Consider the following 72,089-nt stretch of genomic DNA (forward strand, 5'->3'; position numbering starts at 1 on the left):
GATAGTGCTCATTGTTATCATTTGGAAAGACGGGAGAAAAGTGGTAGTAACGTTCTGTGGGTGTTCGAGTGAGTAACAGACACGACAAGTGTTCCTGTTTGTTTGATAAGACGGTAGATAGCCAAAGACGCTCGACCTGAAATAGTACAGCCTTTGAGGAGGTCGCTCTGACATGTAGAAAGCTTTACTGCGACAAACGAATGAGAAACTTCTCTCACAAAAATCTTCCTACTAATTATGTTAAGCTAAATTAACCTATACTTTCAACGTTTCATGATATCCTCCAAGCCAGACATTTAGCAGCCCCAATGGAGTGCTATCGTAATTCGTGACAATATACGGCGCAGTTGATCATCTCTAATTAATGAACCACAATAAGTATACAAAACTTTAATTAATTGCTTATTACGTTGCAATTACGCCTCCGAACATAGAGTAACTCTTATTAAACTATGCAGTGCTGCTTGTTTTTGATACCGTCACGTAAACGCTTGTGAATGATAACTACATATTCATATTGTCACGCTGCAACGCAGTCCTTGCTATGAAGTTTCCGCTTACTTAGCACATGAAACTGGTTGTATACGATGTATTGTCTAGTGTAAATATGTATTGTAAATAATGTGTTTAAATTATGTAATATTTAAGACCGCAAAGTCAGGGCATATTTAGTTAACGTCGAAGTCAGAGAGATTGTTTTGTCGTGCCGCTGGGCGCGGGATCACGCCAGAGGGCAGTAGTAGCAGTGACGCCGTGCTCGGAGTAAGACGTACAGTCGAGTGCTGCTGGTGCTAGCTGTCTTACACCTAACGGCTAGCGTGTGGATCTAAGTACGACGGGAAAGTGAAGGTCGGCATATCTGGAAGTTATTATGGATTAATGGGCAAAGTGCTGAAGAAACGAGGACTTAAATGTGAAGCGCACTGTGGGCCCAAGTCGCAACAGTTATAGCCCGCTGCCACATTGTGTCGCCGCCGTGGACTTCCGTCGATCCACCAACAACGAGAGAAGTAAGATCTACGTAATGTGCGTAGGATAAAATTGTAGAAGGCTTGCGTGACTGTGCTTTTCTCTGAAGTTGAACAATTAATAACAAGCACTTTATAATCGAAGTGTTGCAGTTACATTCCACCCGGCAATAACACCAAGTCGTTTCCTTCCGATCCTTACCTTATTGAATCGGGTGTGTCACGCCATTATCAAGAGAAAATATATTAATTATCAGATTATTTGCATAGACTGTGAAGAGTAAATTTCAGACTGTTTTGGACGATTAGTTATCGTAGTTAACTGTTGCACTTAATAAGCTTACGCCAACCGTAGTAACTTAATAATAGACCGAAGTAATAAATTTGATTATTAAGATTTATTTCAATGCATATTCAGCTGAAGTTAGTTCAAGAATATTTCAGGAAACTATAAAGCTTATTCCACCTGACAATCGCCCAGTTCATGATTTACTATCATTCAAAACATAGTTAATAAATTATTGGCAATATATTTCATAATCAGTAGATTAAACTGCGCAAAGTACGTAATTTTAAAGACAGAATGACAGTCAATTATTCAAAATCTCGTTACATAATTATCTATGTTGTTAGCATTGGAGTTATCTGACAAATTATGAACAAAATAATTATCAAAATATTTATTGAAAGTTAACCGTTAATGTTTAAGTGTAGTTAGTTGACGTTATTTTGTATGACTACTGAGCCTGACAGAGCACTTACGTAGAAGTTCCCGTTCCACTTGCTGCGCTACAAACAGGTAAACTTTATTTTTGACACAATTATTCCGTACTTAACAGAACTGTCGCTCATCAGTTGAGCTGGTGACCGATTTTTTTTATTGCTTTTACAACTTAATCATTTCTTTCGGCAAAATTTCCACTGGAAAAATTTATTTACAAATTATTTCCATTATTTCATTTACCGATCGTTATTGAATGAAATTACTCATTCAATAACGATCAAGTTATGTCTCCTGTTTCCCGTAGAATAATCATTATTTACTTCGGATGCCTTATCCAGACACGGGTCAAAATTCATATTTCACGGTTATTGTTAACTTGTAATTTCGCAAATCCCGGGAAGTAGGGGGATGTTGTAATATATTGGAACTACAGTGCTCAAAAGAAATAGTGGAACAGATCTTTGGTTCTCTGGGCGTCTGCTCTACTCCATTGAGCAATAATTGAGGACCAGGTGTGTTATCAAGTTATTCCTTTAGCTTTCACAAATTAAGTACCCAACAAAACTTCATTACATCCTCGATCCTTTACATAAAATGAACTGATATGTCAAACAGGTGTCGAAAGCTAAATGGGAACAGTCAACTTTCCCATCATCCTGGGTGCCTTGCATTGGACATTGGGAGCTTCAGTAACGTGTATGCCCTCCCTGAGTGTTTATCACTGCCTGCAACCTATGTGGCACGCTCCGTGTAAGTCTTTGGAGGTTTGATTGTGGGGTCACACTAAGGTATCTATTCTCATTATTCAATGAGAGCCCATGACACTTCTTAGGGAGTCTGTAGTGGAACAGGATGACAATGAACACGTCGTAAAGCACGTACTACATATGCAGCATAGCGTTAGGTCGGCACTCACCGCCGGACGTTCCATCATCTCGATATCCAGGCTTCACAAGACAACTCTGCTGACGCTCGCCACATAGGCCCTGGCATTAGAAGGAATTAAGGGACAACACCGTATGCCTCAGCCACGACATGGTCCAATGGTCCAACAGAATCTATTCGAGGTACTGCATAGCGATAAGGCGACCACGGATGACGACAAGATCCGTACGGCTGTCAACGCGGAAGCCTCCCGACAACATTACTGAACTTACGAAATCTGTCTGATCTGGCTTGGCATATACTGCTCACCACGTGTATGTGCACAAGAACACGACTATCACCTTGTGTCAGAAGATATCTGGCCTCGTTTGTGATTAACACCTTCGCCAGTGACCAAGTTGGCGGTTGATATGGGAACGGTAGAACTGGAGGCAAGGTGCAAATGTTGTGTCAAGCGGGATACTCGTACGAGACATCTGGATCGTAAACCCCTTTCTCATAAACTGTTCGTGATCGGACATAGCGGCTCCAGCGGCCCTTCTGACATCGTCTTGCATTGCTGTGGCGGAACCCGTACGACGCCGCTACGTAAAGATGTCGAGATATCGGTCTTCATGTGGGATTGTGATACGTGACAGACATTGTTCAACTATCCTTGTGTACTGACCTGTCTCCCTGTAGCGTGTCCACAACCTATGGACTACATACGGAGAGGAATTGGTATCTACAGCAACATAACCGAAAGTCTACCCATTTGGATAAAACAGAACGGCCTTGCAACTTGCACTACATTGAGATGTCGTACTGCATGTGTCTGGTTGAATCCAGTGTCCAAAAATGACAACTTCCATAAGCGTACATCCCTAAAAAACATAGAGGCACCGGTATTTTAATTGTTGCCTATACTGAGGGAGAAGATCTCAAGCACTGCTCTAAGGTGACAGGTACCTCGTGCACCAAAACATCCCGGACGTTGATATACGTGTTACGGTAAATATTTTGAACAGTGTATAAAACTTAATGTCATTTTATGCATAGTGGTCGCTGCAGTGTTCGAGGTACCATACTTAATTAACAATTTTACACTAATTATCAACTAATTCCATTACCAACTGGTACCATTCCAATTAACAGATCAGTGTACATACAACCACTTACATTTTATCCATACATGAAGAAGTCGCCGTACGTACCTACACTCAATTCAGTTTATGACCGTTAAAAGACCTGAAGGAACTGAACTCAAGATTTTATCGGATCGCCTTGGTAGCTCGAGTGATCGTTTTGCCCATCCGTCGATTGTCAAAGTAAAGGAACTGGAATGTGTTATTTTGTGCGGCGTCAGTAGCTAGTAGTTATCGGGATTTTCGTTTTCCTGTGACACAGACTTATTTAGACATATACTGCTGGCTTATGTAACATCTGTTTGTGGCTGAACATCAACTTTCAGCCTCTGTTATTACACAGATAGCAACTTTCTGTGGTATCATTAATTCGATTTCTAATTATACAGTGGGAGCTTTGTGGTGGAGCTGTAAATACTCGTATTTGCAGATGCTAGTAACCAGTCCGACTTATCCATGATTCTTGCTGTTACAGTTGCCTAGTATTTTAAGGCTTCAGATGTTTTACAGTGTGTACTTAAATTATAGGATATAACCATGCTGAAATACTTTCAATATTCTGTCAATAGTGAAGTACCTTTAAAGAAGTGGTTAATGTGAAGTACATTCGCGTACTGCATTATAGATTTTAATCTTTCACTTAATGTATTCACTTTTAAGGGATAATGCGGTAATATGTTACTACACGTAACCATCGATGAACTCATTTGAGATACACATTATCCCTCTATAATCTGATAGGTAAGTAGTCCATCAATCAGTACGATAATCGTCGTGACTACAGGACAAAATCAATCTCGCAAAGACAAGATCGACATCATATCAGATGCCTTTCCATTTCGAAGACTGGAATATTATATGGTATATGTGCAGAACTTGAAAAGGTACTAGCTGCGTATGTTTGTTGAGTTTGCAACGCACATAGCTCTACTTCAGACAGCTACGCTACGTTTATTTTTACCCCAATCCTTGCTCATGGACAAAGCGTAATTAGACTGCAAAATATGGCCCGATAGATCAATTTTATAGCGATGCATTTGTCACATTATTGGTATAGGATAATGTAATGATTTCAACAGTGTCGTAAATCTGTCATTAGTGGACAATGTCGCCCGTTCCACCATCTAGAGACCGTGTTCACTACGTGAGGGGATACTGTTTCTGAGGTCCACTTCTTTGGCCCGTCTGTAGTGTTCCCACTTGACACGAAATCGCTACATATGCCTTTTGACGCACATATTGCTCGAACTGTATCACTACGGCAAGCACAATAGTAAAATTTCATAATTTACTGGATTAAGTCAGCTGTTTCCATTGAGTACGAATTTGGTGAAGACTTTATAGTAACAATTCTGCAGGAGAATATAAAATACAATCAACTACTTTACAAGAAGCAGGGCTATGCAGAATGCTTTATCATATGAACCAACAGCACTTTCCAGTCGTAGAGAGACTGTCACAATATCCATCTTTGAATGAGCTGTAATCTCTTTGGCAAGGATAGTCACTGTACTTGTTTCAGCCCCAATGTAACCAATACAGATTAGCCCATCATTCAGTTCTGACGGAGAGATGTATTGTCAAATAGCTACATTCATAATTATATGAAGCTAAAGTAAGTTCTCAAGTTGCCAAGATGTTTAGCGACGTACCAAACATCGCGCCAGTGTCCAGGATTAAATTCCTGGGCTCGTGACAGTGTCTCATGGAGTGAGGGAATGCGGTACTGTTGAGAGTGAACCGTCGATTGGATGGTGGAATTAAGCCTAGCGGTCCCTTCTGTGCTATTCGAGAGGAGTAAGTTATGAGTCGGTACGAGGTTTCCTATCCTCTCATTTTTATACAACACGAACGTGACATCGAACTGTGCATACATCCTCTTAAGACGCAACTACCATACGTCGCAGGTATTAGTGACATTGTGTGCAGAGAAAGAAAACACCGATTCGGTGGCTGCACAAAACTTCTTAGTATCCCAGCTAATAATGCTGCACGACTCTTCTTGTTTTTAGTGACAAAACAGACCGGGAGAGACAAACCTTAACAACAGGCACCTGGAAGCATTGGATTAGTGCCGTTATTTCATAGAAAGGAGGTAAGAGACCTGATCGCACCTCCGAACTGCCTATGCCTGTAAGATGGCAGCCTTGGAAAACACAGTTCACATCACTCCAGATCAAAACCATAAGTTTCTTCATATGAACTTAACAGAAAAATAACCACACAGATAATCATTTCATTTTGTAGTGTACGAAAAATCAATGGGAATCCACTGAATGTTACCAAATTTTTTAGTCATTTATGGTGACAGCCTGTCTTGAAATTTTCCTTATAATTGTTTCATCACAGAACTGACTGCCTCCATAACATTCGTAGGTAGAGGCATGGAAAAATACTCAAAATACGGTCTCTGATATGGTGGGAAATGTCACAAATCTCCAAGAAGCATGTACCACATTGCAACTTTTGAAACATTCATGTTGCGTAATTCAAAAATCTGAAATCCCTTTTGCAACTCTCTGACAGCTTGTGTTTGTAAAACTGGAAACCAGAAATGGAAAAACGTTGTTAAAGTAAAGGAAGAAAAAACATTCGTGGCCGAATTATTTACAAAATGGTTAAATTTCATATACCGTTTCGAATATACTACATAAAAAGGCTTGAAGTAGAATTATTATTCACTATAGAGTTCGAAAAATGTTTTGCTTAAGTAAATTGAGAAATTAATTTTTGAATGAGGTGGTTCCACTTTTGGAGATGGTAGTGAAATAAAATTGGTCTAGCGATTGACCTGCAAATAAGAACGCCTCACGTTGGGTAGATATAATGAAATACGTTGAATGTGTAGTTGATACATAAATGATCCAAAGTTGCGTGGGGAAACGCCCTAAAATAAACTGACAGATTTGTATTCAGATGAGATCGTCCCACAATGGGTCCCAAAATTTAAGAATGTGAATTAGGAAATTAGCATAATAGAAGCTTGTGCCACTCTGGATGCCAAAATATCGTGAAAACAAACTGGTTGATGAATTGAAAACAAGATTTCCCCACACTTACGACAAAACAATAACTCAGGAAGCTTTGAGATAATATGTAAATGGGGACCGCATAGGGAGCCAAAATGTAGTACATTAAATTAAAAATGCTAATTACAAAGGGGCGTTTACATTTACTATTATTATTATCTTTCATCAACCAACAATACAAATGTAGTGTCATTTTTAATTTGTCTGGGAACAGACATGACTCAATAATTGAGTTATGATGAGTGTGGTGGGACGTAGATTACCCACTTCATCTGCCCACTTGACAGATTCTGCGGTACACACATCCAGTGGCGGCTTGTGTGATGTCCATACGATATGCCGATGTCCTCTAGTGGCATCCAGCTGTTGGTTGACAGCTGCCAGTCTTCATCGTCCTTGTTCCGCGGCTCACTCGGTTGTGTGTACCGTTTTAGCTGAAGTTCCAGAGTTTGTTCACCTTAAAAACAAAACGGGATCAGGATCCTTCGTGGAGTCCATTAAGAAAGCATCTCTTATATGGTGGTGAGGTTAGCGACTGAACCATCAGGAACGGCATACAATGTAAACCCATTAATGAAGCCGAGGAATTTAAAATTTATTTGTCAGGAGCTGGTGCCTCCCGTTTCCCATCATTTTCATAACCCTCTAATGGGAGAACATTTAGGCCACTATAAAACCTTGGAAAAAGTTGAGACTCACCTCACTTGGCGCAATTTGTATAAGGATATCAGTGGTGAATGTGAAGGCTGTAAGAAGGCTAAACCCAGTAATTGTCTTTTATAAATTATAGAGCGCAGCAATCAGTCGTCCTATTTTTGCAGGTTTTATTTAACAAACCCAGATTTCGGCTAGTGCGTAGGCATTATCAATACACTATTTTCTAGTCTGACTGCGTGTAAGTTCCCTGTTGTTAGGCGGTCAGTCACAGCTCTTTGAATACTACTGTATAATCAGTAACAGTCCTGTGAAGGTGTTTTTACAATCCGAATGTGAGGAGTACTCTATGGATAAACTCTTCATCGATTACATAGGGTCTCTGAAAAAAGCAGAGGAAGAGACGGATAATATACAATATGTACAACAGCCAAGAGGGAAGAGTAAGACTGGACGATCAAGAACTAAGAGCTCGGATTAAAAAGGGTGTAAGACAAAGATGTAGCCTTCCGCCCCCACTGTTCAGTCTGTACATCGAGGAAGCAATGATGGAAATAAAAGAAAGGTTCTGGAGTGGAACTGAAATCCAAGGTGAAAAGACATTAGTGATACGATTCGCTGATGACATTGCTATCCTGAGTGAAACTGAAGAAGAATTACATGATCTGCAGAACGGAATGAACAGTCTAATGAGTACACAGTATGGACTGAGAGTAAATCGAGGAAAGAGGAAGATAATGAGACATAGTAGAAATGAGAACAGCGGGAAGCTGCACATCAGGATCGATTGGCATGTAGTCAATGAAGTTAAAGGAATTCTGATACCTATTAAGGAATTCTGATACCTAGGCAGCAGAACAACCAAAGACGGAAGGAGGAAGGAGGACATAGAAAACAGACTAGCACTAGAGAAATGGGCATTCCTGACCAAGAGAATTCTACTAGCGTCAAACATTGGATTAATCTGAGAACTAGATTTCTGAGAATGTACAGTCGTGCTCAAATGTATCCGAACAACCTGAATTGCATTTCGCCTGATTCGCATACAACCCATATAACGCAGCTGTCTAGCAGGTCCTCTAATCCCTCCTTGGTACAGTCGTTTGACTATTGACAATTGTTCCAGCAAGTCATCACTAGAAAACGCTGCTCTGTATCGCAATAACTCAAGATATAATACCACGATACTAGAAATATCAGGGAACACCTTATCACAGATAAGACTGACCTGACGGCTTGTAAGCTCACATTTATTGGAATAAATGACATACCTCAAATGTTACCACTCTCATTATTACGTCAGATGGGTAATTCACGTAGTAAGTTCGTCGTATTCATGATTTACTCTTCAAAGTAGCATACCGTACTTCTTATTTAAAACAAAATGACATTAAAAATTTAAGTTATTCACGAGCAGCTAGTTGAGAAAACATATGAACTTTCAAATGACACGACGAACCGTCTCGTTTTCCATATGGATTCAAACACAAGGCTTGCAGACTAAGATTTCGTGACTGACGGAAACTAACAGTCATTCCAGACTAGGCATACAGAGACGGATATACCTCGATTTTACATGGTATCAGTTAGCAAATATCAACTTTAAATTACATAACGTAAACATTTTTAACGGACGCGAATTCCTACCCAGCATCTGTTGTCCCTGTTAAAGAACTACGAGAGATGTTAAATATTGCTTCTTCACAAGTAACTTACTTGAAATGCCGTGAGGTAAAGCTTTGTGTTGGACAGGGATTCGAACCCAGAACATAATCGGATCGTTATCGAAGCACAATCAAATGTGATATATCGGATTTTCTCGGCAGTAGCTAGATAGTTTAACTGAAATGACGAGACGAAAAATTAACTTTTTCCTTCCAAGGACTCCAACCCGGCAACTATCGCTGTTATATTATAGAGAAAACGAATGTTAAACGGGTTCGTTACACCAGCAGCGACATGTGAGCAAGTTTGCACTAGAAATAATATGACGAAGAGTTCAGTGCTGTCTGGGAATCGAACCCTACACATATCGTTGTTGACTACACACAGAGACGTCAGCTGCCGAATTTTTCTCCACCAGCAGCTCGGAATAACATCCTTGAAGTTACAGCGATCTCGCGAATAGTTATATGTCTCGCTGGGAGTCAAAAACGTCAGATATCGTTAGTGTTGACAACGAATGAAAATGCATTAAAAATCAAAATTGTTATCCGCCAGCAGATAGTGTTCTCATGCTAGAGCTTGATAAACTAAACTAAAAGAAACCTTACGAAAATTGTCCAATGTATTATAAGAAATGAAATAAAACTACCCACGATACCCTACGACGAAAGTCTGTTTTAATAAAACTGAATATCTGTACACAAGCGCGCCTCTGTCAGGACGAATTAGTAAAATACTACTAACTTAGATTTCGATTGGGTCTGTGTTTAATTGGTCTGCTGTGTCATACTCAACAGGTATGCAAATGTGGCATTTCATAAATAAAGTTATGTATTCCTAGAAACCCAAAATTTGCTTGTCAGCAGCGGAAAGAGGGGTTAACTGTTGAGCAGCATTGTAACTTTTTCACCATTGCACTATGAGCTGAGAGTATTTTTTTGCTATTTGCTTGTCGAGGTTTGATCTGACTGCTTGTAGCTCTTTCACAGACGGGATAAAAACGTTAGTTAGCGAGACTGGAACCGCGAACCATAACAGACGCTTTTCCACGGGCCAGCACGCCACTACAAGGCCAGCGAATAAGTATGTGTCGTACATTCCTTTTACAAGGCTAATATTGGTTAGAACTCGTAATCCGCTATTTAAAGGACGATATTAGTTGCGATTTCTACGTGCATCGACTTTCTTATCCTCTAAACGGTAAATTTACAATCTTTTGTTACACCTCAAGCGATAACAACTCAGATTATCAATGGAAATGACAGGAAATATCAAGTGAACTTAAAGGCCTAATTCCGTGAACACCATGAAGTAACTAGTCGATGACAGTGTTGGCAAAGATACCTTGCTCTGTTGGCAAATCTCAGCTACAGTACCAGCAGGAAGAAGACCAACCGATGTGATCCTGCAGTGGGCTGGGAAGCGACCATAGTTGGCGTCTCAGAGACGCGGGTGATACGGCCTGGAATATGTAATGCGTCTGATTCGAATTTCTGTAACTAGGTTTAGGGACTGGAGCGTAGTTACTAATAATACTCAGAACTGACAGGTACAAGTATCATAAATCAGCAACTCTAATTGTTGATTGTATATTTCTTTCGTAACTGTGCGCAAAACTAAGAAACTCATTCATGGTCGTTTTCGTGCCTCGCCGATAGTCGAGCACAACAAACAAAAAGAGAGAGAGAGAGAGAGAGAGAGAGAGAGAGAGAGAGAGAGAGAGAGAGAGAGAGAAATAAAAAAGAATGAGAGAGAGGATAAAAAACTGTTGTACAGAAATTGAATACTGGTATGTAAAGAAACCTTTCATTAAAATGACACTTTACACATCATTACGAAATGTCGTATTCATGATCTATGGAAAAAGTATTAATCTAATCTAATCTAATCATATCATATTGCTGACTAGCCATGAACAGTCATGAATTACCGAAATTTTGGCCTATATAAGTAATTAAATCCAAACCGAAAATAAAAGACGACACTTTTTGTAATAAACCGAGACTCCTATCAAGGCCTTTTCATCTCTGTTAACTAACCACGGAAGATGTCTGATACACCTCAATAAAGAAGTAACAAAGTGTGTATGCATTTAACGTTGAAGCGCATGATACGAAATGCTGTGACGGAGATTCAAACACGACACGTAATCAGATTGTTAACTAAGAAAAATCAAATGTTACGTATCGGTTTTTCTTGCCAGCTGCTAGGTGTTTGGATCTAAAGTAAGGATACAAATTTTTTTGCCTGAGCGCAATCGAAACCCACTGCTATCGTTCTTCTTTATCGTCCACGAATATAGTCTAAGGATGAACTGCTTACTCACCAACAGTAAGATGTGTGCGTGTTTGACCAGAAGTTCCTGGCAACACATGAACAGACATTAAAAATTCACGTTAATTTTCACTAGCAGGCCGGTGTGCACGTGATAGGGCTTGAAATGAAATTATGAATAATATTGTACTGGATGAAGATTCGGAGCCACATAGGTACCTTTGGAGGAGACCGAGGGAATATTGCAGTCTTGGGAAAAGGAACGAAATGATTGAACTATACTGTTCCGAGAGAGTCAGATCCTCGAAAGAGGAGATAGGAATTCGAATCACAGTCCAGCACCAAATTTTTTAAAGTCTCTAGTTCAATGAAGTACAATTAAAATAAGAGCCCTGTTCCTTTAAATGGCTATCGGTTCATCAAATAAAATAAAATTTTCAAATGTAAGTAAGTTTACTGGCGACACTATTTCTGTTGCCCATGACCTGCACCTATGTCATTTCCCAACGTAAACCGGCTCTGCCCATTTGGTAATGAAGGAACGTTATGTATAATGCGTATTCTAGATTATAACATCATACTCTTGAGGTTACCAGAGGTAAAGTAAATCTGTTTGAACCTCTTAAAAGTAAATGAATGAATCCACGCAATGTTCTTGTGCTAGTTCGTTCCACCAGACCATTGTGGCCACATTTCCCAAACCCAGGCGTGTGCTGAAACGGATGATGTACTTTTTTTTGGTCATCAGTCTACTGACTCTTCATCTCAGAGTAGCACTTGCGACCTACGTCCTCAATTTGCTTGACGTATTCCAGTCTCTGTCTTCCTCTACAGTTTTTGCCCTCTACAGCTCCCTCTAGTACCATGGAAGTCATTCCCTCATGTCTTAGCAGATGTCCTATCATCCTGTCCCTTCTCCTCATCAGTGTTTTCCACATATTCCTTTCCTCTCAGATTCTGCGTAGAACCTCCTCATTCCTTACCTTATCAGTCCACCTAATTTTCAACATTCGTCTATAGCACCACATCTCAAATGCTTCGATTCTCTTCTGTTCCGGTTTTCCCACAGTCCATGTTTCACTACCATACAACGCAGTACTCCAGACGTACATCGTCAGGCCGGTATTTGATATTAGTAGACATCTCTTGGCCAGAAATGTCTTTTTTGCCATAGCGAGTCTGCTTTTGATGTCCTCCTTGTTCCGTCCGTCATTGGTTATTTTACTGCCTAGCAGAATTCCTTAACTTAATTGACATCGTGACCGTCAATCCTGATGTTAAGTTTCTCGCTGTTCTCATTTCTACTACTTCTCATTACCTTCGTCTTTCTCCGATTTACTCTCAAACCATACTGTGTACTCATTAGACTGTTCATTCCGTTCAGCAGATCATTTAATTCTTCTTAACTTTCACTCAGGATAGCAATGTCATCAGCGAATCGTATCATTTATATCCTTTCACCTTTTATTTTAATTCCACTCCTGAACCTTTCTGTTATTTCCATCATTGCTTCCTCGATGTACAGATTGAAGAGTAGGGGCGAAAGGCTACAGCCTTGTCTTACTCCCTTCTTAATACGAGCACTTCGTTCTTGATCGTCCACTCTTATTATTCACTCTTGGTTGTTGTACATATTGTATATGACCCGTCCCTCCCTATAGCTTACCCCTACTTTTTTCAGAACCTCGAACAGCTTGCACCATTTTATATTGTCGAACGCTTTTTCCAGGTCGACAAACCGTATGAACGTGTCTTGATTTTTCTTGAGCCTTGCTTCCAGTATTAGCCGTAACGTCAGAATTGCCTCTCTCGTGCCTTTACTTTTCCTAAAGCCAAACTGATCGTCACCTAGCGCATTCACAATTTTCTTTTCCATTCTTCTGTATATTATTCTTGTAAGCAGCTTCGATGCATGAGCTGTTAAGCTGATTGTGCGATAATTCTCGCACTTGTCAGGTCTTGCCGTCTTCGGAATTGTGTGGATGACGTTTTTTCCGAAAGTCAGTTGGTATGTCGCCAGACTCATATATTGTACACAACAACGTGAACAGTCGTTTTGTTGTCACTTCCACTACTGATTTTAGAGTTTCTGATGGAATGTTATCTATCCCTTCTGCCTTATTTGACCGTAAGTCCTCCAAAGCTCTTTGAAATTCCGATTCTAATACTGGATCCCCAATCTCTTCTAAATCGACTCCTGTTTCTACTTCTATCACATCAGACAAATCTTCAGCCTCATAGAGGCTTTCAATGTATTCTTTCCACCTATCTGCTCTCTCCTCTGCATTTAACAGTGGAATCCCCGTTGCACTCTTAATGTTACAACCGTTGCTTTTAATGTCACCAAAGGTTGTTTTGACTTTCCTGTATGCTGAGTCTGTCCTTCCGACAATCATATCTTTTTCGATGACTTCATATTTTTCCTGCAGCCATTTCGTCTTAGCTTCCCTGCACTTCCTATTTATTTCTGTATTTCTGTATTCCTAATTTTCCTGGAACATGTTTGTACTCCTGCCTTTCATCAATCAACTGAAGTATTTCTTCTGTTACCCATGGTTTCTTCGCAGCTACCTTCTTTGTACTTATGTTTTCCTTCCCAACTGCTGTGATGGCCCTTTTTAGAGACGTCCATTCCTCTAAAACTATGTTGCCTACTGCGCTATTCCTTACTGCTGTATCTATAGCGTTAGAGAACTTCAAACGTATCTCGACATTCCTTAAACTTCCGTATCCCACTTCTTAGCGTATTGATTCTTCTTGACTAATGGCTTGAACTTCAGCCTACTCTTCATCACTACTATATTGTGATCCTCTATATCTGCTGCTGGGTAAACCTTACAATCTGATTTCGGAATCTCTGTCTGACCATTTTCCCGTATCTCCCGGCCTTTTCCAAGTATACCTCATCCTCTTCTGATTCTTGAACAGGGTATTCGCTATTACTAGCTGAAACTTGTTACTGAGCTCAATTAGTCTTTCTCCTCTTTCATTCCTTGTCCCAAGCCCATATTCTACTGTAACCTTTTCTTCTACTCCTTCCCCTACAACTGCATTCCAGTGGCCCATGACTATTAGATTTTCGTCCCCTTTTACATACTGCATTACTCTTTCAATATCCTCATACACTTTCTCTATCTGTTCATCTTCAGCTTGAGACGTCGGCATGTATACTTGAACTATCGTTGTCGGTGTTGGTCTGCTGTCGATTCTGATTAGAACAACCCGGTCACTGAACTGTTCATAGTAACAAACCCCCTGCCCTACCTTCCCGTTCATAACGAATCCTACACCTGTTATAACATTTTCTGCTGTTGTTGATGTTACCCGATACTCATCTGACCAGAAATCCTTTTCTTCCTTCCACTTCACTTCACTTCACTGATTCCTACTATATCTAGATTGAGCCTTTGCATTTCCCTTTTCAGATTTGCTAGTTTCCCTACCACGTTCAAGCTTCTGATATTCCACGCCGCGACTCCTAGAATATTATCCTTTCGTTTATTATTCAATCTTTTTCTCATGGTAACCTCCCCCTTGGCAGTCCCCTCCCGGAGAACCGAATGGGGGACTATTCTGGAATCTTTTGCCAATGGAGAGATCATCATGACACTTCTTCAACTACAGGTCACATGTCCTGTGGATACACGTTACGTGTCTTAAATGCAGTGGTTTCCATTGCCTTCTGCATCCTCATGTCATTGATCATTGCTGATTCCTCCCCCTTTAGGGGCAATTTCCCGCCGATAGGATAACAGATACTAAAAGGTATCAGATAAATTGTATAATGGTAAGGCAGAGATTTAGGAATCAGGCTTTAAGTTGTAGGACATTTCCAGGGACACATATGGACTCTGACCACAATCGATTGGTTATGACCTGTAGGTTAAAACTGAAGAAACTACAAAAAGGTGGGAATTTAAGGTCATGGGATCTGGATAAGCTGAAAGAACCAAAGGTTGTACAGAGTTTCAAGGAGAGCATAAGGGAACAATTGACAGGGATGGGGAAAGAAACACAGTAGAAGAAGAATGGGTAGCTCTGAAGGATGAAGTCGTGAAGGCAGCAGAGGATAAAGTAGGTAAAAAGAGGAGGGCTGCTAGAAATTGCATTTAATTGATGAAAGGAGAAAATATAAAAATGCAGTAAATGAAGCAGGCAAAAAGGAATACAAACGTCTCAAAAATGAGATCGACAGGAAGTGCAAAATGGCTAAGAAGGAATGGCTAGAGGACAAATGTAAGGATGTAGAAGCTTATCTCACTAGGGGTAAGATAGATACTGCCTACAGGAAAATTAAAGAGACCTTAGGAGAGAAGAGAACCACGTGTATGAATATCAAGAGCTCAGATGGCAACCCAGTTTTAAGCAAAGAAGGGAAGGCAGAAAGGTGGAAGGAGTATATAGAAGGTTTATTCAAGGGCGATGTACTTGAGGACAATATTATGGAAATGGAAGAGGATGTAGATGAAGACGAAATGGGAGATAAGATACTGCATGAAGAGTTTGACAGAGCACTGAAAGACCTGAGTCGAAACAAGGACCCCGGAGTAGACAACATTCTATTAGAACTACTGACGGCCTTAGGAGAGCTAGTCCTGACAAAACTCTACCATCTGGTGAGCTAGATGTATGAGACAGGTGAAATAACCTCAGAGTTCAACAAGAATATAATAATTCCATTCCCAAAGAAAGCAGGTGTTGACAGATGTGAAAATTAGCGAACTATCAGTTTAATAAGTCACAGCTGCAAAATACTCCTACGAATTACTTATAGGCGAATGGAAAAACTGGTAGAAGCCGACCTCGGGGAAGATCAGTTTGGATTCCCTGGAGATACTGGAACACGTGAGGCAATACTGACCTTCCGACGTATCTTAGAAGAAAGATTAAGGAAAGGCAAACCTACGTTTCTAGCATTTGTAGACTTCGAGAAGGCTTTTGACTATGTTGACTGGAATACTCTCTTTCAAATTCTAAAGGTGGCAGGGGCAAAATACAGGGAGTGAAAGGCTATTTACAATTAGTACAGAAACCAGATGGCATTTATAAGAGTCGAGGCACATGAGAGGGAAGCAGAAGTGGGGAAGGGAGTGAGACAGGGTTGTAGCCTATCCCCGATGTTATTCAATGTGTATATTGAGCAAGCAGTAAAGAAAAGAAAAGAAAAATTTGGAGTAGGTATTAAAATCCATGGAGAAGAAATAAAAATTGAATGTTCGCCGATGAAATTGTAATTGTCAGAGAAAGCAAAGGACTTGGAAGAGCTGTTGAATGGAATGGACAGTGTCTTGAAAGGAGGATATAAGATGGGCATCAACAAAAGCAAAACGAGGATAATGGAATGTAGTCAAATTAAATCGGGCGATGCTGACGGACTTGGACTAGGAAATGAGACACTTAAAGTAGTAAAGGAGTTTTGCTATTTCGGGACCAAAGTAACTGATTATGGTCGAAGTAGAGAGGATATAAAATGTAAACTGTAGAGTTGTTATCGCTTGAAGTGTAACAAAAGATTGTAAATTTACCGTTTTGAGCCCAGGAAAGTCGATGCACGTAGAAATGGTAACTAATTTCGTCCTTTAAATAGCGGATTACGAGTTCTAGCAAGTATTAGCCTTGTAAAAGGAATGTACGACACATACTTATTCGATGGCCTTGTAGTGGCGTGCTGGCCCGTGGAAAAGCGTCTGTTATGGTTCCAGTCTCGCTAACTCTAACGTTTTTATCCCGTCTGTGAAAGAGCTACAAGCAGTCAGATCAAACCTCGACAAGCAAATAGCAAAAAAATACTCTCAGCTCATAGTGCAATGGTGAAAAAGTTACAATGCTGCACAACAGTTAACCCCTATTTCCGCTGCTGACAAGCAAATTTTGGGTTTCTAGGAATACATAACTTTATTTATGAAATGCCACATTTGCATACCTGTTGAGTATGACACAGCAGACCAATTAAACACAGACCCAATCGAAATCTAAGTTAGTAGTATTTTACTAACTCGTCCTGATAGAGGCACGCTTGTGTACAGATATTCAGTTTTATTAAAACAGAGTTTCGTCGTAGGGTATCATGGGTAGTTTTATTTCATTTCTTATAATACATTGGACAATTTTCGTAAGGTTTCTTTTAATTTTGTTAAAACAATACTAAACATGAGAGAGAAATAAATCATCAGCGATATATGCGAATTGTCTGATGTAATCTATAACAGTCTGACAATGCACATGTAGTTTATTGATTACATGCACGTAGAAAACGTGTTCTGAGTTAAAGCTGACAAACAAGGTTTAAAGAAGAATAAAATGCCACTACCAGACGACAGGTAATATAGAAAATACTTTTCTGGCTATTTTGGCACGATACGCTCTCCCCAGACTTAATACAAAAGCTTCGAGATGCATCTGTTGCTGGCCGTCTATTAAACCTGAAAAGAACTAAATGTCGCAGAAATTAGCCCTTTTTCCACATGCAACTATTTTGGGTTGAGAAGTGAAGGGAATTATGTTCAAAGTTCCATTAAATTGATAGCGTCAGCGCACAGCAGACCTGAGTTTTAAAAAATGTAGCAGCGGCTGTAATAGACGCCTTATCGACAGTGCGCGACGCTTACCGTTACGCTACTTGCTAGCAGCTCCACTGTTGGCAGTCCTGTGTAGGTGGCAATTATGTTATTTATTCCGGTGATTACAAAATAAAGTTGAATGTATGCACTGGGAAGCGGAAGCAGCTAGTTCATGGCGATACGTTTAACTACAGGGAACCTGGGTGCCGCGTCGGTGTTATGATAGAAAAATTTGGTGGTCTGTTGGATTGCTGATAAGTTCATATACTGACGGTCTAGGTCCGATTCGACCCTCCGCTGATGATTTTTGATAGGGAGAGGCAGACTCTATTCGCTTCTCTATCACCGGTATCCTTTCTTATACTAGTTACAAACGCTATACCGGGTCACGGGATACTTATTCCATATTTTATTTGAGCTTCTCTATGCCGATAAAATTGGTTCTGAACTCGGAATGCAACTCAGACCGCCCTTAACTCGGAATTTGATCCCTTCGTGACAATACAGCTCGATTACGATTTGTTGTTTGTTCAAAACTGCAAATTCCTTAACATCTTCAGATATTCCGCGTGAATGGGTTCGAATCTTGGCCGCGCACTAAGGTTTTCATTATGAGTTATCAAGCTCTAGCATGAGAACACTATCTGCTGGCGGATAACAATTTTGATTTTTAATGCATTTTCATTCGTTGTCAACACTAACGATATCTGACGTTTTTGACTCCCAGCGAGACATATAACTATTCGCGAGATCACTGTAAGTTCAAGATGTTATTCCGAGCTGCTGGTGGAGAAAAATTCGGCAGCTGGCGTCTCTTTGTGTGTAGTCAACAACGATTGTGTGGGGTTCTATTCCCAGTCAGCACTGAACTCTTCGTCATATTATGTCTAGTGCAAACTTGCTCACATGTCGCTGCTGGTGTAACGAACCCGTATTTAACATTCGTTTTTTCTAGAATATATCAGCGATAGTTGCTGGGTTGGAGTCCTGGGAAGGAAAAAGTTAATGTTTCGTCTCGTCATTTCTGTTAAAACCACTAGCTACTGCCGAGAAAATCCGATATATCACATTTGATTGTGCTTCGATAACTATCCGATTATGTTCTGGGTTCGAATCCCTGTCCAACACAAAGCTTTACCTCACGGCATTTCAAGTAAGTTACTTGTGAAGAAGCAATATTTAACATCTCTCGTAGTTCTTTAACAGGGACAACAGATGCTGGGTAGGAATTCGCGTCCGTTAAAAATGTTTACGTTATGTAATTTAAAGTTGATATTTGCTAACTGATACCATGTAAAATCGAGGTATATCCGTCTCTGTATGCCTAGTCTGGAATGACTGTTAGTTTCCGTCAGTCACGAAATCTTAGTCTGCAAGCCTTGTGTTTGAATCCATATGGAAAACGAGACGGTTCGTCGTGTCATTTGAAAGTTCATATGTTTTCTCAACTAGCTGCTCGTGAATAACTTAAATTTTTAATGTCATTTTGTTTTAAATAAGAAGTACGGTATGCTACTTTGAAGAGTAAATCATGAATACGACGAACTTACTACGTGAATTACCCATCTGACGTAATAATGAGAGTGGTAACATTTGAGGTATGTCATTAATTGCAATAAATGTGAGCTTACAAGCCTTCAGGACACTCTTATCTGCGATAACGTGTTTTGTGATATTTCTAGTATCGTGGTATTATATCTTGAGTTATTGCGATACAGAGCAGTGTTTTCTAGTGGTGACTTGCTGGAACCATTTTCAATAGTCAAACGTCTGTACCAAGGGGCGATTAGAGGATCTGCTAGACAGCTGCGTTTTGTGGGTTGTATGGGAATCAGGCGAAATGCAATTCAGGTCGTTCTGATACTTTTGAGCATGACTGGATGTCAGGAGTGCATCATTGTTTGGTAGTGAAACATGGACCATGGGAAAACCGGAACAGAAAGGAATCGAAGCATTTGAGATGTGGTGCCACAGACGAATGTTGAGAATTACGTGGGCTGATAAGGTAAAGAATGAGGAGGTTCTACGCAGAATCAGAGAGTAAAGGAATATATGGAAAACATAAGGAGAAGGGACAGGAGGATAGGACATATGTTAAGACATGTGGGAATGACTTCTATGGTACTATATGGAGCTGCAGAGAAGGCAGAGATAGGAATAAATCCAGCAAATAATTAAGGACGTAGGTTGCAAGTGCTGCTCTGCGATGAAGATGTTAGCAGAGGAGAGGAATTCGTATTGCACATATGGCAAACATCTTCAGCTGGTTTGAACCCTCTAAGGCCCTTGTTAGCGATAACGCTCCGGCGTCAGTTCCCATACATTTAAAACAGTTTCGCTTTCGTAACGCTGTTAAGCATCTGAGCATAACACCACACCATCCCCAGGCTTCTTTTGCTGAGAGAATGAATCACAATCTTAAGTCAGCTTTGATCATTACCATCATAAGTCTTTGTGTAAGTATGATGCTTGTTACTCCTGAAAATCTTAGGGAAAAGTGGGAATGGGCCAGAGATAACACTAGGTTAGCGTACTGTCACAAAGCATGGCGACACAGTTGGAATAGATGCCCCTCTCAGGGCAAGGTAGGAGATGACGTTTTTGTGAAATTCTGGTTCCGGTTAACTTGCTTGTCAGACATCTGGCCAAGGGTAATGCCCTCACGGTGCACCTTAATCAACTTAAGCCAATTAATTAACCTTCCCCCTCTTCTTCATTAGGGTGGACTTGAGTCCATTTTCTCAAGGGGGGGGGGGGGGCGGAAGACTGAGCAAAGGTGGAGTTTCTTGCATGAGTTTTCAAATTTCTGGCACCACTAGCTCGATCTGTCATGTGATGTCCCTCTGGTTTGAGGTCACTAAGACCTTTGCTCGAGGCTGTTGATGGGGACTGGACGTGTTGTGACATGGCGAGTTGAGGAGTGGTAATGGGGCGAAGAGGATGGTGTGGGAGGTCCGCCCGGCAAGTAAGGCGAGGAGTGGAGCAAGCGTCTTGGGCACAGATCTGGTGAGTCGTTGCTGTGTGTATCTCTTGGCTGACTTCGAGTGCCGTCTGCGCAAGTAGCTTGGCTAGCCAGCTTTGGGACGTGACACTCTGGTGAAAGAGTTGAAGTCACTTTCGCTGTGCTGAATTCTGTGACCCATTTGGAAACGGAAATCTTCAGATTCGATTCGACAACTTCAGTTAAGTTTTGGATTTAGAGGTCTTAACTGTTATTTCCTTATTGATACCTGTAGTTATGTCTCGATCGCTGCGATTTCTTAGCTTCTCTATTTCACCACCAGTTGGTTCCTAGAATGGGGGCTGTTGTTAGCTCTTCCTAATTCGATACCATCCACTACATGGTGTTGATTGCCGACCATCCCGCGAAACGTCTTTGAACAACGGATGAGCACTTTTGTATTATAACTGGGCCAGTTGTCGGTTTCGAGGCACCTTCAGACGTTCCAGATGTCATCGCTGTTAATTATATTGGCTTAGGATGTGCCTGCATATCATAGTTTGCAATTTCTGAGACTTTGTAACCAGGCTCAACACCCTGGTTTTCGTTCGGGATTTTTGCTGTCTCTGTAGAGGCGGTATCTTGCAGTGACGCTAGTGTACGATTTGGCTAGCCATTGGTGCTGTGTGTTCATATTTTTTTGCTGACCTGTACCAAAGCAAAATGGACTTGGAAGACCGCTCCTCTGATTGTAACCTTCCTATTTGGTGTAATCTTGTGCTCCTTGCGTTGTAAGCTGTCTAGTGCACCCCTTTGTTAGGAGGCTCCTCAAACTCTTCGTTACTTAACTGAAGCAGTTTGTAAGGTGATGTGTTCTCCTGACCTTCATTTCTTACATATTCCGCCCTCACAATCGTATTCTGCACATCAATACGCTTCATTCGAACCCAAACTCTATAAGGTAGAGTCAATTTTGTATGAATTCATGTAAGCGATACTCAAATCTAATAAGTACGCACCAAGGTTGAAAAAGTCGAGGCTGGCGTACACAACATGATGGCCACACGAATTTTCGTTCTAACAGGCAACCAGCCTGCTGGGAGGCCTGTCCCTTCAGAGTGGTCAACACACCTACTTCGGCCGGAACGACCTTCCAGAGAGAGGAGAGCTTTGCCAGAGAGAAGGGATAACGACTCCGTGTTCGACTTAAAAGCAAATTCCAGTACATTGCGTGGGAGCCCCCAGAAGACGCATTTTTTGATGGACCGACTACCTAGTTACGGAGTTCTCACAATAGGACAGTATCCGCCTAATGGAGATGCTACAGATTTCCGCATTGGTCGACTTAAACGAAACGTCATTCTCCCGTTTAAAAGAGAAACGCTGATTGGCGGAATATTTCTGACGCAGAGAGCCAGAGGAGTGACAGAAGACAGCGAATTATATATCCATACAATTTTTCAAGAAAAAGGAGCCGTTCCATTGTCGCTCTTGGAGCGGGAACATGTAACGAGAGCGAGCGCAATCGTAACTGTACGCAAATAGCGAGGAACAAAGTCTCTCCTCAGTACTTCACTGGGAGAGCACCTCTGTCATTAGCGAATCATTGTCGTATTCTTTTTTGAGTCGCTCGTGATGAAGCATTGTTCACTGTGTTGGCCGGCACACTTATTGTCCAGTGTGAACATGCAAAGAGTACTAGTTAAACGCCAGAGAACGAATATGGAGTGGCATCGTGGTGGACTGGTTATCTGACTGGTGTACTACGCCACTAGTTAGACTAGGTGCGGATAGGAGTCCTTGACTTCATCAAGGTGCAGGGAGAGTTTGATTGGCGAAGGTCAATCTAGATAGAAAGAGATAGTTGCGTTATTTGTCAGCAGCGAGCGACGCAGGCAGCAGTCGTCCCAGCTCACGATATTGTGCGCTACAGCGCATGCGAGCCCCATCTGTCCTCCATAACAGTGTACCCCATTACAGTTCTCAAGCGACAGCCTTGACCGTAACTAGAAATGTTATTCACGTTGCGTAGGCGCGGCTCTCAGCCATTCTGCCGAGTAAATAACATTTTCAAAGAAAAGGGAGAAAATAACCTTTCCATACTTTGTAAAATAATAGCATTCCTATCCATAAGAGGCAGTCTACTGTTCCGAATAGAACCCTGAAATTTACTAATTTATAAAAAAAAGTTTCACTTGATTTCTCAGAATTTTTTTGCAATAAATAATATTTTTCGTTCATTTAATGTTTTTCTTACACTAACTAGCAATACTCCAGTACCCAAGTATTCCACTAGTTACGTAAGAATATAGGATATTTTTGTATCTTTTACTTACAGCGAACGACTCCAGAAGATATTTGTTGCTGAATGTTTGTCAAGCAGTTCTTGTTGGTACATTAGGAGCATAGGAGCATATGTCTGACTTCTGTAGTAGTGTGAGGTGGAAATTGTTTCTTGCAGAAGCCAAAGGGTACTTGTTGGATCAATCCATGGCGCAACTTGACAAAATAGGACCTACACACTCACAGAAAATGGCGAACCTGCCAGGATAGTCAAAACTGCTAGGATTGGTAAAATCGCCTGGATTGGTAAAACTCCCAGGATACGTAAAACTGCCAGGTAAAAATAGGTAGATTAATAGGAATGGATAGTGTCAGAGTTAGGTACGGCAGGTCGCTGTCATAGTTGAAAATTTTTTTCATATCATTAAGAGATATTTGCAAAAATTTTGGGTTTGAATCGATACCAGTAGCGAGGAAAATATAATTGTAGGGATAAGGTCTTGTGCTACTGTGTTGGAAAACTTTGGATTTTTACGATTTTTGAGTAGCTGTTAGGGCATAGGAGTTTCAGGTGATAGACACAGATGCAAGGAGACGCAGAAACGCAGAGTGACGCAGTATCAAATGAGTTAGAATTAAGAAATAACATTTTTCTCCCTTTGCAAGTTCACAGGTGGAGATTGGAGAGTGTAGCAGAGCAGACAGAACAACCGAGAAGTTGTTGTCGTTGATTCAACCAACTGGTAAGTGGTCGTCCAGTTTTGTAGATAGAGTTGTGGTGTGTTGCAAGAACTTCCATGTTAAAAAAAGCACAAGGCAAAAGGTTACGGGATTGACAGCAAGTAGACAAGATGGGGGAGAATCAGTCAGATAAACAGCAAATAAACGAGCTTGTTGTGAATAGGACAGACGGTGAACCTGAGAATTGGACAAACTGTGAATCAGAGAATAGTACAGTCGGTGAGCTACAGAATAAGCAGGCTCAGTTAGATTGGGATAGAATTGAGACAGATCAGACAGATGGGAATCGAAGGGACGAGTTCAAATTTCCAGAATACGGAATTCCGTGTAGGGCACATTCTGAGCCAGAAATAGACAGGCCACGCAGGAAATGGCAAAGATTAGCAGCAAAACGAGCTAAGGAAACGCGTTTTTTGGCACATATTCAGAGACAGAATACGCGTCAATACAGTCAATAGCTGACGTCCAAAAACAAGTAGACCGTAAGGAAGAGGGGGAACATTTAGAATACGTCGAACCTCTTGCACACATTCTAAATATGCCTCAGCAACAGACAACAACTTTGTGGAGTTGCGAGCGCCGCGAAAGGGTACCGTAACAGACACAACTGTGCCTGCAAACACAAGACATACACAACAGAGAGGGCAGTGGGCGGAGGTGTTTGCGCCACGTAATGGTTAATGACATTCGCATCTAGTCCTCAACATAAAGTACAACACAGGGCGAAGGGAAGACAGCACGGATTGTTGCAGTTACGAAACTTAGAAACGCCACAGCATAGCCCAGTAAACGTAGTAACTGACCGAATAGAAAACAATAGAACGAAAACAGACAGTTCAGCAAAAAGCAGTGTACAGTGTACGATAGTATAACGAAACAGAGTATACAGATGACGAAACAGAATCAGGATATTAATACACAGATGACGAAACAGCATCAGCAATTGAAACAGGATAATCAGAACTTGAGACAAGAGATAAAGACACAGATTCGATAGGTTAAAATCCAGATGGAAGAAGGGATCGCTAGAATTGATAGTCAGATCACACAGATAAACAAAGACGCGAAAGAATCTAGAGAAAGAATCCAGTTACTAATACAATGTCAGCAGCAATTAAGCACATACGTGGACAAGGTCCAATTGGACATAGTAGAAATCGTAAACGTTGACAAAAAGGTGGAATGTTTTACGAAAAAAGCCACTCGAACAGCAATATAAATTTCGGAAGAACAAGCAATTCAAAGCAAGGTCGTAAGAGTTGCGCTTAAGAAATATGATCAGCGGATCAATAAGATAGAACTGAAAAACAAAGATCAGTTTGAGAAGCTTCGAACAGAGTTGATACAAACTATCGAAGACAATATCGGGACCGATTACACCTGTAGCGAAACAACTGTTAAGTCAAGCATTAATGCAGTACACGAACACGCGCCGTCTAAGAAAGTTCAACTAGAACCAAGGCCAGACGTAACACTAGCGCAGAAATCGAAACAGAAAACCTCGATTAAAGTAATACATTACATACCACAGAACCATGCACAGTATCTAGAAAAACAGGACGCATACAGACAGCCGATACTAACAGACAGACGAATGAACCAGTAAATCCATTGACACAATGTAATAGTAGCACAGGTACAGTACCGCGAATGACGGATGTAGAGACAAACGAACAACACTTTTGTTCACCAATGTTGCGATATGATGCAATTACGGGACAGGAAACTGAGCATATCCAGACAGGCAGTAGATTACCAGAGAACAGGCAGGATGACACAAGCAGTGGCAGATTATTTGAGTCCATGAATCAACCAGAAACCGGATTTATGAGTAGATACGGGACAGACCATTTCCTAACAGTTAGAAATTTCAACATTTCAAGGAAAATGGTGGTAGCTTGCATGCACGCACATTCATCGGTTCCAAGTAGGCTTGCCAAACCATTGGAGCGTTGCTCACAAACTTGACTTCATTTGTGCACACATGTCAGGAACAGTAGCGGAGGTGATGAAAAAGATTTAAAAAAAATGGTTCAAATGGCTCTGAGCACTATGGGACTTAACATCTGAGGTCATCAGTCCCCTAGAACTTAGAACTACTTAAACCTAACTAAGAACATCACACACATCCATGCCCGAGGCAGGATTCGAACCTGCGACCGTAGTGGTCGCGCAGTTCCGAACTGTAGCGCCTAGAACCGCTCGGTCACTTCGGCCGGCTGAAAAATATCGCTGCTACCTGTACGTCTTACCTACTGTGCAGAACAGGATTTCTCGGAATATATTGGTCTAAGGAGGCGCAAAACGAAATTAAAACTCGGGGGCGAAAAGCGTGGTAAAATTCTTTGACAAAATGAACAAAAAGAACCAATGCCTAGACAGATCATAAGGGAGAGCTGATACGTCTACGTAGAATGAAGTTACCGGTAAAATATCAACAGGCGACAGTAGAGAAAAACGAAAATACCGAAGAATTGAAAGAGGTCTTAAGGGAACTTGAATTCATGTTTAAAGAAGACGAGGTGAAAGAAAAAAAAGGAAGGACAGGGAACAGCGAAAGGAGAAGACCAGGAACGAATATTCCAGTAATAATAATCCTAACTCTAATACCAATAATTTCAAGCAATTTAGCAGGTCAGGAAGGTGGCATAATGAAGGTAATTGGCATAGAAACGAGAACCAGAATAATTGGTACCGAAATAGGAACGGTAATGGACACTCATATAGTGGTGGATATGGGTTTAGGAATCAAAATGCCAACGGTCAAGGGTAATTTGCAGGAGATCACTATGTCAGAAACAGCAACTGCCGAGACCAGGGCGCGAATAATTACACATCAAAGGGAACCAGAAGTAGAAGTTAGGCCACGGAATACTGCAAAACGTAAAGATTAACATGAAAAACGCGGAAGAGGTTGGGCAAACTAACGTCCACCCTATCTTATACTAACCACTAAATAAAAGTTAAATTAATAGATCAACAGAACAACAAAATTTAAAAAAAGACGATGACACAAAACAGACTAACAATTTCTTGTAGTTTTGAGTATTCTTTTTTTGTAAATAACGATAACAAATATATCTAAAACAAAAGATAATAAATATTTCTACCCGCCAGAGGGACATCGCCACCAACATCAATCGCCAGCTCCCTCAACACCAGATGCTTCGAGATACCGACGGAGAGGGTACTGACATGTTGTGAAAGCACTTAGATCTACGACAACAACATGAAGTCCAACACCACACTGGAAATGCAGGTGGCAACCAGATTGGATTTCAGAAGAACAACACGTGGCATGGGCATGTCATACGCCACGATGCTGCTACTTCACTGACAAGTGGGGTAGAATCATGTTACGATGAGACTAGAAAGAAGGTACAAGAAATAAACTCATCAACTTATATTTGTAAAGGCAGTCAGATCCTACTAATTGTATATCTCTCCTACATTAAATTTCCTAGCACAACAAGAACAGAAGACTATAAGAAAGAAGAGAAGATGCAAGACGAAGAAGGGCACAAGACAGAAAGATACCTGTCTCTCCTATCCTACAAAGGAAGTTGTTACAAACGTTTTCCATGAACTCTGAGGCATGGTAACTACTACCACCACCTCTCCAAAAATAAACATTGAATAGTCAAACAAATACAAACGAACGGCAAACGGAATATTAGGAAGTACCAACAAACGTTATCCAGAAATGGACTCAGCAAAATGAACATCATTCTCCCTACCACATCACCAAAGTGCCACACACTGACAAGTTATTCATGAAGGCCTACCTGTTTTCTATTTGGTTGTCTTATGTAACTTAAGCTGTTATTAAAGAAGGCTGGCTTTTTTACTATTTGGTAATTTCACTTGACTGGAGTTGTTACCATTGAAGGCCTGCCTGTTTTTTTATTTTTTTTATTTTTACTTAACTGAAGCTGTTATTATTGGAAGCTTGCCTGTTTTCTGTCTGGTAATTTTACTTAAGTAAAGCTGTAATTATTAAAGGCCTGCATGTTTGCCATTCGATAATTTTATTTCACTGAACCTGTTATTATAGAAGGCTGTCTGTTACCTTTTAATTAATTTTAGAGCTGTTTCATAATTTAGGTTAGCTGAAACTCTTATTAATGAAGGGGTACCTGTTTTTATTGCGCTGTTATTGAGATCTGATATATTACTCAATCTGTGTTGTAATTAACTGAAATTGAGGTTGCCAAAGCCCATCTGTTTCAGAGGTATTTATGCCAATCAGCTAGTAACAGGAAAAGACACGTGATGGTACATGGTCGCTAACCTTTCACCTCACACCCCTTTATCCATAATTGTAGGTTCCAGTGATTACTCTGAAAAGTCACCTGTTGCCACTCAATGGGCGTCTAGTTTTTGTATTGGGAGTCACCTCGGTGCATGTACAATGCGCCTGCGGCCCGTTCGCTGAACGGGCATTGAGGAGAGGCTGTCTGTAACCTCTTGGTACATATGGGTGGTAAGGTGCTCACAGTTCCACGTCTATTTGTCAGTACACATAGCCGCAGTCGTCGTTCACCTCTGTCATGTGTGGTCCATGGTGCACCACAGATGGCTTGGCACCAGTTTTGGATAACGCCATTTTGGCTTGTATAGTCTAGTTTGACCACCGCTGCACTTGAACAATTTGCAGATTTAGTCATTCAGAAGTGCTTCTAGCCTTGACCCAAAAGCATATGATCATGGCGCTTTGGACGTCAGATAAATCACTCTTTTCCCACATTACGACAAAGAATGGAATGTTTTCCACTGACCCCCTACGCGCTTTATACATCCTCCACTGCCAATTAGAGATGGGGGATCCGCTCCTGAACTAATTCATAGAGTTGAATCTTTCAAAGGAGTGAACAATCAGTGATTCAGAAGAAAAGAACGGTAGCTCCAAACGTTTCCCACAGCAGAGAGAGAGAGAGAGAGAGAGAGAGAGAGAGAGAGAGAGAGAGAGACCGAGCATATCAGCGGGGCCTCTGCAGATCAGAGCACACTGCGCGCCACACAACACAGCCATCACCAGCCTCTGCCCTACTCCTGCCTTGGCTGCCTGCATTGTGCAGTGCCCCATTGGGTTTTGTGTTTCACATCTGCCGTGCCATCTCTGTGCTTCCTCTGCTGCGTGCCGTGTCTGGTGCACGTTAACTTAGCATCACACTTCGTCGGCGATCGTTTCAGTCGCACGTCCTGACCTCTGGGCAGTTGATGCGAGCAACAGGACAGAGAGCTTCCTAGCAGAGAACAAAGAACTACTTGCAACAACCTGCTAGCAAGAGAACGGACGATTCGTCTCGGAGCGGGTGACTGGTGGCCGTTCACCGCTCCCCCCACCCTATGAACTCGCCCGCTCAACGCTCACCCCACCGTTCTCGACTCTAGCCAGAGCGTTGAGCAAAACAACTCAGGTGTCACTCTGGTCTCTGCGGTCTTAGCTCACGCAGTAGTACAGCTCGCGGCCTGACCTGCATGACTCAGCGCCTGTGCTTCGGAGTTCGTCTCTACTGGATATTGTTCTTCTTAGTAATACCGTTATGTATATTACATAATTATGTTATGTATGCATCATTTGCGTTTATTTTATTTTTATTTGTTTAAACTGATCAGATTAGGTTCCTGTCGCCTCCTCTTACTATAGGATTTTTTATTATGGACACTCGAATTTACGCTTTAATTACAAGCGAACCGATAAACATGTAGCAAAATGTGATACACCAATATTTTCCTTACGTGCTATATGCAGCACTTTGGTCTTACAGTCAAATTTATATATTTTTTTCTTATTGTAGTACGGATTTTGGTGTCTTCGGAAGGAAACGTTCACTTTAAAAGTATATGGCTTGCAATGTATTAGCACAAGGTTAATGAAATTTTAATACATTATAGCCAAATATATTGTTAAAGTAAATCTCAAGTTACAACATTTTCCGATCACCCAAAACACCACTCTAGTGCAAAGTAAATCAATAATCAAAAACTTTGTCATATCGTGGAAATTTCAATAAACAATACAAAATTATTACTCATTATCTGTGTTACTTCACAACAGGATCAAATAAGATCAAAATACAGGCATAGTACTGGAATAAACCAAGTTTAAAGGGCAATGTGCCTTCCATTTATTTTCTATTGTGAATGAGTGGTGAGTCATGAAAAAGAGCTAGTTCATTTCAGGGAGTGAACAGTTCTGATCCAATCTCTGAAAAGAACAGTTTTGCCCATCTCTACTGCCAACACTGCCACCTACCGACTGTGGACTGTGAGTGGTTGTTGCACGTCAACATCTAACATATGCGGTGGTCACTTTAATGTGACTGGATGGTGTGTACGTTGCTTGGTTGTAACGGGAATATGTAGTATTACAAGGTTCAGGGCACATCCGATCTCTTGGTGTTATTAATTTAGTATGTTCATGCTCACTTTCCTTACTTTACATGTGGCAAGGGCCTTATCGACCATGCACCTGCTCTGTGAGCCTCTTCCACTTCTGCCTGTCCAGTGCGCTGGTTGTCCAGTTGCTGTTGCTCTTCATCCTAGTTGTGTCGTCCCGAATGATATCCTGCCATCTGATTCTGGATCTTCCTCTTCCTCTCGTTCCATCAACTGTTCTGCTGAATACCATTCTAGGTAGTCTATTGTCATTCTTGCTGTGTGATCTGCCCAATCCAATCTTCTCCTCTTGAGGACTATGACGATGTTACAGTGTTTGTACAGCCTTGTTAATTATTCATTTCTTCTTATTCTACATTCAATGTTATTATGGTCGTATACAGGTCCAAAAATTTTCCTTAGTACTTTTCTTTCGAATATTAAGTCTTTCTTCATCCTTCTTTCTAAATTTTAGTGTTTCACATCCATATTACATCACAGGTATAATGGTCGATTGATATAAGCGGATTTTGAAGTTACTGCTAAGTGATATTTTTCTTAGAATTTTGATGAAACTAAAATTGTCTTGTTTGCTATTGATAAACGGGCATCTATTTCTGTATCTGTTCCGTTGTTATTACTAAAAAGACTTCTACGTACTTGAAGTGGTCAACAGTCTTGAAACTGAATCCATTTACAGTCAAAGGTGTATCTTTTCTGGTTTCATTGCTTATGGGAACGTATTCTGTCTTTTCATTATCATGTAATCCTGTTTTCTCAGCAATTTTGTAGTAATTGTGCATCATTGTCATTAATTCTCTTTTGGAACTACTTATCAGTGCTACACCATCTGCATAGATCAGCGAAAATTATAAAAATAAACGGTATCGAATTAAGTGTATTGACGATGAGACTATTTGTAGGTACAGACAAAGTTTTGATCACGTGAGTTTCCTTCTAATCGCTATTTTCGTTATTATTAGATAATCGATAGTTTAAGGGACAAACAGTAGTTGATTCGGACTGCAGCTGGGGATGATGTTCATTGTGATGTAGTTCACCGCTTCTTATTCTTCCGTATGTCTAGAGATCTTGTAATTCCTGTCACCATGATATTTAGCAACATAATGACACACTTTACTTGGAGAGGAATTTTTGATGAGTTCTGATAACTAGAAGGACGGAAGAGCTGAGTGTAGTATCCACTCGACAATGTGGACAGAGCCGCAACACAACCATTAGCTGAAGAAAAAGAATGAAAGTCGTCGGAGGTAGCTTATTCAGAGGACAGAGGAACCAGTCATCTGGTGTGTTTAATGCAAGCTACTGGAAGCCCGGTTTGCGGGTCTGGGATTCGAACCAGCTTCTCCTAACAACGAGTCCAGCGCCCTAACCACTCCGCCAGCTCTAATAAAACAAAGCTCATCAAGTTCAGTTCTCGGTGAAGTACACCATAACTGAAGGTGATAGAAATGAAGCATGACGAAGCAGTATAATTCCGTAAATTTATGAAAACAGCGCATTTCACGATTCACTGGCGCTGACGGCACGGCTGGTGGTTGGGCGCTTGCTCGCTGCACGATAAGCGCGGCGGCGCCAGCGTTTTACGGCCGGAGGCTGCGCCGGCGTGTCTGCGCTACGCCGCTATCACTGTGCGCACTCGCAAACAAACGAATGGCACCTGCGATCGCCCGCCGTAAAAGCTTCCGCCGCCGCCTATCAGCGTTTCCGGTGAAGCGCGGAGCAGACGCCGATGACCGCCGAGCAGGAAACGGGCACGTCTGCCGTCGCTACGGTCGCTGCCAGCGCCGCAGGTCGATTTGTAGGCCCAGTTTGAAGCAAACGTCACAAAATGCCCCACCTGGGCAGGGATCAGAGCAAGTGAAGCTGCGCTGGGTAGATGAAGTTATATATATAAATGAGCCTTGTAATTGAGTAACTGTAACTAATAACCCTCCAAAATACTGAATGAGGAATCCAGTGACTATTAAATGAAGTAACAATCACATTTATTTTAGTTTATTCCGTTGAAGTTAAAAAATGGTTAAAATGGCTCTGAGGACTATGGGACTTAACTGCTGTGGTCATCAGTCCCCTAGTACTTAGAATTACTTAAACTTAACTCACGTAAGGACATCAGAAACACCCATGCCCGAGGCAGGATTCGAACCTTCGACCGCAACGGTCGCTCGGTTCTAGACTGTAGAGCCACTCGGCCACTCCGGCCGGATCTGTTGAAGTTATTCGTAAAACAATTGAGAAACAGTGCCAACACACTTATAATTAAACTTTGCTATAATTGAAAAGTCAGATAGTACTACAGATGGGAAAATATCGCATGTGTGATCAGAGTGGAAAGCAGACTCTTAAATAATCTAAATGTATGTAATCAAAGTGAAACATGAAGTCACTAAAATATTATAAAATGACTTTGATGTCCCAACACATTGTCTCGCAGGAGGAGCTCGATATGACCACAATCAAAACTACAGGTGGAGGCTGGAATGGCTGTAGAATCAGTCATTGGCAGCACCAATGAACTTCACTATTGTCAAAATTGAAATCAGCCCAAAATTTCTCTCTGTCACTTGATACATCAGCTCTTACGGCGACAGACAAGTGGAGGCTATGTCGGGAGATGGAGGCTCCCAATCATGACGACACACAAAGACAAAATAATTTCTCTCGAAATACATCACGTTTACGCCAGTGACTGTTAAACTTTTCATTTCCGCTATTGCAATTTCGATCTTAGGCCATTATGAAGTGCAAATGTTTTGGCTTTAAGCCATGTCTGCTTTATACAAGCTGACACATCTATATGTCGTTGTCATTTACTGTTACATACATATACATGACATATATAAGACAATGGTAACAAAAAGTTTAACAGTCACCGGCGTAAACATGATGTCTTTCAAGAAATTTCACATGACCGTGAATCCCAGTTATGTAAAGTTAAAATATAATTTCTGATTGACCTTTACTAAAACGAAAGCACATACTGTCACACTTTCGATTTGTTATTGTATTCAGATTGTCTGGAATTGACATTTTCCGAGTACTGTCTGGTAAAAATATTCGTTAGAACACGCTAGTTTCATTCTGTGGGATATCTTCTAGTGGGTTAAACAATGACATGCATTCAACCATTTAACACTGAAGGAAGTCCTCTCACTCTGTCTCCTTCTCTATCTGAAAGGTTGCATTAGTCAGCTATAGCAAATCAGTACTCCTGTCGTTTATTACATTCCTTGTCATCAATCAAATATGCCAATGTAATGGATCTTTCGTTCTGATTTTACCTACAACATGAGACTGTTTTCCCCCCAAAAACGGTTGTATAAAATGCAAGAGAGTATAATCACATGGTTAAATAAATTTCCTAACTTTCTGATACTGTTAGTGTTGAGAGATTTCGATTGACACTGTATGTTGATATCCTTTTGTATTTGAATGGATATCAGAGCAAGTCATAAAAATTATCGACAGGGGTATTAGGTCGACGCAAATCTTTTACCATGAGTGGCAGAATAAATAATAGAAACATAAAAATAAAAAGAAATCCTAAAGCAAAGAAAGTGTAAATGTGACTCCAACCGAAAATAGATCGTGAAACATTTAGGGTCGTCTTATTAACTGAATTACTTTGCCTGTAATGAGGACATACCAAACAAAACATCAGACCTCGTCAGGAGGCATCACGCTAATACAGAGTAACAGTGCCCACAGCCGTGCAGATGGATGTTTGACAAGGAAGAGAGACCACAACCTACTTCATACACAAAAAAAAAAAAGAAAACGTTTTGCTGCACCCCGGTTCCCAGAACTCCTCAAGACAGAGGTTGCGTGTGGGTATTGGGGTATTGTACCACAGACACAGTCCCCTTAACTGTTCAGAGATGCCACTAAAACTGCCCAAAGAGTAAACAAACATGCATGAAGAGCGCCTATTAGATGGAGGGGGTCCGACAGCCGATTAGTTGCAGTCATTCCACTACGAAGGAAGTACACAGCTCGTGTTGTCTGTGGTTCAACCATGCCTAGACGGTCAATAAAGCGGTTCGATCGCGTCCCCATTGTTACTTTTTGCCAGGAAGGGCTGTCAACAAGGGAAGTGTCCAGGCATCTGGGAGTGAACCAAAGCGATGTTGTTCAGACATGGAGGAGATATAGAGACACAGGCACTGTCGATGACATGCCTCGCTCAGGCCGCCCAAGAGCTACTACTGCAGTGGGGCGCCACTACCTATAGATTATGGCTCGGAGGGACCCTGACAGCAACGCCGCCATGTTGAGTAATGCTTTTCGTGCAGCCATAGGACTAAACCAATGCGCAGTATGCTGCATGTTGCGCGACTTCGCTGCCGACGTCCATGGGGAGGTCCATCTTTGCAGCCACGACACCATGTAGGGGGGCCCAGCAACATGCCGAACGGATGAGTGTCGCATATGCCTTCAACCAGACAATTGTCGGAGACGTGTTTGCAAGCAACCCGGTCAGGTTGAACGCCTTAGACACACTGTCCAGCGAGTGCAGCAAGGTGGAGGTTCCCTGCTGTTTTGGTGTGGCATTACGTAGGGCCGATGTACGCCGCTGGTGATCGTGTCAGGCGCCGTAACGGCTATACGATACGTGAATGCCATCCTCCGACCGATAGTGCAGCCATATAGGCAGCATGTTGACAAGTCATTCGTCTTCGTGGAGGACAATTGGCACCCACATCGTGCCAATCTTGAGAAGGACTTCCTTCAGGATAACGACATTGCTCGAATAGAGGACCAGCACATTCTGCAGACATGAACCCTATTTAACATGCCTGGGATAGATTGAAAAGGGCTGCTTATGGAAGACATGATCCACCAATCACCTTTGAGGAGTGGAACAGTTTGGACCAATAGTGCCTTGATGAACTTCTGGATAGTATGCCATGACGAATACAGGCATGCATCAGTGCAAGAGGACGTGCTACTGGGTATTAGAGGTACCGATGTGAACAGCAATCTGTACGGGGTCAGCTTCAGTTTACTATTTTTGCAGCAATGCCAGTCTCTTCTAAATATTCCGCCGAGATTGCAACAATCAGTACCTAAGACTAATCTTTCACCTAACGGAACTGAATATTACAATGCTCAAAGAAAATTTTAAGGAATTGTAAACAAAAATCTCATGGGGTAAACAGAAAATGGTAAACCGTACATTGTTAAATGGTAAATGATTGAACTGTAAACAGTAAACGTAAAATGGTTGAAGAGTGAATGGTAAATATAGATGTATATGGTGAAACACATAAATGGTTGTCAGATGAAAAAGTTATTAGGTAGTGTGATGATATGCTACAGGGGAGGGAGGAGATAGTATTTAAGTCATAAGTGAAGCTGTATCAGATGTAGTAGTGCCCGCCAGGAATATCTAACGAGCCAGGTTAGTGAGCTGCGTATGCCACAGAAATAAACAGTGGTTGTTACAAGGCATGTATAATGCTGTTCGCTTGTTTACTGCTAAGACCTAAAACGCGCAAAGACGAAGATCGAAGCATGTCAAAGAAGAAAAACAGTTATTTTCCATCAGTTAGAAGCGCAAGGATGTGTTACGTGTTTATGTGTTTAATTAAAGTCACACAAGATTAACTTATCTCAGCTGAGATATTTCACCTTGATATTACGGTCAGAGGTGCCTGTTTGCATACTAAGGTGTTGTATGTTGTAACCATGTTCGCAAACTGTAATTACATCTTACCTAAACATAGGAGAATCTTAATTAATAGCCTAATTAACAGCGAAAATTGATACGAATTAAAGTGTAAAATAGTAAAACCGAAATACGGTACCAGTAGAAATGCGTCCATAAACGAACCATTTTTTAAGATGACTGACAATGCATTTTTAAGAACCGACACTGATCTAAGACAGTGTAAGACACATGCTGATGATGGCTTTTTTCGGACGGAGGCCAGACAGACAGGCACAGCTCAGATTATGTGTGGGGACACATTTGATTCACTTGAAACTGACCACCACCGTGACACAGCAGACAAGCTGTCAAGCAGTAAAATTGTCTGAATTTTGTCTAAACTAGCGGCCTCTTCAAACATATCTAAACAATCTGAATCTGTGTATATCAGCGTCATGATCAAAAACTTTTCTGCACCATGTTTTTGGATGTTTTAATAATGCTCCATTATTTATCACAATTAACAATCATAATGCTTACGTTTTAGATGCAGGTTAATGGTCCAATTGATGCCTGACGAAGTAACCATTACCGAGTGCGGTGGAGCAGGGGTTGACGCACTGGACTTGCATTCGGGAGGACGACGGTTCAAACCCGCGCCCAGCCATTCTGATTTAAGTTTTCTGTGATTTTTCTAAATCGCTTTTGGGAAATGTCAGGACGGTACCTTTGAAATGTTATGACCGACTTCCTTTCCCATCCTTCCCTAATCTGATGGATCCGATGATCTTGCTGTTTGGGCCCCTCAACCAACCAACCTCAACCAACCAACCTATGAACCATCTCGGGAAGAATTGGAAAGTTAGTTACGTATTTCACAATTCTTACATTTGACTCAGGTTGGCATAGTACGACACACATACCAATTCCTTGGCAGCCAGACAGGCATCGACAAGTCTGAACTCGCTCACATAGCTTTTTTGCTTATTGAAACTAGCCAAAGCCTCTCTTAGCTTGCATGTCTGAGAAATCACACATGCATTTTTGACTGCTCAGAAATATAAAACATGCTTGAATACTATGCATTTTTGTCTGGTCAGAGATATACGATATGCTTGAAGACTGTGAAAAGTTGGATCGATGAATAAGTGATATTACTGGCAATAAATTGGTAATAAAGCAAGGTATTAGGAGACGACTTGTAACAGTCTGTTATGTCTGCTGCTGTCCTCTCTGCATTTGCTGTCTAGAGATTTTGTACATCGAAATACTGTGACATCTCCTTTTTTCAATCTGTTGGTGATTGAGGGGTCTGGTAGGGACAGTTCAACAGTCTAAATAATTGGTGAATCAACAAAGAAGTGTGGAATGGATTTGAACTGACTCAGGTTTAAAAATAGGGTATGTGCTATCATAACAGCCAGTCATGACTGGTTTGCGTAACACAATACGCAGTTGTTTTAACATCAGAATTCAAAACACATTGCCAGTAACTACCAATGGTTCACTCTCTGACAAGACTGTTTCATACCCTGTATTCTGCTCATTATGTTTCCACATTTTCGAGCAGTTTCAATTGCATGCGTTTTTGGTTCATACACTGATAAATTCGATAAAGATTCACAATTCATCTCTCGTTTCAGTTATGCAATCCACTGTTTATTTACGTGTGGAGTGTTATAGTAGTTATTTACAGGACACCTAAGTATCAACCACGTGATATCCATGTAATACAATTTTATATGCTGTTTTTGGTATATACTCAGAAAGAAAGTGTCTGAGATTGGTTTCTGAAATATGCAACATAAGCATACCTACTACTATTTGAACCTACTAATATTTGCTAGTCAAACACTGCAAGAGTTAGTTTATTTCAATATTGAAGTTTCGATAATAAAGCTCTTTTGTAAATTGACTTTGCAGTGGATACATCTTCCCCGTATCTACCTTCTCGGAATATAGTTAATTTTATGTCTTTTGCTTTCATTAGTTCTGCACAGTTTTATCAAACACATTACTGTTCATAAATTTGAAATCCCCCCCCCCCCCATGAACCATGGACCTTGCCGTTGGTGGGGAGGCTTGCGTGCCTCAGCGATACAGATAGCCGTACCGTAGGTGCAACCATCTGTTGAGAGGCCAGACAAACGTGATGTTCCTGAAGAGGGGCAGCAGCCTTCTCAGTAGTTGCAGGGGCAACAGTCCGGATGATTGACTGATCTGGCCTTGTAACAATTACCAAAACAGCCTTGCTGTGCTGGTACTGCGAACGGCTGAAAGCAAGGGGAAACTACAGCCGTAATTTTTCCCGAGGGCATGCAGCTTTACTGTATGATTAAATGATGATGGCATCCTCTTAGGTAAAATATTCCGGAGGTAAAATAGTCCCCCATTCGGATCTCCGGGTGGGGACTACTCAAGAGGATGTCGTTATCAGGAGAAAGAAAACTGACGTTCTACGGGTCGGAGTGTGGAATGTCAGATCCCTTAATCAGGCAGGTAGGTTAGAAAATTTAAAAAGGGAAATGGATAGATTAAAGTTAGATATAGTGGGAATTAGTGAAGTTCGGTGGCAGGAGGAACAAGACTTCTGTTCAGGTGACTACAGGGTTATTAACACAAAATCAAATAGGGGTAATGCAGGAGTAGGTTTAATAATGAATAGGAAAATAGGAATGCGGCTAAGCTACTACAAACAACATAGTGAACGCATTATTGTGGCCAAGACAGATACGAAGCCCACACCTACTACAGTAGTACAAGTTTATATGCCAACTATCTCTGCAGATGACGAAGAAATTGAAGAAATGTATAAACAAATAAAAGAAATTATTCAGATAGTGAAGGGTGACGAAAATTTAATAGTCATGGGTGACTGGAATTCGGTAGTAGGAAAAGGGAGAGAAGGAAACGTAGTAGGTGAATATGGACTGGGGCAAAGAAATAAAAGAGGAAGTCGCCTGGTAGAATTTTGCACAGAGCACTACTTAATCATAGGTAATACTTGGTTCAAGAATCATAAAAGAAGGCTGTATACATGGAAGAAGCCTGGCGATACTGACAGGTTTTAGATAGATTATATAATAGTACGACAGAGATTTAGGAACCAGGTTTTAAATTGTAAGACATTTCCAGGGGCAGAAGTGGATTCTGACCACTATCTGTTGGTTATGACTTGTAGATTAAAACTGAAGAAACTGCAAAAAGGTGGGAATTTAAGGAGATGGGACCTGGATAAACTAAAAGAACCAGAGGTTGTACGGAATTTCAAGGAGAGCATAAGGGAGCAATTGACAGAAATGGGGGAAAGAAATACAATAGAAGAAGAATGGGTAGCTTTGAGGGATGAAGTAGTGAAGGCAGCAGAGGATCAAGTAGGTAAAAAGACGAGGGCTAGTAGAAATCCTTGGGTAACAGGAGAAATATTGAATTTAATTGATGAAAGGAGAAAATATAAAAATGCAGTAAATGAAGCAGGCAAAAAGGAATACAAATGTCTCAAAAATGACATCGACAGGAAGTGCAAAATGGCTAAGCAGGGATGGCTAGAGGACAAATGTAAGGATGTAGAGGCTTGTCTCACTAGGGGTAAGATAGATACTGCCTACAGGAAAATTAAAGAGACATTTGGAGAAAAGAAGACCACTTGTATGAATGTTAAGAGCTCAGATGGAAACCCAGTTCTAACCAAAGAAGGGAAAGCAGAAAGGTGGAAGGAGTATATAGAGGGTATATACAAGGGCGATGTACTTGAGGACAATATTATGGAAATGGAAGAGGATGTAGATGATGATGGAATGGGAGATACGATACTGCGTGAAGAGTTTGACAGAGCACTGAAAGACCTGAGTCGAAACAAGGCCCCTGGAGTAGACAACATTCCATTGGAACTACTGACGGCCTTGGGAGAGCCAGTCCTGACAAAACTCTACCATCTGTTGAGCAAGATGTATGAGACAGGCGAAATACCCTCAGACTTCAAGAAGAATATAATAATTCCAATCCCAAAGAAAGCAGGTGTTGACAGATGTGAAAATTAACGAACTATCAGTTTAATAAGTCACAGCTGCAAAATACTAACGCGAGTTCTTTACAGACAAACGGAAAAACTAGTAGAAGCCGACCTCCGGGAAGATCAGTTTGGATTCCGTAGAAATGTTGGAACACGTGAGGCAATACTGACCCTACGACTTATCTTAGAAGCTAGATTAAGGAAGGGCAAACCTACGTTTCTAGCATTTGTAGACTTAGAGAAAGCTTTTGACAATGTTGACTGGAATACTCTCTTTCAAATTCTAAAGGTGGCAGGGGTAAAATACAGGGAGCGAAAGGCAATTTGCAATTTGTACAGAAACCAGATGGCAGTTATAAGAGTCGAGGGACATGAAAGGGAAGCAGTGGTTGGGAAGGGAGTGAGACAGGGCTGTAGTCTATCCCCGATGTTATTAAATCTGTATATTGAGCAAGCAGTGAAGGAAACAAAAGAAAAATTCGGAGTAGGTATTGAAGTCCATGGAGAAGAAATAAAAACTTTGAGGTTCGCCGATGACATTGTAATTCTGTCAGAGACAGCAAAGGACTTGGAAGAGCAGTTGAACGGAGTGGATAGTGTCTTGAAAGGAGGATATAAGATGACCATCAACAAAAGCAAAACGAGGATAAAGGAATGTAGTCGAATTAAGTCGGGTGATGCTGAGGGAATTAAATTAGGAAGTGAGACACTTAAAGTGGTAAAGGATTTTGCTATTTGGGGAGCAAAATAACTGATGATGGTCGAAGTAGAGAGGATATAAAATGTAGACTGGCAATGGCAAGAAAAGCGTTTCTGAAGAAGAGAAATTTGTTAACATCGAGCATAGATTTAAGTGTCAGGAAGTCATTTCTGAAAGTATTTGTATGGAGTGTAGCCATGTATGGAAGTGAATCATGGACGATACATAGTTTGGACAAGAAGAGAATAGAAGCTTTCGAAATGTGGTGCTACAGAAGAATGCTGAAGATTAGATGGGTAGATCGCATAACTAATGAGGAAGTATTGAATCGGATTGGGGAGAAGAGAAGTTTGTGGCACAACTTGACCAGAAGAAGGGATCGGTTGGTAGGACATGTTCTGAGGCATCAAGGGATCACCAATTTACACTACTGGAAATTGAAATAAGAACACCGCGAATTCATTGTCCCAGGAAGGGTAAACTTTATTGACATATTCCTGGGGTCAGATACATCACATGATCACACTGACAGAACCACAGGCACATAGACACAGGCAACAGAGCATGCACAATGTCGGCACTAGTACAGTGTATATCCACCTTTCGCAGCAATGCAGGCTGCTATTCTCCCATGGAGACGTTCGTAGAGATGCTGGATGTAGTCCTGTGGAACGGCTTGCCATGCCATTTCCACCTGGCGCCTCAGATGGACCAGCGTTCGTGGTGGACGTACAGACCGCGTGAGACGACGCTTCATCCAGTCCCAAACATGCTCAATGGGGGACAGATCCGGAGATCTTGCTGGCCAGGGTAGTTGACTTACACCTTCTAGAGCACGTTGGGTGGCACGGGATACATTCGGACGTGCATTGTCCTGTTGGAACAGCAAGTTCCATTGCCGGTCTAGGAATGGTAGAACGATGGGTTCGATGACGGTTTGGATGTACCGTGCACTATTCAGTGTCCCCTCGACGATCACCAGAGGTGTACGGCCAGTGTAGGAGATCGCTCCCCACACCATGATGCCGGGTGTTGGCCCTGTGTGCCTCGGTCGTATGCAGTCCTGATTGTGGTGCTCACCTGCACGGCGCCAAACACGCATACGACCATCATTGGCACCAAGGCAGAAGCGACTCTCATCGTTGAAGACGACACGTCTCCATTCGTCCCTCCATTCACGCCTGTCGCGACACCACTGGACGCGAGCTCCACGATGTTGGGGCGTGAGCGGAAGACGGCCTAACGGTGTACGGGACCGTAGCCCAGCTTCATGGAGACGGTTGCGAATGGTCCTCTCCGATACCCCAGGAGCAACAGTGTCCCTAATTTGCTGGGAAGTGGCGGTGCGGTCCCCTACGGCACTGCGTAGGATCCTACGGTCTTAGCGTGCATCCGTGCGTCGCTGCGGTCCGGTCCCAGGTCGACGGGCACGTGCTCCTTCCGCCGACCACTGGCGACAACATCGATGTACTGTGGAGACCTCACGTCCCACGTGTTGAGCAATTCGTCGGTACGTCCACCCGGCCTCCCGCATGCCCACTATACGCCCTCGCTCAAAGTCCGTCAACTGCACATACGGTTCACGTCCACGCTGTCGCGGCATGGTACCAGTGTTAAAGACTGCGATGGAGCTCCGTATGCCACGGCAAACTGGCTGACACTGACGGCGGTGGTGCACAAATGCTGCGAAGCTAGCGCCATTCGACGGCCAATACCGCGGTTCCTGGTGTGTCCGCTGTGCCGTGCGTGTGATCATTGCTTGTACAGCCCTCTCGCAGTGTCTGGAGCAAGTATGGTGGGTCTGACACACCGGTGTCAATGTGTTCTTTTTTCCATTTCCAGGAGTGTAGTATTGGAGGGCAGCGTGGAGGGTAAAAATCGTAGAGGGAGACCAAGAGATGACTACACTAAGCAGATTTCGAAGGATGTAGGTTGCAGTAGGTACTGGGGGATGAAGAAGCTTGCACAGGATAGAGTAGAATGGAGAGCTGCATCAAACCAGTTTCAGGACTGAAGACCACAACAACAACAACAAGTTTGAAATGAAAATTCTTCTTTTTCGTTTCATACTAGACGATAAATTGATCACTGTTGTGTTGGGTCATTGCTGTATGCGCAACAGTTGACACGGCAGCAGTCTATTGAAAAATAAAAACAGGGTTACACATGGGAAGACACATAATCTCTATATCATTTTTGTCTGTACGATCTCTTTCGAATTCCATTACACCACTTAATTATATGTTGTCAGTCCAAGAGTCGTGTAGACCTGGTGTCAAAACAGAATTTGCTTGGTGTATCTGCACAACATTTTCTAAGGTAAAATGAAAACCTTAGTTCTGGGTCACTACTACCTGAAAATGATGACTGTCTTTATAGTGTACGTATGATAATGTAAAATGACACTTGTAGCACAAGGGGGAGTTAAATCTGATCTATGACTATGTTTGTAAATGTAAGAATTAAATGTGATTTTGTATGTGAAAAATAAAAACTTATAATACATCATTTGTATCGATTAGGTTTGAAATTTCTTTCAGTTTAAATGATCCAGTGTGGAACACTTGACACTAAATGATTCGTACTGAAAGAATAAAGCATGAACGTAATACCATTTTCTGATGAGGACACAATATTTGATGACATGTATGTGTGTGCGTGCGAGCGCGTATGTGTGTTTCTGTGTTGTGTGTGTGTGTGTGTGTGTGTGTGTGTGTGTGTGTGTGTGTGTGTGTGTGTGTGTGATTAACAATGTTTGGTAAGTATACAAAGCAGCTTGTGGATTTACTGTTGTATGATAGGATACTGTTTAGTGTGGCATGCTTTAGTAAAAAATATATACTTCGTATACTTCGCTGTCATTAGCTCTTTCATGTACACGAAAATTTCTTCCATTTTTAAGTGTTGTGTCTGGCTGCTTCATTTCTAACGGATGCAAAAAGCAATTTCTTGCCAGCACCAGCTGCAATTTTTAAATTTTCTCCTGCACTGTGCATGTGTGTGTTTGTGGAAAAGTGAAACAAAGCATGCGATTTGTTGTGTGAATAACAAAAGAACCTCTAGTATGTCAGTTAAATTCAGTGTGAAAGGTCATTTAGTTTAATGGTTTTGTCTTATATTGTTTTATTTTACATATTTTTAAATTCCTCACCAGTGCCATGTTTGGTTTTTAGATTTTCCAACATCGCCATCTCTCATTTTTTAAATTTCCCATGATCTGGCATCTTTTTTAAATTATGTGCTATCGCCCATCTTTTAAATTTTTCGACACTGTAGCAACAACTGTCGGCACAAACTTGAACATACATGGCGTTCCTACTCTCCGATTTCCATCAGTTGAGTTTCCAGACTCGGTACATGCAATATTCCCGTATAATAAATAGTGTGAAACTTGAACTTCCTCGATCATGCATAACTGTGAGTTTCCTTTGTTTGGAACCTTTCATATCTAATACATTATCTTTCATACGATTCACAGTTCACTTTACAAAGAAACTTCATTTGATGCCGAATTCCAAATACAATATGTCGTGAATATAACGGAGATAAATAGACTATTACAATCCAACAACATTCATACTGCACGTCTTTATAACCCACAGACAGTGATAACAGTGAATGGTCTTAAACGCCGTTTTCTTTCCATTCTGTTCACTAGTAACATCTTACAATCAATATATATGAAGGTTCTAGAGAAATAAATTTAATAGTGTATTAAATGTTTGTGACGGTACTTACATGGGCTCTCTGGAAAGCAATCTTCGTTAAGTTGCAAATAAAATACTGTAAAAATTATTAAAGCTAGTCACTTACAAAATTCTTAAAGTCAGAACATTTTATTATTTGTCCACACTATCGCCATTCATATCCCAGCATTTATCGTAACCCTTAACTAGCTCATAAATCCTCAGTGCATAAAATTAACCTAAATTCGTATTCATCCCAAACACAAATTTGGTTCTTTCTTGAATTAAAAGAACTGGAATCGACGCCGCTTCTTCATGTGTATGAGGAGGTGACACCCATCTGGACCTAAGTCTGTCGTGTAGGAACACTTATGTGTCACGTTGGGTCATAGCCGTGTCATCGATAGCTCAGACGGACAATAGCAAAAAGGTAAAATATTTTATTAACACTTATTGGTCTACACTGGTAGCACTTCGCCCCCTTAAGCACATAGAGAGGTGGCGTGTGGCGACCACGAGCTAATGGCTACCGTGCGGTGAGGTAAGCACCCTGCAATGCTAACTCCAGTAGTCTATTCCATGCCGTTTAGGCTTATTTCTGGGCCACGCCCACCAGGCGGACAGCCAGCGAGGCTGAATGATAAGGTTCTTGTAGATATTGCCCGTTTGCAATGCTGGAACCCACCCAGCGAGTGACGGTATGTGGCATCTAGGCGCCTGTACCCGCACGAAAGTGTGAGCGGCTGAATCGACCTGGTCTCGAGCTGCTCCCCTCCAGCGCAAGAGTGTAGCAGCTGCTGGAAATAGATCAGGTGGCAGCCCACCGGCAGACTCGTACCATGTCCAAGGAGGAGGACTTAGCACCAGCAGATGGCGCGGTGGTGGAAGCCCAACCTGCTCGTCCGGCGTGGCCCTCCAGTATCAGTTGGTGCTGCTGGATTGTTGATCCCCATCCTCAAGGTGATAATTATTTATAGACTTGCCTGGTCTACTTGTCTTACCGTCGCACTGCTCCCACTGCGTTCGGTAGGGCAAACGTGTATCCGGCGAGCATGACAATGGCTTACCTCTCTCTCTCTGAAAGACTCTCATTTCACTGCCACGGCAACAATATTGCAGTGGCTAGGATAGAATGCCATGTTCTGTCTAATCAGTCATCGATACTACAGTCGACATGCCGGTACGTAAGCGTTCTCCGACTGCCTTCTACTTCTGTCAAAGACTCTGTGGTATCACCTGAAACGTAGTGGTGGGGTACAGCGCAGGATGGATGCTAGAAGGTGCCTCATTTGAACCTACACAAGGCTTCTTGGGTTTGCCAAGGACTGTAGCTGTTTTGGCTGGTTCTCCTCAGTTATTTAATGTCTCTCAGTAGGCATAAGAAGTTATCTATGTTCTATAAGACTCAGAAAGGAGATTTATTTACCGTCCCGCTAAATGGTAGCCATAAGCATTCTGGCTGAAGCAGTTTAGCGTGCTTTGATTTGGTTTGGTGGGCAAGGCGGTATGGGCACACACCACTGACTGCTGTTTTACCTCTGTGTTGACATACGAAACCCATGTTTCTTCAATGTTCACGATTATATTCGCCAAGACTTCTCCTTTCGCTTTTTAATGAAACAGTAAGCCCAGAAAAGGAAGTAATCGTTGAGTTTTATGTCTCTTAAAAGGAACCGATAGAGCACAATGCCTTAATTTGTCTGTCAAGATTTCACGCACTCAATTCTAAGAAGTCTTAGAAAATCTGTTGGAATTCTTAGATCGTGAAATGTTGTTTTGCACGAAATTTTTTGCCAATGATCTGTATCATATCTTTGGTGACAACAGATGGATGGGGACATGTTATCGTAGGGAACATTCTTCTTTCTTTCTTTCTTTCTTAAACAAACAACTTCGTAAGTTCGTTCATCACATCTGGCCTGTACACATCACATATTTCGCCATGAATCCCGACATCTTTAAGACTTTTTAGTACTGAAATCCACGTTATGCAGTATTTGTAGTAGCAACTCTCAATTGGTGGGGAGAAAGAAGCAATGTGGCTTTCTCACTGTTGTACCACGAAGCATACTAACTGCGCTACATCTGGCCATATTCCGGCCACTTGTGCTTCCGGCGCACCGCCCTCGACCAGTGGGTAGCCCACTGACTCCTGCACTTCGCCACGGGCTACAGTATACGCGCCGAGCAAAGCAACTACACAGCTTGTTTGGTCACTTCCAGCCGACAAACATAAGCACGCTTGTTGACGCACCTACACCTAGGGGGCGCAAGAGGCGCCCTCAAGCAACGTGCTCACCGACGACCACGGCGTTGCAATTACAGCACTACGTTACACGTTACATCAGAATATCACGTGCTCAACAGGCGCCACGCAGGTATCTTTACTCGTGCTGACTATTTAAGACGCTGCTCGCTGTCTGCGCATAGAGGCTCATGTATCGGAGGTCACGTCCCACTGTTTCACCAATCGTTACCACCAGAGTCTTCACGTCCTCCGACGGTGGCCTTCATCAGATTCGGTAACTTAGCTGCCATGCATGGAAGATACTTAACAGCATACATCCGAATTGGCCAACCATAACTGATCCTTCATCTCCACAATGCTGGCCTTCCTTTGATTCTATTCTCCGGAACTGATATTCTTCTATGTGAACTTGTAGATAGCAGTTAGCATGACGATCTACAACACTATAGACTGTTATCCTGACTCACGCCACGACGTGAGCACAACCTTTGTCACGACAGACTCTGGATTCGCTACATTCGTACCAGATCAGGAGGAGCCTTTCACTTCTATGAATCAAAATCTGCATTTTGTTCAACCTTGTTCTTTATGTGTTGTATTAATAAAGTGCCTCTTACATGCTACTTGGAAACTCATTATTTATGGCGGATGGCCTCCTATTCACACTGGGGAGGACATCCCACTTATTACCCACCACTAATGGATATCTGTATACTTTTGATCATGTAGGGTATACTCATTTTTCTTATATTTTTCCAGTTTGTACGTGTTCTGCGATATTTAGAAATCTTAGCTTCCTAACCTATTAATGGCGAAGGTAATACAGGTTTCTCAAAATTACGTTCTGTAAAAGTTGTTGTCAAACTGGCTTTCTTAATGATTAGGTAATAAATACATTTAACTTCTGACTTGGTCTGTCGAAGTATGCTTGTGTGATCAGAATACATGGGGCTCTCAGTGCATCAAATTTAATATCTTTTGCGTTGACCACATGTGCATTTAGTCGTCGGCAATGCACTCAGTTTACTTTCAGGCAAGTAACTGATGCAGCATTTCGACGGCACAGTGGCTCTCTGCGTTTCAGTGCCAATTACGTCTTAACATCAAACTGCACTTCTGTGTTCTGTTTTACATGAGATGACTGTACGTGAAACCCTCCCAATGCTCATTTTCCTTTTGCTAATGGATCCAACAGCTAAATTACTCTAACTTTACGTAATAATGAGTAACTTGCTAAATGAAGGAAATTCTAATGCAAATGACTTGTGGAACGTGATGTGCTACAGAAGTGTAATGATAGCGGAGTGTAATTCTCAAGCCCCTAAATAAAATTATACTGTAAATGCTATGTTCCTGGACATTAAGCTAAAGTATTCTTTTATCAAAAAAATGTTGCTCCTTGTACACTACATTGAACAGTTACTGTAGGTGCACACACACACACACACACACACACATATATATATATATATATATATATATATATATATATATATATATGGTACTACTTAATTTACACTGATATCGTAGGGATCTTTAGGTACGTAACTATTGTTTCCAAAATCAAAGACTAATTTTAGTGCATAATATAATCAACGTACAGTTCACTGCCTGGCTGTACTTATTTCACTTACTTCCTATTGAACAGTGCATTACTAAGACTTCTGTTACTACTTACTGAATACTACATGAAACGATTTCTTTCCCAAAGCGCGGCTAAAATTAATATCTGTCACATAGCCACCCAAGTATTTACGAAAAGCCAATGTTTTCTGGTTCCATTTTTCGTGTGTTTTCTATGCTGCGTTAGTGTATTTTACCACACGTTCTACGCTGTCAGTAGCATCTTTACCAAATGGAAAATGTGACCAGTGTAGTGTTTGTAGGCTCCTGTGTTACACAGGCTCCCTCAGTTCCTAATGCTTGAAGTATCCCACCTGATCAAGCCACATTCCCGCTATAAAATTGAATGCATTAGTGATTATTTTTTTATTTTCGTTGTCTTAACGGTGACGTACGCGTTACTCGGCCGGAAGTAGCTAATAACACGCTTGAAGAGTGTGCGATCTCGACGAGGTTCCTTGTTACAAACACCACGCGTTGATTATAAGCAGCACTAGAAAATTGCCCTAATACTGACTCAGACGTTCACCTCTGACCCTCTTACTATTCATGGCATCGCTCGCACATACAACAGAAATGTTGCAACCAAAAACTACACCCACAGTTTAGAGGTATTACTTATTTCACCCTACAGTCCGAAAATTAGTATTCGTATTCATTTTTCCATATTTCTTCGACTTGTTCCGAAACGCCGTTCACGTTGAAGTCGTTGGTGTTCTTTGAAAGAGATTCCTACCAGTTTTATACGACATGTAAAGAGAGAACGTTTCGTGACTAGAATGGCAATTTTTTCCATCTGTTAGAATTTGTTAACTAGCAGGGAACAAGAAGTGTTTCCTGTAGTTACTTTAATCAAATAAACAAAACATTATGAACAAATCTAGGTTTACAGGTTTGCAGAAACCAGATTCCAGTACTAGCGGCCAATAAATACTCTCACACATACAGAGTGTCACAGGAAGAAATTTTAATAGTCAGTTGTATGACAGGAACGAACCATTCGAAGCAAATAAATAAAATAAAAAAAGTCTAGCAAACAGAGGCCCTAAAATGATTTTCTTAAGGAACTTCATCGACACTCTAAAACAATTTCCTTCTACTGCAAACTCTTTGCTTTCCATATTTTGGGAGGAGACATTATGGACCAAAATAATAAAAAATCACTAAGCAAACACGAGATGTAAACGAGCACTCACTGTTCAATAGAAGTCCGAAGATGAACAAGTACTCATAATAATTAAGGTATGCACTTTAGTGCTCTTGTTTACGGAACCTTTTTCTTGTCCATACTGACTCCTCACAAACTATGGAAAGCAAAGTGCTTGCACTAGAAGAGATCACAGTATCTAAGATGAAAAAATGCTCATAGCTCTTAAAGAACTTGTTGTTTCAAACGATTTTCTTTTTTCACACGATCATTCCTGTCGTACTGAGTACTGACCATTCCTCATGGGAACGCTGTATAAAACTGTTGAAAATGGTATTAAATAAGCATAATCAATTAGCTTATATTCAGGATGTTACCTAAAACTATATTACTGATGTGTGCCGCTGTTTACAAAGGTAGGAACACAGTACAACGTCCTAAGGGAAAGTTGTATCCAAGTTTCAAAAAAAAACAGCTGAGGACCAAAGTCCGAGAGCACGTTCGTGCGACATCGTTTTACTTTGCACTTGCTCGCTAAAATGGTCACCGCAATCAACCTAACAGTCCCTTTTGTTTAAGGAAGCCAGTTGCTAACCACCGGAAAAATATATACTGCCCAGTCTGCAGACGTGTGCGTTCGGCGATTTCAAACGGTCGGTTCATGCCAAACTGTCGCATTTGGTCTGGTGCAATTCATCTCGCTGCTGGTGGATGCTGTCTGCGCTACCCCGTCCCCTGCTGAAAAGGTCGCTGAATTGTCTCAACATCAGGCGGCGCCGCTTTACGGCGACTGCCGCGCTGTGCTTGCACAACAGGCAAAATTTAAAATCTAGTGGAAGGCCCGGCAGATATACATTGATGGAACAAGAATAGCAACACCAGGAAGGAGTTGCGCGACGTAAAACTTGACATGAGTCTTTCTACATCTGAAAGATGGTGTTTATTCAGCCTCTGCGCCAGTCGCGTGAGAGTCGCACTAGTACCACTACTGTGACGCTGAGTATCTAGTTTTTACATCTACATGGTTACTTTGCAATTCACACTTAAGTGTCTGGCAGAGCGTTCATCGAACCATTTTCATACTACTTCTCTACCATTCCACTTTAGAATGGCGCGTGGGAAAAAGGAACACCTAAATCTTTCCGTTCGGGCTCTGATTTCTCTTATTTTATTATGATGATCGTTTCTCTCTACGTGCAAGGTTCGCAGAAGAGCTTCTGTAAAGTTTGGAAGGTAGGAGACGGATACTGGCAGAAGTAAAGCTGTGAGTACCGGACGTGAGTCGTGCTTCGGTAGCTCAGTTGGTAGAGCACTTGCCCGCGAAAGGCAAAGGTCCCGAAATGTAATGTAGGTTGTCTCTTTAGTGGGTTTGTCGCATCTTCTAAGTGTTCTGGCAACAAAACGCAGTCTTTGTTTCGCCTTCCCCACAATATTATCTATGTGGGCTTTCCAATCTAAGCTGCTCGTAATTGTAATTCCTAGGTATTTAGTCAAATTGACAACTCTTAGATTTGTGCAATTTATTGTAGACTCAATATTTATCGGATTTCTTTTAGTATCCATGTGAATGACCTCGCACTTTTCTTTGTTTAGTGCCAATTGCCATTTTTCGCGCCATACGGAAATTCTCTCAGATAATTTTGTAATTGGAATTGATCGCCTGATGATTTTACTAGACGGTAAATTACAGAGTCATTTGCAAACAATCTAAGGGTGAAACGTCCCCTTTGAAAAATTGTGCAAGACTGTGTTTAATCTGACACACAATAATTTTAGCGCAACCCAATCTGACTTTCAAAAATCCCTACAAAAGAATGGCCTTGACTAACATTAACCTATACCTTTCACAAATCACTTACCTCACCAAAAAACTTCGTTACTCGAACTACTGCAATACAGCGAGCGCCACTGCTGCCAGCTAAATAAAAGATTCAAACTACGGAAGGCACTAACTACTGATAGGTATATTTAGCAAATGAAAGATTTTAATAGAGAACAAACAATGTATTTACCTTAATAGACATAATATATATAGCAGTTCATGACATCCATTGTTACAAATTTCAAAACTCCGCCATCTCTCTCCCCACATGCACCACTGCTGGCGGCTCACCTCCAACTGCGCGCTGTTCACATCCAGCTGCCGGTGCCCAACACTACAATGGCAGACAACAATGCAAACCAGCCACAGACTGCACACGGCACAGCCAGTGATTTTCATACAGAGCGCTGCGTGGCGGCGGCGTTACCAATATAAGAACCTAAACAGCCTTCTTACAAGGGGGCTGCTTAGATTATCACCTAGATCATTTGTGTAAATCAGGAACAGCCGAGGGCCTACGATACTACCTTGCGGGACGTCAGATATCACTTCTGTTCTACTCGATGATTTAGCTTCTATCACTACGAACTGTGACCTCTCTGAGAGGAAATCACGAATCCTGTCACACAACAGAGACGATACTTTGCTGGAAATATACGCTGTAATGGTCGTGAGTGTTGGTTACCTATGAGATTTAACCCGGTGGGTTAATGTCAGACGAGAATATCTTTTGAAGCGACAAAGATGCCATTATCAACACTGAAACCGACAATTGTGGACAAAATTATGTGAGGCGAAAGATTAGGGCCCATGCACCGTCATGTGTCATTTCTTGTTACTACCTCATTGACAAAGATACCCGTGAAAGAGATAGGCCTTGGCGATCAATGTTTCACGTAATAACAGCACAGAATGAGTAAAATATCAGACCTGAAAGGGAGGACTCGATAAGACTTTCAGCTAACCCAAATTACGAAACAGGCCGCAATTTAATTAAAAAGTTAACACGCAGGTCTTCAATACAAACAGCTTCAGTTAAGCAAAATTACCAAATGCAAAACAGGCAGCCCTTCTTTAACAACTGTTTGAGTTAAGTAAAATTTCCAAATAGAAAACAGGCGTCCTTCAATGGTAAGAGCTTCAGTTAAGCAAAATTACCAAATGAAAATAGGCAGGCTTTCCGTAATAACAGCTTGAGTTAAGTAAAATTATTAAATAGAAAACAGACAGGTCTTTTTTTAATAACAGCTTTAGTTAAGTTAAATTTACCAAGTGACCACGTGCAGGCGTTCAATAATAACAGCTAACGCCTCAAAATCCAAAACTTAACTGCGGTTCACGAATCGAACCTGAAGTTTGACGGTTCCAGAGGGAGCCCAGAGTTCAGCGTTGGAAACTGGCTTCAACTGTCTCACCAGTGTGCCACTTCCCAGAGCTGCCTGTCCAGGCTACGCTCTAAGATGGTCACTCGACGTTAGCCACGGATTCAAATCGGCTATAAAATATGCCATGGAACCACTCGCCAAACTCCGTGCCCAAGACGCTTGCGCTAGTGCTCGTCTTACTCGCAGGGCGGACTTCTCACACAGTCCACCTCTATCCGTTACCACTCATCAACTCGCCAGGCCACATCCCCATCAACAACCTCGAGCAAAGGTCTAAGTATCCTCAAAGCAGAGAGACATCACACAATAGATCGAGCTAGTGGCTCCAGGAATTCAAAGTGCGACGCCAGCAACCGGGCCAAGCTCAAACACCTCACTGAATTTGACCGAGGTCGCCGACCGTTGTGACCTAGCGCTTCTATGCGCTTGAGTCCGGAACCGCGCTGCTGCTAGGGTCACAGGTTCGAATCCTGCCTCGGGCATGGATATTTGTGCTGTCCTTAGGTTAGTTAGGTTTAAGTAGTTGTAATTCTAGGGGAGTGGTGACCTCAGATGTTGTCCCAAACATTTGAACCATCTTACCGAGATCGTCGTGCAGACGGATATTCCTTCTGAAATATTGCAGGAAGACTTGGCAGGAACATAACGACTGTGTATGATTGCTGGCAGCAGTGATCACGACAATGTATTGTTGCAAGAAGGCCAGGCTCCGGACTGCTACGTGGTACCTCCGAGAGGGAAGACCGTCATGTTCCGCGTATGACTCTGGATCAGCTTACGGCGTCTGCAGCAGCAATCTGAGCAGCAGTTGGTACCACAGTGACGCAATGAAGTGTTCAAATTGGTTACTTCGGGGACAGCTGCTAGCCAGATGCCCTGAGACCATCGTCATTTTAAACTTCAGTGGTATCAACTGAGAGCTCATTGGAGGGCAGGATGTATGTCTGTCGTGTTTTCTGATCCGGTTCTACCTCAGTGCCCGTGGTGGCTATGTGTTGGTTAGGAGGAGGGCAGTTGATAGCCTGCAACCAATCGGCCTTCGAGCTGGACGCGCTAGATCTATAGATGGAATTATGGCCTGGTATGCGATTTTGTATGGCAGCAGGAGCCCTATCGTCGTTATCTAATGCATCCTGACTACAAATTTGTAGGTCTATCTGTTGATTCGATCTGTTGTCCTGCCATTCATGAACAGTATCTCGGAGGTTTTCCCAACAGGATAACGTTCGCCCACTTACCTTTGCTGAAACCTACCCAACATACTGTACAGGATTGCGACGGGTTGCCATGGCGTACTGTTTCTAGTCGTGCACCTATGGGACAGCGTCATCCACAAGTAGCATTAAGCGTCCCTGCACTGACCTATGAAGCGCAATGGGCATTGAACTGCATTCCACAAACTGACATCCGACTACCAAAGACGCTGACCTCAGGGAAGTTATGAACAAATCAACGAATAGAGTACGCATCACGGTAGTGACCCCTACGGTGTCGAGATAGAAAGGATCAACCAGTGTATACAACATTCCAACGTGGAACTTGTTTGCTAAACTTAAGGACCCAGCGCAGATGGAGAGCCGCAACTATTTTAGCCAAATCGCGGACCTTAAGAACCAACAGGCCGACTCCAGTGGTGGAGTACCACACCAGCAGCTACATCCAGATAAACGATAAGACAAAGACCATTTTCAAAGCTTTGTCAGTGACCTACAAGGTTTATCGTGCAAAGTACTATGAAGATAGAAGTGTACTGCTTGGAACACTGATCAAACTCGAATCCTCGTGATGTCGATTGCGCAGATCAGTATACTAGCCATGACGTCACGAGCTACATCCCTTTCTATGACGTCATGACACTGAAGTCTCAGTTTCTACGATGTCATCATGTCACGCCCCGTTCTTGGAAAAAGACAAATTAGGGACCTGTTAAGCTACTACAATGATATTTAGACATCCCAATTATAGCTCCAGTAATTTACAGGTCATTAAAATGAAACAGACCAATTTCTATGTAACCACCAATGGTGCCATGTTCAAAACGTATCAGAACGGCATGTACTATTGATCAAAAACAAAAAAAGATAACGTCAAATACTGTACCTATAATTCTGCCTTGAAAGGAAATTTCATCTCACATATGCACACAGAACATAAAATGCCTAAGTAATCCCACAACTCTCTCTGTTTTAGGCCGCACTAAAAGACTTTTTGTGTCAACTATCATTCCCCAGTAAATTCCATCTCGCAAGTGCACACACACACACACACACACACACACACACACACACACACACACACACACACACACACACACACACACACTCACTCACTCACTCACTCACATACTTTGCTCTTCCAAACATAGCTCAGTATTTTATCAGAAATCCGACCACTGACGTATGATGCTATACTGGGCAGTTTGCCGTGGCATACGGAGCTCCATCGCAGTCTTTAACACTGGTAGAATGCCGCGACAGCGTGGACGTGAACCGTATGTGCAGTTGACGGACTTTGAGCGAGGGCGTATAGTGGGCATGCGGGAGGCCGGGTGGACGTACCGCCGAATTGCTCAACACGTGGGGCGTGAGGTCTCCACAGTACATCGATGTTGTCGCCAGTGGTCGGCGGAAGGTGCACGTGCCCGTCGACCTGGGACCGGACCGCAGCGACGCACGGATGCACGCCAAGACCGTAGGATCCTACGCAGTGCCGTAGGGAACCGCACCGCCACTTCCCAGCAAATTAGGGACACTGTTGCTCCTGGGGTATCGGCGAGGACCATTCGCAACCGTCTCCATGAAGCTGGGCTACGGTCCCGCACACCGTTAGGCCGTCTTCCGCTCACGCCCCAACATCGTGCAGCCCGCCTCCAGTGGCGTCGCGACAGGCGTGAATGGAGGGACGAATGGAGACGTGTCGTCTTCAGCGATGAGAGTCGCTTCTGCCTTGGTGCCAATGATGGTCGTATGCGTGTTTGGCGCCGTGCAGGTGAGCGCCACAATCAGGACTACATACGACCAAGGCACACAGGGCCAACACCCGGCATCATGGTGTGGGGAACGATCTCCTACACTGGCCGTACACCTCTGGTGATCGTCGAGGGGACACTGAATAGTGCACGGTACATCCAAACCGTCATCGAACCCATCGTTCTACCATTCCTAGACCGGCAAGGGAACTTGCTGTTCCAACGGGACAATGCACGTCCACATGTATCCCGTGCCACCCAACGTGCTCTAGAAGGTGTAAGTCAACTACCCTGGCCAGCAAGATCTCCGGATCTGTCCCCCATTGAGCATGTTTGGGACTGGACGAAGCGTCGTCTCACGCGGTCTGCACGTCCAGCACAAACGCTGGTCCAACTGAGGCGCCAGGTGGAAATGGCATGGCAAGCCGTTCCACAGGACTACATCGAGCATCTCTACGATCGTCTCCATGGGAGAATAGCAGCCTGCATTGCTGCGAAAGGTGGATATACACTGTACTAGTGCCGACATTGTGCATGCTCTGTTGCCTGTGTCTATGTGCCTGTGGTTCTGTCAGTGTGATCATGTGATGTATCTGAGCCCAGGAATGTGTCAATAAAGTTTCCCCTTCCTGGGACAATGAATTCACGGTGTTCTTATTTCAATTTCCAGGAGTGTATTATGCATAGATCTACACCAAATGATGGTAGCTTCATAATGTCATCCGACCTCAGGGTTCCGCGGCCAGTGGGGGTGTACTTGGCGAAGGGATATCTGCTACGAACCGTGTGCAGCACCAGCAGGGAACCCCCACCAGAATGATATGCCAGTCTTCCGATGGTGGTATAGACAGTTCATATGCACTGAAAGCGAACAACTACCTCTAGGCAGAAGTCAGCCGTGCTGCTAGAGTTGGCCTATGATGGCCAGCTGCACCGCTGCACTAAGTGTGGAGAGGAACTCATTGCATGGAGCTGCTGCCCTGCTGTATCTCCGAACCAGTGACCTACTGGAAGGTCCATTTAACCTAATCGCCATCCAGGTTGGGCTGTGAGACTAACTGCTTAAAGTCGGTGTCAGTACATCTGTTGTGTATATACGCCACTACCAGTCAAGGTACCTAAAACCCCACTGCCACTGTCAGTCTGATAATCTGCCTTCCCCTTTATGCACTAGTCCGTGCAGTGTCGATAAGTTCACTGTATAAGCAAACTAACCTGCCTCACAACACTTCGTCGGCCTTTTTGAATTACTACAGTGGGATCATCCAGTGCTTGTCTGCAGTCGATCCACTACATTACAACCTCATCCCCCATCCCTCAAATGAAGGAAACCTAGTCTCTCGGGTTTACCTTGAAAACAGATGTCATGTTGTGCTCTATGACTGCACAAAATGCAGAGAAATTGATAAGCAAAGCAGCTGACGACTTTCCTGCTTGGATTAGTTTCTGCTTCCTATACAGAATTTGCTGGCTGGTGGTATGTGGAAAGTCCGAGAGAAGGCGCGAGTAGCACTTTAGCAACGAGTGAGGCAACGAGATGTAGAGGGGGCGACACGTTGTGAAAAGGAGATGCAGTTAGGAGCTTGGATTGGATGTGGCAAGTTGTGTTGCAGAGCTGAGGGGACGAACCATGCTATGGTCGGTGGGGTTGCTGCCGACTTGTTGATGTGTGTCGTACTTGGACGCCGGTATCACCGCTGGGTGGAGTGACAACCTTCAGATGCGGATTTCCATTCAGGACTTAATGGCAACCCACGTGGCCAGTTCCAGTTACTGAATTTGATGAGACATTTCGTCTGATAAGTCCTTGTTTGCATATGAAAGACAACTTCCTACGCTGCTTCGAATCTCTGGTGGAGCTTATGGACACAAATTCAACAGTTTTTTGCTGTCACTCAAGACAGCCAATGGTCCAAAGCAGTGCGAGAAGTGATAGTCAAGACTCTATATAGTAGTCATGACTTTAGACAGATCGCTGTACCCGTATAAACCCAATATTTTATATTGAGTTTGGCGGCCATTATTGGTGTTCTGGGAACAATATTGATTGCCTGACTTGTAGTTGAAATCACAGTTTCTTGTAGGTTAAATTCTCACCAAGTGCTAATGTATCTAGACATTCAGATCAATGCGGGAGTATCACTCTCACTTCCCTTAAGTGCAACTGGTTTGTTCCCCATTTGCAGTTTTTCATCCTTGTGTTTAACAGTTCGTTGATTTTGAATTTTTGCCTGTTGTAGTTCAGTCGATCCGTGGGCCTGTGTCATCTCCCCAGTTAATGGATGAGACATCATAGCAGGTTTCCGCTGTCCCAGTCGGTCACGGGTGTCGGGCCACTCTCTTAGCGACCAACCGACCGACGAATTAGTGTTAGTCTGCTAATGGTCCGAGGCCGGAGCTTTAAGACAATAATAACCTAATTGTATGTATCTTACTTTTTGAAACACATCTGACTTGAGTGTGATGCCTGCTAACTTTAAAGTTGGGAGCTTACTTTGCACTTTGCACTGGAGTTTGGTAACCACCAGGCTAGAATTTTTCTAAAATTGCAAATTTCGTTTGAATTGTTTTGAAAAGATAAATTGTTATTGACAGATAATTAAGTAAGTAGTGTTGTTGTTGTTGTTGTGGTCTTCAGTCCTGAGACTGGTTTGATGCAGCTCTCCATGCTACTCTATTCTGTGCAAGCTTCTTCATCTCCCAGTATCTACTGCAACCTACATCCTTCTGAATCTGCTTGGTGTATTCATCTCTTGGTCTCCCTCTACGATTTTTACCCTCCACGCTGCCCTCCAATACTAAATTGGTGATCCCTTCATGCCTCAGAACATCTCCTACCAACCGATCCCATCTTCTGGTCAAGTAGTGCCACAAACTTCTCTTCTCCCCAATCCTATTCAATACTTCCTCATTAGTTATGTGATCTACCCATCTAATCCTCAGCATTCTTCTGTAGCACCACATTTCGAAATCTTCTATTCTCTTCTTGTCCAAACTATTTATCATCCATGTTTCACTTCCATACATGGCTACACTCCATACAAATACTTTCAGAAATTACTTCCTGACACTTAAATCTATACTCGATGTTAACAAATTTCTCTTCTTCAGAAACGCCTTCTCCTTGCAATTGCCAGTCTAGATTTTATATCCTACTTCGAGCATCATCAGTTATTTTGCTCCCCAAATAGCAAAACTCCTTTACTACTTTAAGTGTCTCATTTCCTAATCTAATTCCCTCAGCATCACCCGACTTAATTCGACTACATTCCATTATCCTCGTTTTGCTTTTGTTGACGTTCATCTTATATACTCCTCTCAAGACACTGCCCATTCCATTCAACTGCTCTTCCAAGTCCTTTGCTGTCTCTGACAGAATTACAATGTCATCGGCGAACCTCAAAGTTTTTATTTCTTCTCCATGGATTTTAATACCTACTCCGAATTTTTCTTTTGTTTGCTTTACTGCTTGCTCAATATACAGATTGAATAACATCGGTCAGAGGCTACAACCCTGTCTCACTCCCTTCCCAACCACTGCTTCCCTCTCATGTCCCTCGACTCTTATAACTGCCATCTGGTATCTGTACAAATTGCAAATAGCCTTTCGCTCCCTGTATTTTAACCCTGCCACCTTTAGAATTTGAAAGAGAGTATTCCAATCAATATTGTCAAAAGCTTTCTCTAAGTCTACAAATGTCTTTCCTTAATCTTTCTTCTAAGATAAGTCGTAAGGTCAGTATTGCCTCACGTGTTCCGATATTTCTACGGAATCCAAACTGATCTTCCCCGAGGACGGCTTCTACTAGTTTTTCCATTCATCTGTAAAGAATTCGTGTTAGTATTTTGCAGCTGTGGCTTATTGAACTGATTCATCGCTAATTTTCACATCTGTCAACACCTGCTTTTTTTGGAATTGGAATTATTATATTCTTCTTGAAGACTGAGGGTATTTCGCCCGTTTCATACATCTTGCTCACCAGATGGTAGAGTTTTGTCGGGACTGGCTCTCCCAAGGCCGTCAGTAGTTCCATTGGAATGTTGTCTACTCTGGGAGCCTTGTTTCGACTCAGGTCGTTCAGTGCCCTGTCAAACTCTTCACGCAGAATCGTATCTCCCATTTCATCTTCATCTACCTCCTCTTCCATTTCCATAATATTGTCCTCAAGTACATCGCCCTTGTATAGACCCTCTATATACACCTTCCACCTTTCTGCTTTCCCTTCTTTGCTTAGAACTGGGTTTCCATCTGAGCTCTTGATATTCATACAAGTGGTTCTCTTACCTCCAAAGGTCTCTTTAATTTTCCTGTAGGCAGTATCTATCTTACACCTAGTGAGATAAGCCTCTACAACCTTACATTTGTCCTCTAGCCATCCCTGCTTAGCCATTTTGCACTTCCTGTCGATCTCATTTTTGAGACGTTTGTATTCCTTTTTGCCTGCTTGAGTTATTGCATTTTTATATTTTCTCCTTACCTCAATTAAATTCAATATTTCTTCTGTTACCCAAGGATTTCTACTAGCCCTCGTCTTTTTACCTACTTTATCCTCTGTTGGCTTCACTACTTCATCCCTCAAAGCTTCCCATTCTTCTTCTACTGTATTTGTTTCCCCCATTCCTGTCAATTGTTCCCTTATGCTCTTCCTGAAACTCTGTACAACCTCTGGTTCTTTCAGTTTATCCAGGTCCCATCTCCTTAAATTCCCACCTTTTTGCAGTTTCTTCAATTTTAACCTACAGGTCATAACCAATTGATTGTGGCTAGAGTCCACATCTGCCCCTGGAAATGTCTTACAATTTAAAACCTGGTTCCTAAATGCCTGTCTTACCATTATATAATCTATCTGATACCTTTTAGTATATCCAGGGTTCTTCCATGTATACAACCTTCATTCATGATTCTTAAACCAAGTGTTAGCTATGATTAAGTTGGGCTCTGTGCAAAATTCTACCAAGCGGCTTCCTCTTCCATTTCTTAGCCCCAATCCATATCCACCTACTGTGTTTCCTTCTCTCCCTTTTCCTACACTAGAATTCCAGTCACCCACGACTATTAAATTTTCACCTCCCTTCACTATCTGAATAATTTCTTTTATTTCATCATACATTTCTACAATTTTTTCATCATCTACAGAGCTAGTTGGCATATAAACTTGTACTACTGTAGTAGGTGTGGGCTCCGTATCTATCTTGGCCACAATAATGCGTTCACTATGTTGTTTGTAGTAGCTTACCCGCATTTCTATTTTCCTACTCATTATTAAACCTACTCCTGCATTTTTTTTGATTTTTGTGTTTATAACCCTGTGGTCACCTGACCAAAAGTCTTGTTCCTCCTGCCACCGAACTTCACTAATTCCCACTATATCTAACTTTAACCTATCCATTTCCCTTTTAAATTTTCTAACCTACCTGCCCGATTATGGGATCTGAAATTCCATGGGCGCATATATTCTTAAATCCAAAATTTGTTGAAATGTTATGAACATCTACTTTATCGAGTGCTGTGATGCAGTTTTCTTAAGTACAAATTGTTTACTGTGTAATCTGCATTTCATTCAAGTACTTCATACAGGAAGCAATTTGTTTAATTGTGTCCATGCACTCATTAGTTTAAACTTGTACAAATGATTTGTCATCATGCAAACTGTGAATATGTTGCCACTGCTGTTCTAACCCACCCACTCCACAGCCTTGCGTGTTGAACCTTGTGACTTGTCCCTGAGACCATCATTTCACCATGTCGTCGTAAGTGGAATAAATCCAATGAAAACTTGCTCACAGGAAACGCAGTCTGCGTATCTGTCTGGCTATGTGCTCTGGCTCATTGTGCCACCCTAACCAGACATACCGTGAGCTTCTGCCACTATGTTACAACTTCTCCTCCGTCACTATTTTATGCATGTTACTATCTTCTGAGATTAATAATACCCAATGAATCCTCCACTGTACAAATTATCCAAGAACTCCCCACATCACTGGGTTCGTATGATGTAACACTTAAACTGTGTATGTTTTCCCTGTTACCAGTAATAGAACTAGAATATATAATCGTGATTGGTAAGTTAAAACTTTTCTTGATGCTTTGTGGTAGTAAAGGGTTAGGTTTTGCCTACTAGGTTCCATGATTGGACTTATTTCGGGCAGCGGCTAGCTCCACGCTTTCAGGAACCACGAACTGGACAGCATGCCTACCAACAGGCGATTCCTACTATTCCTTGGAGAAAAATGTAGTAGATACTAGATAGCGAAGGCTGAATGGGCTATCGCGGGGTTCTGTGCTATAACCGACCTGTTTTAATCTCTATAGACTCATCATTCATGTTAAAAAGATTGTTTTCTGACAACCTAGAACTCGGCTGTTCAAGTAAGTAACGTGGAAGACTGCTTACAATCTTGATAGCCACTAGGGGACTTGCAAATTAAATATGATACATGAGAATAATCCTACCGGTGCCATACTTCTAGGAACCACTTACAAATTACTGTAGAAAGTTAACACCAAAACCGATATAATCAGAAAACTAGCTGGGTCAGGATGGGATGCAGACCCAAATGCTCTTCGTACTGCTACACCGTTAATGGACAGCCGAGTAACGGGCTTCAGAATGGAAACACATTGCACATGCACGCAAAATTGAAAAAAATGTTCAAATGGCTCTAAGCACTATGGGACTTAACGTCTGAGGTCATAAATACCTTAGACGCAGAACTACCTAAACCTAATTAACCTAAATACATCACTCACATCCATGCCCGAGGCAGGATTCGAATGTGCGACAGTAGCAGCAGCGCGGTTCCGGACTGAAGCGCATAGAACCACAAAGCTGATGTTAAGCTAAACCAGATAGTGAGAATAATTACTGACAATTCTAAATCAACACCTCCATGGCTGCCTGTAGAAAAGATTACTGCGCCGCCCTCAATTAGACAAGGAGCAGGACCTGTAACAGTGCTACTCATCAGAAGTCAGTTCTGTGTGACGAGCTACTGATTATATTTGCGAGTGGACTTGTGGAGGATCACGCTGGCTAACGCAAAATGCGCCTCCTATGTTTGATATTTACCAGGGACGGCGAGAGCTTTGGCGGAAATTTCCTGCAGCAAATTCTCGCCTTATAACTGGTCGTACAAAACATGTAAATGGGTTTGGTCCTCTCAAGAACTATGGACAACTGTTAACCTATTCCATACAGAGCATGGATGGTATGACTGGGGGTTCAAGGATGGCTCGACGTGGGGCTGTCGGTTTGCTCTGCAAAGTGCAAAGTACCTGATTGAATAGTGTTTACAGTATCCTTTTTTCTTATCGGAAATAACCATTCAGTGCGTATGTGTGTGTGTATGTGAATATGTCAATAGTGGTGGTAGTTATGGGTACTGGCGGACAGTAGTCGAGCAACGATTGCATACCTGTAGTAAATGTACTATACGCTCTGTGCACATGCGTTACTCCATGAGCGTTCAATCGAATTGTGTACATACATGGAATTTGGTCGATACTGAATTGTGAAGAGAAAAGCACTCCGCCTTCAGGCCACAAGTGGCCCACCGGGACCATCCGACCGCCGTGTCATCCTCAGATGAGGATGCGGATAGGAGGGGCGTGTGGTCAGCACACCGCTCTCCCGGTCGTTTTTATTGACCGGCGCCGCTACTATTCGGTCGAGTAGCTCCTCAATTGGCATCACGAGGCTGATTGCACGCCGAAAAATGGCAACAGCGCATGGCGGCCCAGATGTTCACCCATCCAAGTGCCCGACAGCGCTCAAGTTCGGTGATCTGACGGGAACCGGTGTATCCACCGCGGTAAAGCTGTTGCCAGCTGTGAAGAAAGAGAGAAATAAAATTCAAAATCTTAATCACGAGATTTCTGGTGAGACACCAGTGCAATTGCATTACCTACTCATTTTGTTAATCACGAAGTCAGTTTGCAGGAGTTGCGCATTCTGTAAGACTTTGGACGCTGTGGACGAGCCTGCAGCATGGTCGATATTACTTTACTACTTTACCTCTCCGCTACGAGAGATATCCAGCTTCACTATTTGGGTGCGCATTGCACATTATAAAGTTCCTCCGATCATAAGTTGGTCTTAGTCTTTGTTTACGGATTCTACTGACGCACCTGGAGATTCTGTGGAACATTATGAACTGAATCTAAAATTCATAATCGCAGGCGACGGAGTTAGAGATATTTCATGTTTAATACTAAAATTTCTCTGTGGGCTAAGAAGTCCCATGTGTCAATGAACGATCTTGATAAAACTTGACTTGTGTAGAGTGGGCAAAATAATGTAATACTTTTTTTGCTGAGTTTCCTTTCTAAGGGGTAAACCACACACTGAGAGACAATATGGCATTTTACGTTTAGAGGGAATATCTTCGAAACCATGAAATATGACAAATGTGTTACATATAAATGTAAAAATGTAGCTACTGTTCTTGAAAACTATAAAATAAAGTTTTGAAAAAAATATGCAAATTACCCCACCAGCATTAATTAATTTTGCAAAATGGAAACTTGTCACAAATTAAATTAAAGATGCCTACAAGCCGGAAACACCCATGTGCAAAAAGCCGATTTCGAAATAACATTTTGGAAATATGAGTTGAATACAATATGATGTCAGGCTATGCGTAATTTACCTAAGTAACTAAGTCTAAACGTTCATTATTATTCCAATTATTTCTTTTGCTTCGATTGGTTTATGACATAAACTGTTTTATTACTTTGTAAATAAACGTATTTTTTTTAGTTTACCGTTTCACATACACGTATTTTATTAACTGAAAATAATAAGTAACCTATTATTCTGAAACAAAATCGTTACAATAATGATAACCAATAACAATACTTACAACATAACGCTTTCTCCCCCATGCACACACAATTAACGAACTAGGAAAGACAACATCTGTCAAATATCATTTGACTTGTTCAGACGTTAACTTATGAGATTTCGATAACGTCACAAGAACATTTGGGGCTTCATAAAGAGGTGTTCAAATTCTCAGTCAGAACTCTCCATTAGTATCGTTTAAAACTATGGAAAGGGATAAGCAATTTGTAAGTTGCAGAGACTGATGGCTGAGTAGTGTAAGTGTAAGTCTCTTCGCGGTGCAGCTCCGTAGGCTCCGTACCACTATCACACAACGTACTTACCTCCAGCAAAACGCCGCTCTGTTGGGACGATGCTTTCGAGTAAGTACTGCTGGGCGCACTATCCACCGACATCAGTCGCTGCGAAAAATTCTTAATGACATGACGACGGTGATTTCAAGAGCTCTTCCGTACGTTAGTAGTTATTTCTGAAGACAGTTATCTGAAAATTATAAAAGGATTGCAACATGCACTAACACGCCATGTTTCTACTTCCAGGGACCGGCCTTGTACAGCACCATTTCTCTCAACTGCAGCCTAGGGATATTGCAGTTTGTGGCCTACAGTCTGCCGAGGTTCGCCAGCTAGCAGCTTATGGGGTAGAAAGCTGTACCGTTAGCTGGCGACGCCATACACCATGTGGCGAGTCTGACGAGAGCGGTGCGTGCAGGTATCTTCTCATTGTTCCCTCCTGTTATATGTCGGCGCCGACAGCTCTTTAGCAGTCTCGTCTGTCACTTGCTACTACTACGAAACTGTAGAAAGACGCGCGACTTCTGGACCCCGCCAAGCTTTTGCAAAACCCATCTCTCTCTCTCTCTCTTTCTCTGTCTCTGTCTTTCTCTCTCTCTGTCGGGACCCTCTTTCGATTACTACACATTCCACGGAGGTCTGCACATAGGCATCAACACGGACGCTCCTTCGGATTATTCTTCGGAGAGTCTGTACTTGTCAGTATTAATTGAAACTATGGTGTTGAACAAACTTGTTGCCAAACTGACGTGCGAATTTGGATTGTGTATAAAGTAACTGCGCTTTCAAATAGGGAAGATGCCAACCGCTTACACAGTAAGCTAAATGATCATTTCAGTTGTTTGGAATTTCCTGAGAGTTCTATCGGTTCGCAGGAAGAGTAACTGAAAGATACCATTCTAGCGTTGATTTGTGTACAAGAATGTTATGGAACAAGGTAGTGAGGCAGATTTGACGTATTGGACCTTCAATATTTAGCAATGACTGGCAATGGTTTTGTATCTGATTGTAAAACACGGTAGGAGTTCTTTTTTCCAAGAAATGTCTTTTCTTCAGAAAGCGCATTAAATTTCGAATATAAGTAATCTTTGGATGAACTGTGGAAATACGAGAAGAAGGGGAAAAGGTCTCTTTCATCCATCCAGCATAAATATCGCAAAGTTACGTCAGTGAAACAGCTGTACCACAGGGAAAAGTATGTTCTTCATGATGGCTCAAAACATGATAACGTCAAGGTAATGCACTGCTGTACTTGAAAAAAGTACTAAAGGCTATGGATTATCGACTGGTTGTCTATGATACTCAAATTCAAAAGTGCACCTTGCAAATGATCAGGGAAGTAAAGTTACATCATTTCAAGGCAAGCACCAAATGGGTCATTTTACGATTTCTAGTGCAGCCTAAGTAGTGTAAGATGGCAAAGAACTATGCCCCATACATGAAGTCATTAAAGATCACCTAACTCACGTTGAGCAAACAGTAGGGCTGAACAAAAATGACTGACAAGGCACAATGCATCTTGTAGAAGGTATAGTATGGACATATTGGAATAATTAATATTGGGTGATAGTCTTAAAGTAATTCAGGCAACATGAAAACGTTGTGGAAATGCGTCGATTTACTGGAGGCTAGTTTATCCCAGGGAAGTATTCAGAGTTGACTGTGGCCGACTGGGGAGTGGCGAACGAAAGCGACGATAGGCAGATTAGGGCGGCTCAAGCTCTGAGGAAGCGGTAATGGGGTGCGGCCTCCAGCTGCCTTAAGATGAGTGACAGTGAGTGGGTCATTGACCCCATGCTGGTGTACCGGTAAGCAGACGGAGAACTTGTACACCTGTTGATAAATGTCCGTCATCCCATTTTCAGTGAAACATGCGAGAAAGCCGCACAAAGCTACGGTGGAGTGGTCAACAGAGGCCAAAATATGCGTGTTTGTGACTATAGCAACTTCACGCTGAATTCATGGTCTGCAGAGTCTGAAGTCAAGCAGGTGAAGAGCGACAGAATTAAATATGCCGGCCTCCAATGGGACCTAGGAATTTGAAGTACTCTCCTGGGAATCAGAATTCTGGAAAAATTGGTGTTTTGTGCAGACGCTAACCTTGATGGGTGTCCTGGGAGGAGCTAAATAGCAGAAGTTGAGAGGAAGGGAAATTTTGTGGGATTTTGTTCACTTCCCAGAGCAGGCATTGGTCAGCGTTGGAAAGCGACGCATAATTAACGCGACTTGCGCTGCAATTGGAGTAAGTGATTTGCTGGAGGGGAAACCGAGGTGAAGAGCAGAGTGGGAGAAGTCTCCCTAGCGGTCTTCCGTTCCCAGTTTGCCTAGAGTGCGGACGTGGCGTTCTTTACTCAGCTTGCCTGAGAAAGAGTGAGCATCTCTGCAGTTTAGGACTTAGCAAATAGAACGATTGAGCTTGGAGACAGAAAGTTTTGGATCAGCTATGTACTGAGCAAGATAGCTAGGAGTGAACAGACGAGAGCAGCCTTGCAGCAACACGAGGCCGGCTGACGTCCTCACAACGACGCCACCCAACCACGCTGAATTCGGTGATATTGAACCCCCACTGGTTTGAATGAGGCCACTGATTAATTTGCTGGATCACATCAGCAAAGTTTCCATGAGGGTTTCATGGGCCGTGTATAGGGGAATTCTTCTCGAACTTCGCATTATGCATGGGTCAGTCGATAGGAATCAATTTTGATTGATCGCGCTTTACGCCACATTAACGCAATTTATTACCACTGCCTGATGAGAGAGTCATGTAATGTGGTGATTGAAGGTCGGGAGTTAAAATAAATTTGTGCTAATCGACTGCATCTGTTTCCAATCAAGTAGTTGAAATCGCAAGTCATTTTCTTAATGAATTTTATGTTCAACATTTGCATCTGGTGTTCAATAGCTGAATATAACATCAATGCGCACCCTTTTTTAATTAAAAGTGATCAGTTCTGAATCAATTAATGTCAACACTGCCTCCACAGTTCAATCAGGAGTCACAGGCCCTTATTACTTTCTTTGCGTTATCCGATATTGCGGCTGTTTTGCAGTTTCAGTTGACCTTTTAGTCAATTATCTGGCGTGAACACATGCCAAAACCAGATAAGTGACGGGTGGGGTGTTACAATAGCACATAACATTTTGAAGGCTGAAAATGTGTACGCTTCCGATTAGAGCGCGTTCAACCTGGAGTTGCACTCTGGACGTACTTTTTTCCAAAAGGGAGCAAGGAAAGTTGAATCAATGATGCAGTCATTGTCATCAGTTACAGTTCAGCCTACAGTCTCTGGAGCTCGCAATCTGCTTATCCCCCTCCTCCATTTTCGTCGTTTTAAGAGAATCAAATGGAGCTTTTGAACTGAGAATTGGAGAATCTCCATCTGGAGCCCCAAATCTTCTTGTGGCGACATCTAAATCTGGAAAATTAACTTCTGACCACGTCAAAGGATATTTCACAAAAGCTTTCTTTTCCAGTGCCGTTTGTATTGTTACATTCCTGTGGTGATCAGTGCGAAAGAAACTTTTTGAGTGTCGCACCTGAGGACAACGTACTTGTGCATCTAGTGATCCGAAAAGGCTCAACAGTGCACTTACAGGCGTTGGACTTATACGCCTTTTAATGCTGGAAGAACTTTATGAGAAGATTTTCAGATCTCGTTCTGCTCCGTAATTATTATGTTAATTTCCACTTGAGGAACAATGTAATCAGGCTGCAGTCACTCGTAAACAGTCAATTCTCTTTGTCGAGGTTTTCCAGTGTACTTAAATATTCCAGGTACAAATAAAGTCATTTAGGGGTTCGTCCGCTACCTGCAGAAGTTTGTTTTTTATTGACTTGTCTATCGTATGTATTATGTGAGGAAATTTTCATTTCGTGTGCATGGTGTACACAAACATTTTTTTAAAAGTTTCTTTGCAGGTTATTATTACTGTAACGATTTTGTAACATAATAATAGGTTACCCTTTATTTTCAATGAACAAAATATACGTATGCGGAACGGTAAACGAAATAAATTAATCTACAACGGAATAGATCAGTTTAAAAAACAAGAAAATATGGACAGCAAATAATTAGAATAATAATGAACGTTTAGATATTTTAATTAGATATGTTGCACTAAGTCCGAAATCATACTGTCTACAACTTATTTTCCGAAATGGTAATATAGAAACCGGCGTTTTACACATGGATGTTTGTCACTTTAAAGTTTCTTTAATTTATGTTGTAACAAGTTTACATTTTTCAGAATATATTAATGGCGGAGGGGTGATTCGAAAAGTTTCAGTTTTTTTCCAAAAGTTGATTATACAGTGGTCAAAATGTTATTTTATTTCAACTTTTATATGAAATATTTTTATATTTCACGGTTTCGAAGCTGTTCCCTCTAAACGTAATGTGCCAAGTTACTTTTCGGGGTGTGCTTTACCCCTTAAAAGTGAAGTTGAACACAAACAGAAAAATACGTATTGTGTTATTTTGTTCCCTCTACACAGCCGTAAAGTTTCATCAAGATCGTTCATTGGCACTTGGTAATGTCCCCTTGTTAGTGAGCTACATTTGGTGTTAGCAAGACCTATGCACTGGTTAGGAAACCTACATATTCAGTTTAAAAAGTTTCTAGTGTGTGTTTTATATTGTGGATTTTTATGAACAGTTAATACTTTATATAAAAGCGTAAAATAATCATGCAAACAATACGGATAATAATAGACTACCATTCAGTATGTTATCTCATTGAAGTGTTTAATTCTCCAAACTATGCGAAAGTTTAAGCAAACATTATCGTCATACAGTGACAAATGTTTTCTGCACTGCATAGCCGATTATAGAAAGATGAACACATCCTGAAGCACCAGAAGTTAAAATTATTCACACACCAGTTACCAGAGGCCGGCGACCTGCAATTGGATTCCAGCAACTGTACCAATGTATTAATCCTTCCTTTCTCTCACTAAAAGGTACCATGTGAGCGACATAAACTAGTACAGTAAGCATTATGGCGTGACAAAGCAGTTTACACTTCGTAGCGTCCCTACTCGAGGAAAAGAAATCGGACGAAACATACAAAGAGCGGTATCATAGTCCGTACCAAAAACTACAGACAGAAAGGCGGATCACCGCACTGTAAAACAGACCGCCGCAATGTAAAAACTGCTCACGGCTGCGCCACACTGCGAAGTACTGTCATCTCTCACCTAGGTGCGTTGAATGTGCCGGCCTTCAGGCGGCAGCAGGGTGAGCCCTAAGCCTGAACGAAAACGCCAGGCGTGCCCCGTGTGGCATGAGATGATACCCAGCAAAATGGAAGGGGTGACCAAAATACCAGAAGACCCTGAAACCTTCATCTGGCTGACTTCCGCCAACAAATGGTTCTAAACCAAGAGCAGCAGCAAAATCTAGCCGGAGTCGCCCCAACGACCGAGGGAAACCATCCCATTGGCAGTTGGCAGCAATGAACCACCCAGACATCCGAAACAGACTTACTCCCGTGTCATTACACAGCTTCCAGATGCCATTATCGGCAATACAACATATTACTCAGCGAAGATAAGAAGCAAATCACACCACTGCTGTTGTCACTCTCCAAGAAAGAAACTAAACACACTGACCTCCACCAGCATAAATGGTGCACCACACACCACGAGAAAAATAATGACAGTACGTGGAAGTACTGTACCCATCCTTGATAAAATGGCCTACTAACGAGTAGCAAATAATTGCATAACCGTATCAGTTTAAGATGCTACCTGTATCAAAGTGAAGATGGCTTGGAAGACGTCATCACGGCTCACAGTTTGGATGTTCTTCCAGACAGTGCAACCCATCTCTGAGGAAACAAACCCCGAACCCTTCAAGGTACTTAACGTTATCTGATATTGGACAATAGATCAAACAGGAGGGGTGAAAGTACAGCGGTCTTCTTAAGGAGTTCCCTTGCTCCCCACAAGGAAGACTTCCCACTACTGGATAATATAATGGCAACAGCCGTGACGATACGCAACAACACCGGTAATATCACATTCACTGCGGCATGTCTCAACCACCACAACGACCTTTCCAGGAAATACTTGGAGGCACTTAAACGATCGGGGTCACATCTCTCGTCGGTAAACACTTAAATGCGAATCACCCAAACTGGAACAAACGCCGAATCAACAGGAAAGGAAAACTTAGGAGATAAACTAGAAATCAGAATTCACGGATTCTAGGAACTCACTCATCATTCAATTGACAGCACCACCGGACGTACTAGGTATCACCATCTCAGAAACCTAACCATCCATAATCACCAACAAAGATACCTCATCTGATCATGTCTCTGTTCGAATCGCACTTCGTCTCCTAAGGTAGTAGATAAAGTTAGTAGACAGTCTTACAAAAGGACTCAAACACTGTACTACTTACCTTTCCCCTACAGACCAATGAACATGTAACAGTATCAAATGACCTCACTTTAAAGATCCAAAACGTGACACGTCGGGCAGCAACAACCACCGTAGTCCTCAACTTGCTTTCCATGTCCTCCCTACAGAGGCCTACTAAAATGAAAACACCATCCCAGTCTACGACCTTAACGTTGACGAACGCCCCGAATAACTGCGTCATCAATGACGATCAGAAACACCTTCCAAGGACACTACCGATTCCGATTTTCAGGTGCTTCCGGATTTCTTCTCGTAGTAGTCTAATAAAGCTGGCAGCATTTCCATTCGAAATTCGGGAAAGAACCTCCAGCTGCCAGTGAAATATAGACTGATTAGCCTGCTCAGTGCTAAGATCAAAATTGTAGAATGCATAGTGTTCCAGCACATCCAACAGCCCTTAATCACGGACGGACCCGTACGACCTGACCAGTTTGTGTTAAAGGAACCTATGCCCACCTTGGAAGCATATGTTTGGCTGTAAAGGGAAGACACTCGAGTTCATAGCTTCTCTCTCGCAGAGCTCTCCAGGAGTGTTCTCTCAATGGTTGTCGTCGTTATTGTTGTTGTTTTTCTGTCTTAAGAGTAGTTTGATGCAGTTCTAGATTCCCCTGTATTCTGTGCAAGCCTCTGGTCGAAAAAACAATTATGTTATCCTGCAGCTGTTTTGCCTGGCAGTGAAATAAAAGGAAAGACGCCGCCCACGGTTTAATATAAGAAGCATACATGAGGCAGGTGAGACTGAGTCTGTCCGTGCGTTCTTAGATAAGGGAATACCTGAGGGTACTGCAAGTACTGCAGCTGAGCCGTCCGGATGGTTACCATGATACTCAAGCCTTCACATCAGTGAGACCGCAGTGTCCTTGACATAACAAAAAACCAGAGGCCACTGTGCTATTGGAGACCCGACTGACGACTGAAACGTGCCTTATCTGATGGCAGGTAATGCGTTGACAAAGGAGCGACGAGCCAAGTCAGTACAAGTATTACCTATTTTACACAGAATTCAGTTCACCAGCCACCAGCACACCGGTC

General features: G+C 42.1%; 1 long non-coding RNA gene across 1 annotated transcript; it reads left to right on the forward strand.

Moving 5' to 3' along the window:
- The first annotated feature begins 23,773 nt into the window (after positions 1 to 23,773).
- Positions 23,774 to 27,350, forward strand: LOC126336452 (uncharacterized). Its single transcript, XR_007564962.1, has 3 exons — positions 23,774 to 23,850; positions 26,966 to 27,226; positions 27,313 to 27,350. It is a non-coding gene; the product is annotated as an uncharacterized LOC126336452 (long non-coding RNA).
- Positions 27,351 to 72,089: the final 44,739 nt, after the last annotated feature.

Source organism: Schistocerca gregaria, chromosome 2 (assembly GCF_023897955.1).
Source record: "Schistocerca gregaria isolate iqSchGreg1 chromosome 2, iqSchGreg1.2, whole genome shotgun sequence".
In the NCBI taxonomy this organism is placed as follows: Eukaryota; Metazoa; Arthropoda; class Insecta; order Orthoptera; family Acrididae; genus Schistocerca; species Schistocerca gregaria.